Source organism: Acomys minous, assembly GCF_964271855.1.
Source record: "Acomys minous genome assembly, chromosome: 7".
Classification (NCBI taxonomy): Eukaryota; Metazoa; Chordata; class Mammalia; order Rodentia; family Muridae; genus Acomys; species Acomys minous.
The window spans coordinates 35,847,272-35,919,360 of NC_140488.1; the positions used below are offsets into that span (position 1 = coordinate 35,847,272).

General features: G+C 38.2%; 1 protein-coding gene across 1 annotated transcript in view; it reads right to left on the reverse strand.

The window, feature by feature from the left end:
- Positions 1-386, reverse strand: part of LOC311602567 (uncharacterized protein) — a 2,812-nt gene extending 2,426 nt beyond the window's left edge. The window contains exon 1 of the mRNA XM_084790823.1: positions 1-386. This exon is cut by the window's left edge and continues 2,426 nt beyond it. Within this exon, the coding sequence (XP_084646949.1) occupies positions 1-246 (246 nt within the window). The 5' untranslated portion in view covers positions 247-386.
- Positions 387-72,089: the final 71,703 nt, after the last annotated feature.

Consider the following 72,089-nt stretch of genomic DNA (forward strand, 5'->3'; position numbering starts at 1 on the left):
CCCTTGTCCTTTCTGGCTGCATGCTTGAAGGCAAAGCTTCTTGGGTGGGCTGCCGCTGGAGCTGACCTGCTCTTGAACAACCTTTGCAGCCTCTATGCTGGTTCTTTGGCCACCTGCCTCTCCTCCTGGAGACAAGTGCCCTCCCTTGGCCAGATCATACAGTACCACCTTGAGGACTCTCCTGTATCCCTTGGTCTGCCCTGGCAAGCCACTGCCCTGTGACTCCTTTTCTGCCAAGGATGCCATGGTTAAGATTTCAGACTTGCTTAGGGTCTTCGCCTCAGTGCTCCTCACTCTTTTCTTCTCACCCACCGGCAGGATTTGCACCTCCAAGAAGGGTACCCCTCTCCTCTTACTATGGGCTGAGGTCCTGGTTCTCAACAAGACCCTTGCAGGACACAGCTGACCCTGCTCAGAGCACATACTCTGCAGAGTCCATGGTGACTGGACTCTGGGGCTGTGCTGATCTGTGGTTGCTGCTGGTTCCTTGACTGCCTGCGGGTCTTCTGGCCTAGCTGCCCTGCCTGAGGTGCTGGCCTCCCTGCAGAGTCTTGTGGAAAAGCTTGAACTGACTTCTTCGCTCAGGGTGATGTGGCGGGCATGGGCATATCCTGGAGGGTGGGAGAGAGAAACAGAGCTGCATGAGGAAGGAAATAGCCTTTAGTGGACACGGGGGCATCAGCTCAGTGAGGTGAGGCAAGGGAAATCGAGGGAGCTCACAGAAGTCTGTTCTCCTGGAGCAGGAGAAGATAGGGAAGGCTCCCTAGCCTATTCACCAAGCACTCATGACCATTTTATTCCCCACCCTGAGGCTGGGGTGGTGCACTTCTTCCCAGAGAGCTGGGTGTCTTTACAAGGCTTGTGTATTTTCTTGCCCACCCATTCAGTACCTTGGGGCTCCCTGGGATGCCCTTGAGAGGGGTGGGGGTCGGAAAGGGGGAAGCCTCATTGGATTCCTTCCTAGAAAGATAGTCCTGCTCTGCCACTGACCCCCCCCACCCCATACTGGGAAACCTGTGGACACCTAGTGCACATGCCTTCCATACTTGTGGGATTCCTGGTTGAGCAGCAAGGAGGAGGAGAAAACTTCGTGGTAATTTGCATAACATGGCAAGTAAGGATGGCTGCTAACATAGCTCCTGGCCCCATCCCCTCTACCCCCTCCAATCTTTTGGTTCAGATCTGTGATTTCCAACACCATCCTGGACCAAGTGTCCACGGGGCACACATGGAGAGAGCTCCCAAGAGAAAGTACTCCATTGTGGAGAAATGGGCAGACTAGGCAGTGTCAGATGGAGTGAGTGTCTCTGTGGGAGCTGTGCACCCTCCTGCTGCAAATGTCTAGTCTGCAATAGACCCTGCACACCATATCTGCCTGTGATGGGCGGCACTGTTCCTCCAACTGATCCCAGACCAGAGAACTCTCTTGCCCACAACCTCTGTGCCCTAATTTTAACCCATATCATCTTAGACAGGTAGGAGATCAAAGCAGCTACTTGAGGACCTGAATGGTCACTTGCCCATCCATCCCTAGGTCCAGTAGTAGTCAATGCCATCTGTAGCTTAGCAATCCTGTTCATGTTCCTCCGTACTGTGCCTCTCAACATAGTTACTCCTCCTTGGGCTTTTCGGTGGAATATCATACCTTTCTTTGGCAACCCCTTCTGCCTCTGTGTGTGTGTGTGTGTGTGTGTGTGTGTGTGTGTGTGTGTGTGTGTGTGCACATTTCTGTTCACTTGTGCAAGTGCGTATGAGCTCAAGAGTAATTTTGCATTTATGTGTGCACGCGTGCCCTCCTGCATGTCAAGTTTATGGGGTGGTGGCTACTCTGTTCCTGACTGGGTCTGCCTTGAGCCTGCTGGGTTCCTATCAGCTCTGTGTATGTCATGCGTGCTTATGTGAAACTAATCCCAAATCTGTCTCATCCTCAGAAGAGGCCCTCTGTGCTCGCCTTGAAGGACTACAACAGAGTGGAAGAACTAGGGAAGGGCTCACATGGCACCTCTGCTCACTGTTCATTCAAGGATGCAAGTGATTTCCTGTCACTCCCTGGGCACCACAAGGCACAGTTGGGCAGAGCACTGTGGACTCAGGGGTCACGACATAGCGTCCAGAGGTCACTGTTCTTGGGAATTCCTGTTACCCTTCGTCCCTTCTGAGTGTGTGTGAGCACACCAAGCATGGGGACCGCAGTCCTTATCCTGGGACTTCCCAACATTACAGAAACATGAGAGGCAAATGATGTTCTCCTCAGTCCCTCCCTCAGTCCTTCCCTTCCCACCCTCTGTATCCATAAGCACCCGGTGGTACACTCTAGCTCCTTATTCATTATGGCAATGTGCAGGGTCCCTCCTGTTTTATTCCCACCCAAGGCTAAGTGACTTCAAACCCCATTTCACAATGCCTAAAGTGGATATCTGCATAAAGGGGTCTAGGTGTGTCTCAGGCCACATCTGTTGGATGATGCAATATTCAATGTGTATGGCGGCAGTATGGGGCTCAACGTAGAGATCAGCCAGCATTAACCTTTCTTCTGATGAGGCTGTGTGATCCTTACAGGGCTGGCTTGCTCTAATTTGGCCCCCTTGGAGTCCTGGGCCTTGTCACGCAGGCGTCTCCTGAGGACAGAGAGGAAAACACAAGCCCCTCAATTACTGTAGGCTGCCTTCGGCTGGACCTTCATAGCACAGATTGTTCTCCACCAAGGCCGATTGAGCACCATCCAGTCCATCCATGCCCGCCCTACGCCCACCCGGGCACCATGCATCGGGTATGTGAGAGCTCAGCCCTCACAGGGTACCCATAGAAACCAAGGATGCCTGAGTTACACTTATAGAATGCACCCTTCCTACCCCTCCCAGGCCTGAGCTTGCTTCTGCTTCCCTCAAGCAGGGCGTTCTGGGCCCCACATACTTCAGTCAGAAAGCGTACCCAGGAGTAACAACTGTGTGTTCAAGACCACAAACCAGGGCATCCGTGCAACATTTGTAAACCAGTTGTAAACAGTCATAACCAGACAGAACCAGTCATATCAGGCCACGCTCTCCCCAGAGTGCATGCCCTCCCTGAGTGCCTATTGCTCCAGGGCGTCTGAAACCTCCTTAAGTTTCCTAGAGGCCACTTGAATCACACAAATATTGCCACCTGCCTCTACCTCCTAAGCCATCGCCCATGGTGCACTACTTTCAAAGGTTTGCTGAAATTTCCGTGATAGTCACCTTCCCCGCGAAAGCAGCACTATCTTCTACAGAGGCACACGGAGAAGTGTGGGAGATGGAACCCTGAAATCTCTGTCTCCACGACTGCTTTACCCCCAATTCTAAAGGCCCTCTATCAAGAACTTGCACACAATTGCTGCCTGTGAAGGCTATTCGCGTTTTCTCCAGATGGGAACAGCGGCTTCCCTCCCTGTTGTAAGACAGACACGGGAGGGACAGTCTGATGAGAGGGAACAAGAAGGGTACCGTGTACATTGCTCACACACAGAGGCAGAGATACACGGAGAGATCCCGATGAGCTGGAAGGTCACAGAGAAACCCCGGCTGCACACCCTGTAATGCCCAGCTGGTGCTTAACCCAACGCTGAGCAGGGTGAAGGCTCAGTCAGAGACACAAAGTAATGCCTGTTGTGGGGACTCAGTCTGGCCCTTCCTCAGGAGTCCATACCACACTGTTTTTTGTTTTGATCTCAGTCTGCCTAACTGTGATTAGTGGCCAATTTACAGGCAGCTGTCTTTTGGGGGCACTTCTTACTTCCTGTGTCAGGTATCCAATGCAAGAGAGTAACACCACTTGGCATCCACAGTCCTCCAAGGGAAATTCGGGTCAGCACCTGCCTCCCACTCCTACCCTCCTCACCCTCTGTCCCAAGCCTACCCAAGCCCACCACCCCCGTTCACCTCCTCCTTAAATGCCCTCCAGCTTCTCTCTCAGACCACACAAGCCACAGCTATGTAGGGGAAGGTGCTGTCAAGAGCACATGCGACAATCATCGCCAAACAGAGACAAGGCATCCATTTACATGTGTTGGGGAATTATGCTTTCAGGGCCTGAAATGATGAAGCTGACACCAAAGAGATGTCACCTGAGGACAAAGAGGCAGGGCTGGGTGAGCAGCTAGTCCTTGGGGCTTCGCTTCAGACAGTAGTAGTGAGAACCTTTCCTGTCCCTTGGAAGAGCACACATGCTCCCAGGTCACACTCACAGGCTCAGCTCACACAGGCACTCAGGTTGGCTGCAGGCACCGAACTATGTGCTTTGTGTGTCTGCCTAGTGATTCCACCTCTCCAGTCTGTGAGTATCCTTTGCAAATGTATCTGTAGCCAGGAAAGAATGGCTTGTCCTCCATTTTCCTTGCAACCACTGTGTCATGGTTGTTGGGGGGTGGAGAAGAGATTTCTCTCCTAGTAGCCAGTTCTCTGTGGAAATCAGGAATTACAAATCCACCCACAGGGCTAACTGTTCACTTACATCTCTGTCACCTAGTTCCCCCACCGCCCCAAGCAGACACAGGCAGGAAAGGAAGTCAGCGTGCATGTGCCCAGACTACAGAAGGTGATGCTGCCATTCCAGGGTGCAGGGCCTTTGACCACAGAGGGTCTGGGACAAGGCAAGACAAGGCATGATGGGTTCCCCTCTGCCTCCTATAAGGTCAGGGGCCATCTCTGAGAAGAACACCTTTTCACCTTCCAGAATTCAGAAGGCATGCATGCTGTTTCTCCAGATGCTTGGCAGAAAATGTGGAGGAGCATGAACCTGCACAGGATAGAAAGCAGCTCAGGGATTCAGGTGGCGGCAGCATCAAAAGATGCATCATGAATCTCAAATAGGAACGAGGCAGATCAAACTGCAAATGGCAGGACCCTCAGCAAGCAGTAGGAAAATGTCCTACTACCCCTCTCAAGGGGGCAGCCAGTGTGCTTGATAGTGGTGACTCGCAGCGATCAGTAGGGAAATGGGCTTCTACCTCTAGCTGGGGCAGCCCATGCATTTATCAATGGTGACTCACGACAAGCAGTAAGGAAATGGGTTATTACTCCTTACAAGGTACAGCAAATGTCCTTCCCAGTGGTGACTCCCTGTGGCAAGCAGTAAGGAAACGGTCTACTACCTCTTGCCAGGAGCAGCCAATATACTTGCCAATGGTGATTTGTGTCAAACAATAGGGGAATCAGTTACTACTCCTTGAAAGAGACATCAGGTATCCTTCCCAAGGGCACTCGCGACAAGCTGTAGGGAAATGTGCTACTACCACTCACCAAGTGTCTTGAGGCAAGTACTTGGGAAATGGGCTTCTACTCCTGTCAAGGGGCAGCCAATGGACCTGTCAATGGTGACTCACAACACACAGTAGGGATATGGGTTACTACCCCTTGCAAGGTACAGCAGCGTCCTTCCCAGTGTTCATTCGCGACAAGCAGTAGGGAAATGGGCTACTACCCCTGGCAAGGGGCAGCCAATCAATGGGCTTAGCTAGGGGAACTGGTGTCAAGCAGTAGGGAAACGGGCTACCACCCCTGGCAAGGGGCAGTGAATGTGCTTGTCAAGCGGGACTTGTGGCAAGCAGTAGGGAAACGGGTTGTTAGCCCTTGCAAGGTACAGCAAACATCCTTCCCAAGGGCGACTCAAGCCAAGCAGTATGGAAATTGGCTACTGCCCCTCTCCAGGGGCAGCCTGCTTGGGAATGGTGACTGGCACAAGCAGTAGGGAAATGTGCTACGACCCCTTACAAGGTACAGCAATGTCTTTCCCAGTGGTAACTCAGGGCAAGCAGTAGGGAAACAGGCTACTACCCCTCATAAGGGGCTGCAAATGTGCTTACCAATGGTGACTCAGGGTAAGCCGTAGGGAAATGAGCTACTCCCCACCGTCGCAAGGGGCCCCCAATGTACTTGCCGATGGTGCCTCACAGCAAGCAGTAGAGTAAAGGGCTATGACCCATCTCAAGGACCCCCCCCCCCATGTACTTGCCAATGGTGGCTGACAGCAAGCAGTAGGGAAAAGGGCAACTACCCCTCCCTAGGGGGCCCCCAATGTACTTGCCAATGGGGACTTCCGGAAAGCAGGAGGGAAACGGGAGGGGGAGCCAATGTGCTTACCAATGGTGACTTCGGGGAAGCAGCAGTAAAGCTGTAGTCGCTGAGAAGGGTTCTCCTTTCTGAGATTTGCGGACGCGTCCGGAGGGCGAATCGCACAGAATCGGAGTGATGGTTGGCCTCCGAACCAAGCAAAGCTCGAGCATGGAAGTTGGAATGGTTGTCCTCACACCTGCACGGGCCACTCCTGAGCTTCCTCGCCTGGCGGTTCTCTATGCAGTAGCCTGGGGCACCAGAGCTTTCTGAGTGGGGAGGGATCCTGAGCACCGGCTTCCTTAGGGTCAAGAGTGGGAGGTAGTCTGGTGCCCATGCTCAGAGGTAGTGACAAGGGATTGTTGAAGGAACAACATGACCGGAAACGGCAGGGGCGCGCGCTTAGGAGACTGTGCTCTCAGGTCCTTCTTGCCCCAGGTCAGGACCCGCTGTCTGGAGGCCAGCATCTGTGTTGCAGTGATGGCTGTTGGAGCCTCTTAAGGGAACCAATGAGGCTGACTCAGCTCTATGCTTCTCCGAGACTGGTGGTCAGACAATCCTTGCTTATTGTGCTAGGGAGAGAATAAGTGATAGTGTTTGAAGAGAGCATAGAATGCATGACATTGATATTACATGGATTATTCTGTCTTTTACAGATGACCTAGAATTTGCTTTGTAAATTTGTGACAACTTCTCTGAATGGCTTTCATCTTCCCGTATGCTGAAGGGCATCTCTAGATTATTTAATAGTACTTACTGCAAAGCTATCATTGTGTAAATACTTATCAGAGAATAAGAACAAAACAATTATCTGTTTACAGTACAGATTCAAGTCGTTTTTCAAATACTTTTTTCTGAGTTTGGTTAACTCCTCAGTTTAGCACACAGACATGGATTCCTGAATGTAGCCCCCGTGGCCTTGAACAATGGCTTTGTCTGTCATTATAACATTTACATATTTGGATGCTTTTGGACGGTCATGCAATTCTCCTGAAACCACAATATGCCTAATGGCTCCTACTAGTGGCTCTGCATGGGCCAGTTACTTTCATTCCAATGACCCAGATGTAGCATAGTCACACAGAATGAATTTTGAAACCCTTAGTCAAGTTGATTCTTTGAACGAGCATGTTTATATAGCAGTAGATACACCAAGAAAGTGTAAAAGTGAGGATGTGGATGAAGATGTTATTTTACTGACAGAAAAAAACGGTTTGTTTCTTGCACACTTTGCCAGTTTTCTTTTAGCTGTTTTTGTTCTTACTGGATTAACGCTGTTTGTTTGTTTGTTTTGGTGCTATATTTGGTTTCTGTTGAGGATTTCTGTTTGCTTTGGCTACATAGGCAACACAATAAACCTTGCATCACTCAGAAGCATAGGGGCACTATGTTTTCATTTAATTATTTTCCTGTGCCTTAGTGCTTTGCCACATGCTCTTTGTCTTTGGAGTTTCTGAATTCTTCATCACCCCTTCTCTTAGTTTAACCCCAACTTATTCCAGTAATTTACATTTTAAAGGTATCTATCTCCAGGAAACCAATTCCTTCCCTACAATCTGGGATACATGATCTTCTTGGCTAATGGTATAGCTCACTATATTCATCCTCATGCTAACACACGTCATAATTTCCATACACCATTTGGCTCAGTAATCTGAATTTTCTACCCGCCTGTAAGATCCTTGAAGAACATTGGATTTACATACCAGAATAATTCTGCTAGGTGTGAGGAACTTACTTCAGGGCAAAATGGACAGGGAATCATGAATATAAATTCAGATAATATACACCTTTTGAGAGTTAGCTTGGCAATTCTAATGTCATCACAAAATAGCTTTCTCAATTGCAGTTACAGCGAATATGTTTACTTCAGACAATCTTTCATAGGCAAGTTGAGTAGTAGTTTATACATACAAAATTACTGCTTTAAACATGATAACATTTAAAAGAAATTTCAAATTCTCACTTTAACATTAAATGTCTGAAGATATTTATTTGATTTGTGATTGGCTAAGGTATCTGTGAATTATTCTACATACTTGGGGATTCTTCCTAAATAATGTCTACATTATAAAGTTGTTCAAATATAATAACTTTATTGCATAGTGAATTTAATAATGAAAACAAATGAATAGTGTATTTTAGGTCCTTGTATTTTTGAAATCATAACTGTGATATGCTATGAAAATGTTCTTCTCTGGCCATATATATTTGGAATTATAAATGTCTCTTGCATTTGGATATTAATTTCTTTCTCTAAACATCAAGGCATTTGTTTTAATTTCATTGAATGCATTCTTAGTGTCTTTAGTTTTTAACCTCAGCTTCTTCTTTAAACTCATGGATATGTTAGGGTTTGTTTATTTTAATTTTTATTATACTGTATTCCAGAGCTCCTGGACATTACTTTCATGCTTGTTTTTGTTTTGTTGTTTTGTTTTATTAAACCTTTAATTCATCCTGAGAGTCTATCTTCTGCTTGGTTGAGTCAATTTGTGATCTTCAACATTTTTGTTTTGTTGCATTTTATTGTTCAAAGTCTCAGTTGACATTGATATTGTTGATTTTCTTATACATTTTTGCTTATTTTTTAATTCATTATGACTGAGTTTCCTTAAGAGGACATGGTTCTTTCTGGTCTTTGTTTCATGCTTATCAGATAACTTTGGAAAAGGTTATCTGGAATTTGACCCACTTCAGTATGTTTGGGTTCAGTAATTGAGGAGTTATTGTTTGTGAGAGTCATGTTAGTTTATATTTTCATGTTTCTTGTGTTTCTGTGTTGTGGTTTATTCATCTGTTGACTTGCATGCCTCTTATTATTTTGTGTGTATTTAGAGGGAAATATTTTTCTAGCACAGCCCATTCTTGAATGGTACTATTTCAGTACCACCCAGTGAGGAGAAAACAAACTTCTATAACAAGATATTAAACCACGTACAATATGGATATACATTTAAAATAGATTGAAACTTTGTTCTACTTCATAGACTCTAAAATAAGCTGGGAGACGGGCCTCTGGGTAGGCATATGTGAGAGCTGACTGGAAGTGGAGCAAAGATACAAGTTATCAAAACAATGCACAATCCCCAGTGATGTATTTCTTCCTTCAAGGCTGTATGTTCTAAAAGTTCCATAATGTGTCCAAAGAGCACCACCAACTGTTGAAATACCACAGTCTGTGGGGGGCATTTCTCATTAAAAGGCACACTGTACAACTGGAAGTTTAGGTCTTCATGCAGATCAGATTCTATTCTCCTTATCAGAAGGGTCCTTTACTGCCCCCACTGAATATGTAACCCAAACATCATTTAGGAACCAGATCAGTGATTCCCCAAACACTTCTTTCAACTCTCAGTTCCAAAAAGGAGATGGATACCAAAAAGACCAAGAAAATCTGTAGCCTTTATCCAAGAAAGAAATTGCTGTTGGTTTCCCTGTCCACTGTGTACATTCCTTGTGCCTCTGTCAGTTTTGTCTATAAAGCTAAAGTAAAGGAGGACTCCTGTGAAGAGGAGAAGTAATGGTGGAAGGGAAATAGAGGGTGAATATGATCACAGTTGGTTATGCAATTGAATGATAATATCAACAATAGATCGATGAATATGAATATTGTAATGGAAATTCATTTTTGTACAAGAGAAAGTTGTGAAAATATTTAAAGCAAATATAATATTTTTAAAGTTATTTTGAATATCCAATGGGATCTAGATGATTTCTAACACATAAAGGACATGTGATGAAGGCCTTCTGTCTGTAGATGAATGGAAACAATTCAGACTTCAAAGAGAAAAGAATCAGTTTTGGCTCACCATATACACTAATTAATATTATTTGGTGAGTTAATTCACTAATTAAAAATAATAAACAAGTATTCACTAAATAATAGAACATAAATATTAACATGCATCTTCTGTCTTAGAGAGTTTCACTTAGAGTGAAGTTAAAGCATCTTCTTGCCACAACTGTGTAAGAGTTGAGGGGTCTGTGTGCATCTAGCCTGCACCTGACAAAGGCACTCTTGTAGTCACTGTACATTCCAATCAATACACTCGATGGCTGATACATGCTAACTCACAAGCTGTTTTAGATTTTAAAAACTCTACATTTTTGGCAATATTGTTATTTTTAAATGTCAAGAATTAGATGTCTGCTGTTGAGAACTATTGTACCGCTGCCAGTGACTGCCTATATCAGGGTTTAAAGCAGGAGCATGGATTTGAAGGCATCAAAACTGTTTAATTCTCAAAAATGCATAGTTTTTTTTTCTGGAGTCTCTATACACTAAACTTCTAGGCAATTTTTACCTCTTAGTCACCAACTTCCCCTTTGAAGAAGTATCGATAGCTGTAGTAATGACTAACTGGCCTTCTTAAGATGAATGGGACAATCAGATATGGAGTTGTGGTAGCCTTCCAGTGGGCCTATTTTAAGAATCACTAGAGTGCATGGGTAGACTAATTTGTGTATTAGCCAGCAGGAGGGAGAAAAGTAAGCCCGTGATGAGTGTCTGTAAATAAATGTGAAGGAGAAGTCAAAGCAAGAGTTATTAATATTTCAAGCTCCTACTAAGAATCAGGAGAAGCCATAGCAAAAGACGTTTTCTTCTTACATATTCGAATAAAAGTGTTGTAGAGCCTCTTGATAGTCTCAGAAAAGCATCCTTCACTTGGATACTGTTTTTTTTGTGTGTGTGTGCTTTGGGTTTTTGGCCTCTAAGAGTGGATTTGAATGTTATGAGCCCAGGACCTGCTCTTAGGAAATTAGCTGCTGGTGTAGTTAGAATCACAATGTGAGGTTCATTCCAGATAGTCTTTAGAGTGGAGGAGAGAGAAGAAATTCAATCGTCATTGAGTTTTCAGGTTAAAGCAACAATGGGCCCATGTCTTTCAGCTCCAGTAGGCACTGTGGTATTGAATTGAGCCATTGTCATAAGTCGTATATTGTAGCAGCATTTTCCTTATCAAGAAAAAAATCATTAGTGAGAAATACTTGTCTCTGTGATTTCTCGTATAGATCTAAGTCTAAAGTCTAGGGGATGGATTGGTAAACAAACATACCAATCATTTTAATCTTTGGTTATACACTCCTGGGAAGTGCTTATGAACAAGCACATTATAAAAATAATCCCTTTTAATTTCCTTCAAAGGCTAGTTGAGGATCTTATCTTTAGGGTCACTTGGTCTTAGAAGAAACCTCTGGGTCCTCTACACACCCTTTTACCAATTGTTCCATCTTTCAAAAATAAGTAAATGGAGTTGCTTGACTGTGGCTCTGCTTGGAAGCATTGAAGAATTTTTTTCCCCCTCTGCGTTAACCCTCTTCTTTGTATACTTGATACTAGTAAAAATTTACCAGTTAGAATTTTGACTCTTCATGGTCATCTCGAATAAGAGAACAGGGGACTTGCCAAAGCTGAAGGACATTTTGAGTGATGTCCCACAGTTCCCTGGAACCTATTTGGCTTTGGAGGATGGGGAACAAAATATTGTCTCTCTATTTCTCTTTGACTTACATTAGTATAGGCCTTCCAATACAGTTGATGGACACACATTGCTTAATATTTGGATAACACTTTGGCAAAAACTAAAAACTTTTAAATAAACCTTGATTATACATAATTTTATTGTCAGCCAGTTCTAGTGTTACAAAGGGCAGATCAGTAACTCCACTGATAGAATTAGAGGTTTGATAGGAATATATTGACCTTTGACCTTAAAATTTTTAACACATACATATGTCTAAGTTTCATAGCTTATATATGTTACATAGAATCCTCAGAACTTTGTGACTTGCTTAGTTCTTCCTACTTTTTTCACCAATTTGGAAAACCATCTATCTTAATCTTCATTCACAGATCCCTTTTTTGCTAAAAAACATTTTTTATTTTTATATTTTTCTAAAATTTCCTTTTTCTACTACCTGGTTACCTTTAACTTTATTTTTCATATCATGAGACACAGAAACAAAAAAGTGCTATCTGTTGTGAGAATTTTCTCGCTGAGGAGACTAAACAATGGGAAGCCTCTTTTTTAAAAAATTAATTTATTTATTATGCATACAGTACTCTGCCTGCATGTACACCTACAGGCCAGAAGAGGGCACCAGATCTCATTATAGATGGTTGTGAGCCACCATATGGTTGCTGGTAATTGAACTCAGGGCTGGAGAGATGTCTCAGAGGTTAAGAGCACTGTCAGCTCTTCCAGAGGGAAGCCTCTTCTTAACTGGCGGAATGTGCTACTTCTTGGGGAGAGTGTCTCAGAATACATAAGGTGGAGAAAATGAGCTCAGTGCTAACTTCTATTCTCTTATTTTGTTCCTGACTGTGAATGCAGTTTGACAAGATGCTTCAAACTCCAGATTCCTCTATTTCCCCTACCTGGTGGACTGCATCCATGAAATTTGAGCTAGAATAAGCTATTTCTCTTTTAAACTGCTTTTATCCATGTAGTCTGTCACAGTAAAAGAAATCAAGATAGAACTTAGTAAGACATCACCACTGTGTGTAAGACAAAAAATATCGAAATTAGTGGCAAATGTGTTATGAAGTTAAATATTATTTAAGTAGAGAAATAGCACATGAATGACATAAATGAAGGTGAAAGAGTAAGTGAAAGAAAGAAACAGAAGTCTCCTTGACCAACAACTCATAAAATCATCTCACACTGGGAACTGGGAATTTTGTTTCCTTTTTCCCTAATTTTTTATTATATTTCATTTTTATATATACATTTTTATTATTACACATAAAATAAACTACATACAGTGGGAAGAGCCACAAAACAATCAGGAATTATATAAGTGTTACATTCATAGTGTTTTGGCTATTTGCATTTGACAGCTTTAAAGAAAATATCTTTCCTATCTCGGTGAGTCTGAAATTCTGAATGTAAATCATTATCTATCACTTCTCATCTCTACTAATTTAAAACATATATCTGGACCTAAAAATATTTCAACCCCCAAACAAGTAAGCATAATTGCAAGACTGAAATATGTGGTCTTCAACCCTATCAGAGACTTGAGAAGGAATAAAATGAGTTACATGAGTACAGAGGGGGTGCAGGTTAGTAGCTTCCCAAAGGAGAAAATGACAGAGATGGTTTGCTCTATAATGTTGGAGCATCATCTTCAGCCTTCTGGCCCAATATATCTCACAGACATATTTGTGAGGCAGGAACTATTGAGGGCTTGCTTATCCTGTCTTGTCAGATTTTTTTTCTTTTTGAGAAACAAAGATTATCTGTCCATACATGATGATATTCTCTCTCTCTCTCTCTCTCTCTCTCTCTCTCTCTCTCTCTCTCTCTCTCTCTCCCTCTCTCTCACACACACACACACACATTGTTTTTATTTTATTCTTTAATTATGCATATGAGTTTATATCTCCTTTGGCACTTCTGTCCCTCAATGTCTATCCTACTTGAACCTTTCTACTCCCATGTTCCTCATCTCTCATCTCTGCATTCATATAATCTATAGTCTAATAGTCCCCCAAACTTAAGACATCTTGACAATGATCTATTTCTAGTTTCCTGTTGTACAATAAACTCATAAAACTAAGATTTGAAACTAGGAGCAACATATGAGAGAGCACATGTAACATTTGCCTCTGGACAATGAGTTAATTTACCCAGTATAATTTTTCTAGTTTCAACAATTTCACGTGCATCGTTTATACTTACAGTTTTATTTACAGCTGAATTGAATCTTCTTGTGTACACCCACCACATTCTCATTGTGCATTTATCTGTTGGTAGACTTCTCTGCTTATTCCAGTTTCTAGCTATTGTGACTAAAGCATTAATGAGCATAGATTAAGTATCTCTAGAGTCTCTAGAGTAGGATACCTTTTTCTTTAATTATAAACCCGAGATAGTATATCAGGGTCATATGATACTTATACTTCAAGCTTTCAAATATATATGGGTGTTTTGCCTGATTATATATGTGTGCCTGGTGCCAACAGAGGCCAGAAGAGGGCATCAGGTCCCCTGAAACTGGAGTTACCAATGATTGTGAACCACCATGTTGGTTCTGGGAATCAAATCTGTATTCTCTTAGTCACCGAACCATCTCTCCAGCACCCCCCACCCCCCAAATTGACTTTTTTGAACAACCTCCACATTGAGTCCCATAATAACTGCATAAGTCTATATTCCTACTAACAGTGAATAATGGCTTCACTATTGATGCTTTTTCTAAATTGGCATGGCAACAAATTGAAGTATAAATATTTTTTGATACCCAAAAATAAATGCTAGTCTTATAATAGAAGAAACTTCTCTTTGTTGTTAACAGTAATGAATGTCCATGGTTCCACAAAATGCTTAGAATAAGTGACAATTATGTTCTTAGTCCTAAATAGGACATTTATCCCACCCCTCAAAGGCTTTAGGAACACTGGGCAAGAGGAAACAGAAAGGTTGTTTGAGCTGAAAGACAGGAAGAATGAGAGTTAGATGCTACCTTCAGGGTAGGACATAGCCACTGCAAACATGATTTAGAAGTAAGGTAACTGGACCTGCACAAAACTGGACCAATTATTAGTTGGACAGGGCTTTATGTAGCCCTTCCTGCTGAACTTTTGGCAATTTCTGGATTCTGGGGGAAGGACAATCATTGCCTTCAGTTCTGTGCCCAACAATGAGCCCACAAGGTTCCAATGAATAGTTCTAACCTGTGGCCGCACAGATGGTCCTGGTTAAAATCAATGGGTCATGAAACAAATAAAAAGACAAATCTTAAAGGGATCTGTAGCGAAGGACGAGAAGATGATGAGATGAAAAGGATATAAGAGATGGTGAAGGGTGAAAGTAAACACTGTGTTCATAGATGAAGTTAACAGAGAACAATTTTAATCAACATATTATCTAATGGCAAACATACCCCATTGACTGCCTGTCTCAGTGTCCTCTTAAACTAGAGAATAATTAATAAGCAAGAACTGAACACAAATAACCTTTAATATCTTCTGTATCAGAATTAAAAAAAAAACCAAAATACTTTAAATTTTCTTACTGTGAGTTTAAGCTAGAAGGGGAGAAATAGAATTGAATTTACCTTCCAGTATTCCAATAATAAATATTGAAGTTGTTGTATTATAATCATGTGAATATATATATATATATATATATATATATATATATCTCAATTAAACATATGTAAATGTTAGTAAGAAGAATGAGGACTACTAGGCTTTTATGAAAACCAATATTTCTGTTACTCAAAACATAGTTGTGTTACATGCGGTTTCCCTGTAAGTGAAAGATAAGTTGGTTCTTTGTGTAGCAGCAGTAGAGTATGAGGTAGAGCTAATACAGGTGGAATGTCACAGTATAAATCCTGGGATACGGTTCAAGCATGGTAGTTTAAGACAGCATAAAGAATGTTCTGCCTAAATGTCCTTGTTTCTGCCACAGACAGAATTCTGCCTAAAAATGGGTAAGCTTAGATGCAGGCGGAGTTGATGGTCGAACTCTGGCAAGACAGGGTAAGCAAGTCCTCACTAGTTTCTGGCTCACAAATATGTATGTCAGATATACTGGGCCAGCAGGCCGAAGATGAGGCTGCAACCTTATAGAGAGTGTTGGGTGACTATTCAGGCAGTAAACTGCCTCAGTCATTTTTTTTTCATTTTGGAAGCTGCCAACCTGCACTATCGGTTCACTCAGGCAATGTAGTTTTATTCCTTCTCAAGTCTCTGAGGGAGGGTTGAAGACCAGATAGTTTAGTTTTACAGTCAAGTTTAGTTGGTTAGGGGATAAGATCTTTTTTTTTAGGCAAGGTTTCTCTGTGTAGCCTTGGCTGTCTTGGACTCACTTTGTAGACCAGGCTGGCCTCGAACTCACAGCGATCTGCCTGCCTCTGCCTCCCGAGTGCTGGGATTAAAGGCATGTGCCACCACCGCCCTGCTAGGGGATAAGATCCTTTTAGATCAAGATAAAAGATTTAAGTTAATAGAAATGAAATATGATAGATGTTGAATTTTATTCAGAAATTTAGACCCCAAAAGATAGGAAATAGGTTTATTTCAAGTTTGACAAATACAAATATCCAAATCACCATGTATGTACCATTTATATCACTCATGATTGTCTCATGGTTCTCCCTGCTGTATGTAGTTTGTTTTATTCATGTGGAATAAAATGAATATATATGCTAAAAAGGAGAAGTAGAAGTTAAATAAACTCTAAATACATGCAAAAAATAAAGTTGAAGGTGGTAGCAAAAGAAAAAAAAAAAGAAGAGGAATGTCCTGCCCAAGAAATGACTCCCTGGGTTGTAATGAGAAAGAATAATACAGAAGGAGGTGGAAGAGTGGCAATGACAGACAGTCCTGCTTATTTAGTGCTGATAACTTCTCTTACTTTATGCACTATAGGTCTTATGACCTGAAATCAAATCATTATCGTTTCTATGGTAGCTCAAATATATCAAAGATTAAAGAGGTCATAGTTGTTGCCCCACCCAGCACCATCTCCATGTCAGAGTGAAAGACCTCATGTCCACAGATACTGGCAGTTAACTAACTAGCTCACAGCTTCCAGCTTCCACTTGAGCTCTATTTTGAGAGCTGGCCTTGAACAAATGACTGATAAGTATGAACACATTAATGGTCTGACTCTTTGTCACATTTTGTAATAACTTGGAAGAGCATTCAAGCTCTACAACTCCGCATCAGATGAATGTGGCGCTTTTGTGAACGCGCCACAGTTCAACTTCTTCAGTGTCCAATCGTTTCTACCTGACTCTACCCTCTCATATGTTCATCCTCTTCCTAATTAGATTTCCCAAAATTATACTGCTATCTTAAAATTCATTTCCCAACCTGTACAACTTAGAACTTTTTTTTTTACTGTTTCTTTTTTTTTTCTGGAAATGAATTTCAGGTGTTAAATATCTTCCTCTGGGTGATTATATTTTGACATGAAATCCATTGGCTTCTCTCTTGGGAACACCCACTGTAGAACCTAAAATATCTTATCACGATGTGGAATAATTTTATATGAACACATGTGATGACCTTAGCAAAATTGCTGTAAATGGAAATCTCTGAAAAAGCTGCCCTTATTAGTTCCCAGGCATAAGTAGTTCCTCCTTTCTATAGCAATAGATATGACTTCTTTTGTTATTCTCATGTCCTTTGAGTCTTTCCTTTTACTTTTTCAAATGCATGCCATGATAATGACCATAACTGCATGCAAAGAACAGTATTAAACTGATGCAAAATGTGAAGGTGAATAAGTAGTTGTCAGCACTTGAATCTTCTTTGATCACCTGTCTCAATTATTTCTCAACCATCCCTCCCATTTCCCACCTGTTTTTTCTTTACAAGCATTTACTTGACTAGCATCTTTTAAAGCTTGCACTACCATAGTAGCTCTAAGAATGGCAGCATTAGGAGAAGTATGAGGAAATGAAGAAATGAAGAGAAAATGAAATAAGCTTTCAAGCAATTGCAATCTAGAAGCTACACACCAATTTAATAAAGCATGAAGCTATAGAGCCAAAATCTGTGTATGTAATTCCTTCACCATGTTGGTGTACAGTGGGGATTCTGACATTGTAAGAAAGAATCAATGTTAATTAGAGAACCTGTGTAATTATTCTGTGTGTGGTAATAAAAGATAACTAAAAGATACTCCAGAATTTCTCCTATAGGGATCTGTGGTAACATAGTTATTTCTAATTTTTATTTTTAAAAGGCATGAAGATCAATTTTGTCAAGCACGTTAAATGAGAAATTTAATTTAAATTCACATTATGTTTTACATGATTATACACTATGTCATCATTGTGTATCTACTTGTTTTAGCATGAATTCTATCACTGAGAAATTCAGCATGTCTTGGGTTAAGCTAATTTCCTTTTGAACACCAGCTTGTTTGGAGTTTAATTGCTGCTTGTTAGCCTGAAATGGCTACATGGAACAAGATCATAATTTACTGTAATATGACATGATCCAGGACACAGCTAACTCATCGGGTTTATATGTGAGCTTGGATCTATAGAAATCAATTGCCAGGACAGATTGCTTAGTTGTTTTTGTTTGTGTAATAAAAAGGAGATACCAAGGTAATGGCAAGTAAGATTATCTGAGCTAGGTTCCCCCCCCCCACACCCTAGATGTAATTATGCATGTGAGTGCTTTATTTCATGTTCTTCAGATTGACACTGGGAAAAAATTCTTGTTTACATATTTTATCTATAATACAGCATTGAGGAACACTTTCAGTCTAAACTCTCAATGCAGTATGGAGGACAGAAATTCTGTGGCATTAATTCAAAGGAATGGTAGCTTAAGTAGAGCAGAGCAACATAAAGGGTAGACTATATGCATATTTGAATTCCCCATCTGCACTACCTACTTACACTGAGGCTTTTCTGCATGCTTATTACCCAGGAACATTTTAATGAGGTGCTCACTTGCAGTACCTGAGCTAAATTGCTTCTCCCAAAAGAGTGTTTGTGATGTGATTCTAAAAGAACAAAATAAGAAATGGCTGAATATTTTTCATAAGTATGTTTCATATGAATGGCACTCTATGTACATCTCTATGAGTGTAACTCTATTTGAGGTTAACATGTAAGATTAATCATGCCTCAATATACTTTAAATAGAATTGAGTAATATAAATAAGGTAAGAAAATACATGTTTTAAATGTGAGTTTTGTTATGTTGACATAAAAGTTATGAAATGATAAATAATAAGATATAATAGTATAAATAAAAACAAATATGTAAGTCATGAAAATTTCCCAATTACTTTCTGTAAGAAATGCAGCAATAAATTTCTCAGGGCAGCAAGAACTTTAATTAAACCATTTTGTATGTATCAGATTAAAATTTTAAAATAAGGAATAAAGAATATTAAAATCGAGCCTCCAAAACAACCGTACTCATCATGCCACAAGAAGAAAAATAATGAGCAAAATGTGAACCTAAATTTTAATAATGATTATCAATAAATATATGATGAAATAAATCAGTATAAGAAATATATCGAGGCATCAAAAATGAAAGATTTGTAAACATTTGTGTGATTTATGCTGTTGTACATTAAATCACAATGCGCAGACCTCTAAGACTGTTTATGAACACAGGAGATAATTTATGACATTTCTTGGACGATAGCTGTACTCATTGTATACACATGTTTTTCCCTCCTCATTTTCATAGAAGAAATAGTTTCTGAATTGATTTCAGTTTTCTTTGTTTGTTTCTTTGTTTCTTTCTTTTTTCTTCACTTTACATCCTGATCTTATGCCCATCCCTCCTCACCTCCCAGTCCCTCTATGGTATATCTTAAAAATCTTCAAGTATAATCCATATATTCATTTAACATGTATTTTACAGTGTTTTGTTTATTTTACCTTACAGACTAGTTTCAAATTACACCTCTGCTGTCACAAGTGATAGGACTTCACTCTTCTTAAGGCTGATTAGTATGCCATTTAAATATATGTATATACATATATTTAAAGCCCTTCATTGAATGTCTGATACAAGTTTTGATGGGATTTCTTTGCTATTATAGATGTTCCAGAAAAAACAGAAGCAATATTTTGCTTAAACATACTTATCTCATTTCACTTAAGTATATAACAAATATTGAAAGTTTTGGATCATGTAGAACTTCTCTATATTTTGATTTTTTTGAAAACTCTTCTGTTTTTTATGACATTATAGCTGTAATTATCTGAACGTTCATTAAAAAAATGTTCAGTGGTTGCCCTTTCTCCACATTCTTGCCAGCACCTGTTATCTTTTAACTCTTTAAAGTAGGCATACACACTAAGGTGAAGTGATACCTTCCTGTAGCTTTTGCTTTGTTTCCTCGATGATTGGTAATGTCTCACAGTTTTTATACTTCTTGTATTTATCTATATGGCAGTTTTTTTAAGATTGGATTTCTTGTCGTTCCAGCTGGCTGCAACCCCCATAAAAAGGTGAGGATTTTTTTTTATCCTCTTCTTTTCACCTTCTCCATGCTTGGGTAACAAGCATGGGTCACCAGGCCTACATCTCTTTTTCCTTGTCTTTTCTCTACCTTTCAAACTTAGGGCTTTGGGAGTGTTAAGCAGGTGCTCTACCAACTAAGCTACATCCTCAGCATTGTGTGTTGTCTTTTGAAGAACTCTATTTAGATTCTGCTTCCTGCTTCTTTTTTGTGTGTATTTAACTGTGCGTGTACACATGTACATGGGGGTGAATGTGTATCTATATGTGAGTGTACAAACACTTGTGTGTATGTGCATATGTAAAACAAAGTTTGCCATTGGGTAACTTCCTTAATTGTTCTTGAGATTTTATATTTGTGAAACAGGGTCTCTTACTGAGCGTAGAACTCACCAATTCAGTTACAGTGGCTGGACAGCAAGCTCCAAGTATCCTCTTGTCTCCATCTACCTAGAGTTGGGCTTGCAGATTTCAAGGTCCACACTGGCTTTTCACCAAAGTGTTGAGTATCTGAACTTGGGACCTCATGCTTGCAAGACTGTGTTTGATAGCTTAAGGGAAGTAAAAAGGCCCACCTTAAATGTGACCAGCAAACCTCAGTGTCCCAGATACAGGGAAATCCAAAGAAAAAGGCTTTGCATTTTTTTTTGTTTGCTGTTGCCTGCTGGCGAGCTCTTATCTATGCTGCTGCTACTGCTCCTACAGATTCACTTACCACCCTTTGCTGACACCAGAACTCAGCTTCTTAGGTCTGCTAATGTGGACTGAAGAGTAAATGTTCCTGGGCCTTCAGTGCCAATGTTGGGACCGCTGAGTCATCAAACTTCATGATAGAGAAGCTTCCTCATCCTTTCCAAGTGCAAATAGCCATTCCTTTAAAAGTTAATTACTTAAGGTAGATAAAAATCTTCTCATGAAAGCACTACTTTAGTACAATCAAGCGGAATTTAACTCAAATAAATGGATGGTTCACCATACATTATCAACACTTTGTCACATAAACCTATTTTTTTAATGTTTTATTTATTCTTCTCTCATATATTACATACCAACTGCAGTTTCCTCTCCCACCTCTCCTCCCAATTCCTTCCCCACACCTCCTCTCTAAAATTCTGCCTTCATTTCTTTTAATAAAAAACAGGTTTCCCATGGATCTCAAACAAACACGGCATATTGAGTTGCAGGAAGACTAGGGATTTCCACTCTTATTGAGGCTTTACAAGAAAGGGTGCAAAAAGCAGGCAAATAAGTCAAAGACATCCTCTGGTTACTCTATTAGGAGTCCCACAAGAAGACCAAGCTATACAACCATAACATATATACAGAGGGCCTAGGTCAGACCCATGCAGGCTCTCGGTCAATCCTCTTTTAATAGATATTCATTGTAATGAATCCTGACTAATGCAAGTATTTTGTAGTTTTACTGTTGACATCTGTCACCTTTAAGTTAGATTTATTCCTAAGTATTTTATTTGTGTAGCTATTGCAAACGGGCTTGTTTTCTTGATTTTTATTCAAGGTAAATAATTCAGCATTAATGCATATACATGCTAGACATTTGTATGCTAATTTTCTCCTGCAATTTGACAAATTATTTTATTAGGTTTAACAAAGTTGTTGTGAAGTATTTTGAGTTTTATCAGTTTAAGATCATGTTACCTGCAAACAGTGGCAATGTGGGCTTCCTTCTATTTTACGTCACATTTACTTCTTTTTCTGGATTGGTTACTCTAGCTAAGGCTTGTAGTGCTATATGATCCATTAACAATTTAATCTTCATTACTCATTATTGGTCAGGTCAGGTTTATATTTGTTATTTTCTTTAGATAAGTTGTATATATCTAGAAATTTGTGTATTTCTTCTAGGTTATCAAATTTCCTGCTGTGTATCTGCTTATAGTAATATCTAAATTTTATTGGTATATCTGTGGTGCCAATGGTAATGATTTCTATCTGGCTTATCATTGTAACCCTTATTTATCTTTTTCTTAGGGTAGTGAAATATTCATTAATTTTGCTTATCTTTTCAAAGACCCAGGACCTTATTTCACTGGGTATTTAATATCTTCTCCCATTACTAAATATTTTATATGTATTGATAGATTTTACCATAATATTTATATTTATACATAAAATGTGCATTGACTGAGCAAATATTTCAGCATTTTTTCCAATGTCAACTCACGAAGCTCACTTTCCAGTTTCTAATGATCACTATTCTGACTGAAGCTTGACCTTCAGTTGCTGTTGTTCTCACATATAAAAGAGAAGATACAATACTTATCATACTGGGTCTGGCTTTTTTCTTTAATATAATGTCCTCCAGCCCCCTCCTTTTTGCCATGAATGCCAGGATTTCATTACTTTTGTGGATGAATAATACATATTTGTGTATAGATGCTGTATATTCTTTATCAATTTATATTTTGATGGGCATCTGGACTGATTCCATGCCACCTGTTATGAATAGCTTCACAGAAAACATGAATAAAAGGGTATTTCTTTGTTTTTCTGTCCAGGAGTGAGATAGCTGGATCATATGGTATTTATACTTTTAATCATTTGAGGAACTTTTGTACTCTTTGCCACAGTGGCTTACTTAGTTTAAAGTCCCACAGATGTTGTATGAGTTGATTTTTCTTCCTATATGTACTGGTACTTGTTATTTTTTATATTTGTTATTCTACATGAGGAAATATGCAATACAGCCTTGATTAACATTTCCCTGTTGGATAATGAATGGTATTCAGAGCGATTCAAATTTGAACTACTTTTTTATGTTTTCATTTTTAAAACTATCATTTACTTTGATTCCAATGCTTTTGGAGTGTTGCCTAGAAAATCATCACCTTTACCAATAGTTTGGAATGTTTCTCCCACATTTAAAGCCATCTCCATAAGGAGGTTCTTTGATGCTCATCATCTTCTTTGTTGTAGGCTGGGTGTTGTCATGAGTTAACCTGTCTTGTCAAAGAGAGTCACAGTCATTCTGATACTTAGACCACACAAAGAATCAACAAAGAAAGAGAATTTCAGACAAATCTCACGCATGAACATTCATTTGCAATACTCAATAAGATACTCAGAAACTGAATCCAAAACACATTAAATACATCACCCACCACGATCAAGGAGGCTTCATCCTAGGAATGCAAGGGTGCTTCAACATATGAAAACCCATCAATGTAATCTACCATATAAACAAACTGGAAGAAAAAAATTACACGATAATCTTATTAGATGCAGAAAAAATCCTTTGACAAAATCGAACACACCTTCATGATGAAAGGCTTGGAGAGATCAGGGCTACATGGAGAGATCAGGGCTACATGGCATGTACCTAAGCATAACAAAGACAATACAAAGCAAGCCCATAGCCAAATTCAAATTAAATGGAGAGAAACTCAAAATAATTCCACTATAATCCGGGACAAGACAAAGTTTCCCACTCTCTCCATACCTCTTCAATATAATATTTGAAGTTGTAGCTCAAGCAATAAGACAACTAAAGATCAATGGGATACAAATTGGAAAGAACAAAGTCAAAGTATCACTATTCGTAGATGATATGATAGTATACATATGTGACCCCCAAATTTCAACCAGAGACCTCCTACAGTTGACAAATACCTTCAAATGGTTGGATACAAGATCAAATAAAAAATTCAGAGCCCTCCTATATACAAACAACAAACATGCTGAGAAAGAAATAAGGCAAACTACACCCTTCACAATAACCACAAATAATAAAATGTGTTGGTATAATTTTGAAATGCTTTTTTCAAGACACCTTCTCCTGGAAGGTTAAAATTATTAGCCTAACCTGAAATTTCAAAAGTCTGTTTAACTCAATGCAGAGAAAAGTAATATGGTTATCAAATTTACTTAAAAATTACTATTTATACAGTGTTCTTATTTGGGGATTCCCCCAGTATCAGGAATGGATAAAAAAGTAAATAAACTTAATTTACAAACCAATAGCATAGGAACAATTATCTATTGAAAACACATGATGCACCACGATTTATTCTGAACAGTTTCATGCATTGTCATTTAATCTTCACAACAATACTACCAGATTAGTCCTTCACACTTATTTTACAATTGAGGAGGGGATATTTCAGAAAACAGAGCACTATATTTTAGGCCACAATTATATTGCTTAGACCTGAATGTCATGCAAAGCTCATGTTTATTCTTCAAGAACATATATATATGTACAGATTTGAATTGGAAGGGAGTATTGGAAGAAAGAAATGTCTTCTCATTTAATCAGCATTTCTTTGACTTGTAACCTCTCCATTACTTTTAGTACCTAAACTAGTGATTCCTGCTTCATAAGTCATTGTCTCAGTCTTGGAACCAATTTATCTGCATCTGGAAAATTACACGCTCTTTGAGAAGCCAGTGTTCCCCATCCTCAATTGCTTTGGACTTTAGTTCACCAGTTCATATATTTGTTTGACTCATTGAGTTCTGCTTTCTTTCCAGTAATACCATTTTCCCAAACCCTTATTTCTTCCAGCTTTAATTGGATGACTTTCTATGAACAACATTGCTAATTGACCCCAAGGACACATCAACTATATCCTTTCCTTGAGAATGCTCAAGAGATGACCAGATGATTCCAAAACTTGTAGCACAGATCATTGTACCCTTAATCCCAATGGCACTTTGCAGACCATAGATCTACTTTAAAAATAATTTTAATTTCTGCACAACAAATATTGTTAATAACAGTAATGCCTGTTACAAAACATTATATGTGTTTTTGTTTGAGCTATATATTAGAAGATGAATATCTAAAGTTGATACAAACCAGCAAGTCCTCCCAATCAGTCCACTTCTCCAGAAATATAATCATAAAGCTTGTTTATCACCAGAGAAGATTACATTCCCTGTAGACTATGTTCTAACTAGGTAAGGAGTCTGGATGTTCTAACTCTTCTCCATCTATTGTGTACAGCCCCTTGGAGAATAACTTCTTCCAATACATCACAATCTGGATTTTCTCATTACATAAAAGACTATTCTCTGGAGTGTTATTATATTTGATTTCATCACATATGTCTTCAAAAAATTGGCTTTAGCCAAATGTTTTCCTTGAGAACTTTAATTTTCTTCACAGTATAAATCAATTTGAGAGTAACCATGTGCTTGGATAAAGTAAACAATATAGCAATCCAAATGCAAAATGTGTACTGCAGTAAATGAGCAAGAGAAAAAGTGCCTAGAGAGGAAGCCATGGTATGAGAATTGAAGACCTTGGAGATCATTTCATAATGCAGGAAAGGAAATTAAAGACAAGAAATATGAAGTGACTCATTCAAATTTGTTACTGAGCCACAAGGAGAACACATGTGATGGGAAAGCTGTTTATCTATGCACAGTCCTTGTTTTTTAACACTTATTATACATTTGAATTACTTAGAGAGTGCGGACAAACAAGTATCTGGGTCTCATCTCTAAAGATTTTAATTTAAAAATATATGGTGGTGAGATAAGTATTTATATTATTTTAATTGTGTGTGTGTGCACACGTGTGCACATGTGAGTGTGTGCATGCATGCGTGTGTGCTCATTGAGGTCATTGAGGTCAAAGGAGGCATCAAATCCCTTGAAGCTTGAGCTTTGACATGGGTGCTGAGAACCAAACTCTGTTCTTTAGGAGAACAATTAGGGCTCTTGATCACTGAGTCATCACTTCAGCCTCCAACATTTGCATTTTAAAGCCATTTTTCCTCTTTTCACTTCAGCTATTTTCCCAAGAATAATAACTGTCAAATCCTATAATGAAGACCTGTAACATTTTTAGACTTAAATCACTGTTTGAAACTGCAGTGAATATGCTCACTCCACAGAATAAGTCCAGTAAGACCTTTCCTTGGTGGATTGTGTTGGAAGAGATGCTGGATGTGCTTATGAGAGAGATTTGATATGCTGTCCAATAAACAGCCTTATGATTAAGGGTAAAGGACTTCAGGTTTTCTGAAACTGCATATATAAGCGAATTACTATTTGTTCTTTGAGAAATGTGCTTCAAAAAGTTGTTACAGAATCTTTTTTTCTCTCTAGCAAAGCTTCGATGACTGTGTAATGTTCATATGTAGATGTGTCAATGCTGTCACCAGGCTTCATAGACAATTTCTGACTGTTGTTCTCCTACACAATGAGAAAGAGGAGAGGAAATTTTTCATGTTGTGAAAATTTAACATCTTATCTAGCACAAAATGGGAGCCAAAAATAGCTGTAGAAATGGATTAAATTTGGGTCTAGAAGTTCAATTGTGATTAGTTTAGTAAAATACAAGAAAAAATGGAAAGAGTAGACCAGAAAGATGGAGTACTATAATTTCATAAGAAGAAATAATATTGTATCACATTATTTTACTTCTAACTTTACATATGTAGTCTCATGTCATGCCTAGTGTTCCCATTTTAGGTTAAATATATATGTATATATGTGATTGATATATTTGATGAACATACATGTTTTTGATGAGTATATATAATGATGAGCAGAGAAACTGATTAATCTGTCCATAGTCACAGAGGCAGTAAGTGGTACAGAAAGAATTCCAACTCTATTTTTATAGCTGTTCGACACTCCTTTTCTGATTAATTTTTTTCTTTTCCTTTTTTTGTTGTAAATTTTGAATTATAATTTATTCACATTACATTCCAATTGTAATCCCCTTGCTCTTAGCTTCCTGTTCCCTCCCTTTCCCACTCTATTCCCCACCTCAGATCTCTGACAGGTGGGGTCCTCCTCCCCTACCATCTGACCACAGCTATCAAATTCTGAATATTCTTTATCCTTCACTTGTTATAAAATGCATTTATAATTTCCATTCCCCAGAGCAAAGTAAATAAGGGAGGGAAGAAGGAGGAGGGATGATAAAGGATAGAGAGGAGAAAACAAGACAGAACATCCGAGACAACTTTGACCCCATAGGGAGTGCCATGCCTTTCCCTGGGTGATAGGGTTTGTACATTTCTGTCCACTCCCAATCTGTATGCTGAAAGCCTTGCTCTCAATGTTATTTTATTGGAAGGCATGGCCTTGTGGACATGATAGAGTATGGGGTTCTCACAAATGAACTACTGTCCTCAGAATATGTCCAGAGAGCAGTTTTGTTCCTTCCACCATGTGACTATGCAGCAGGAAGGCACCATCAGTGAACCAGAAAATGATCCTCACAAGACAATGACTCCTCCTTTGTCTAGATGTTAGGCTTTTTAACCTCCAGGACAGGAGAGAATGGACTTCAAGGTTTGCGAGGGTCAAAGGGCACAATGGGTCATGGTCTCCCTGGCCAGAAGGGAGAAGCATGGAGAACAGGGTGATGTGAGAAGAAAAGGTGAAAAGGCAGAAATTGGAGGGGGATCTCCATGAAATCAGAGGATCTCCAGGAAAACAGATTGTGGGCCCAAATGCAAAGAGACTCTACTGGAATTGTTCTTTGTGATTGACAGTTGAGAAAGCATGGGGCCAGAGAACTTCCAGATCATATAAAATTTTGTGGAGCCTCTGGATGTCTGGGTAGCCCCTGTTCTTGCTACAAGCTGCATAGATATAATCAAATACAGCCACAAGGTGGATAAGGTAGTTAGCCTGAAGCAAAACTGTCACAAAAACATAAATAATGATGAAAACATAATTTGTATCTAGTGCATATTTTTCCATTTTTATTTAGCTTTATAATCAATCCATGTTTTACCATATATAAATACATTGCCAAATAATTTATTACTTAGAGGTCAGATTCTTAGAAGACTTTAGCTAAAATATGTACTTCTCTGTGATTTGGTAGATAGCATTGTTATTCATATTCATGCATTCATATGTATGTCATAATTGTGTAATATTGGTGAGAATATATAACAATATATTTTATCATTGTCCTGGCTATGAAAAAAAAGACAGATCCAGTAATTTCACTACTGGGTGTTTATTAAAAGGAAATTAAATCACTATGTCAAAGAGACATCTGCATTCTCATGTTTATTGCCTCATTATCCATAACAGTTAATATGTGGAACCAACCTAAGTGCTCAGGAACACATGAATGTATAAAGGAAAGATAAAATATATGCACAAAAGAGTATTACTCAACCATAAAAGGTATGAAACTCTGTCATTTTCAGCAAGTTATATTAATACAAATAAGGCAGAGACATAAATATAAGGGCTGATGATTTTTCTCATATGTAGATAGCTACAGAACCTTTTCATCTATGAGAGATTGATAATAGGTAATTGGCTTGGACTTGATCACTGCACACTTTACATACATATGGAAATATTACATAGCACACCACAATACTCACAATTAATTTGTCTTAATGAAAATTATGAGCTCCAAAATACAAATTAGTGTTTTAATCCTCAACATAAATAAAAATGTTCATGTGTAGTGGATATAAGCATGGTTTTGTTTTCACCCAAGTGTGGGATATGTAATAGATGTAAACATGTTTTTGTTTTGATCCTAAGTGTGGGATAAGGAACAGACTTGTGAGAGAGCAATTGATGTTTACCCACTTGGAGGTCAAGCCACCTCGTGTAGGGTCTTGGTTTTTGCCAGCTGAAAAACATCCTAGTACAGACCCTGAGAGGAGATATATATATGCCCAAAACAGGAGGCGGGGCCTTTTGTGTCTTGATATTGTTTGGCTGTTCATTACTCCACTTTGAGACACTCCAGGAGAGAACTGCTCCAGTGAAGGCTTCGAGGCTCCAGGATCTGGCTGCTGTTCCATGTTCTAGCAGCAACATTGGTGGAATTGCTGGTCTGCTGAAATCCTGCTGACTACGTCAGGGGAATCACTCCCTGGGACCAAATTCATAAAGGTCTACTTCCCCTGTTCCCATAAATCTCCTTTCTCTCCTATCTGGGTAGGTAGGTTGGAAGGGAAGTATAAGCATATAAAGAACCCCAAATAACGTAGGTTTTGAAAAGTTGGAGTCTACCAACATGAAAACCCAAATGAGTGTATACTGAAGGCTCAAGAATTAATAGTCATTTAGATGGGGGATGGATAATTGGTACTGAAAGACAGCTGAACCGTCAAGTTCTAGTGCACCATAGTATAATGTAGTGGCTACAATTCACACTAACTTACTATGTATTTTATGAATAACTTCAAGTTTAAAAGATAAAAAAGACAAGCCGTGGAATGTATAATTTCTGACTAGGTAAATGTGCACTGAGTGTGGATATATAAGTATTACATTGTACTTAACACACATGTGAAAATATTATGTGTTAATTAAAAAGAAAATGTCAACTGGATTAAAACACAAGGGAAAGACTTTAGTAGACCTTTCCCTAGTACTGATATAAAATGAACAATAAATACATGAGAGACATTTAATGTTGTTAATGGTTATAAAATACAAGTGAAAGCAACCAGGAAATAACACTTCACATGTACTAGGATAGTTAGGATCTAAATGCTGGCAATAGACATCTGCTGGAATGTGGAGAAACTTGAGCTCTTGTGTACTGATGGCAATAATGTGAAATATGCAATCACTTTAGAAAGGAATTTGGAGGTTGGAGAGGAGGCTCAGTGATTAAGAGCATTTGCTGCTCTTGCAAATGACCTGCGCTTAAATCTCAGGGCCAAAATGGTGGCTAACACCCAACCATAACTAGTTCCAGCAGATAAGAAGCCCTCTTCTGACTCCCTTAGGTACCGCACACACACAGTACATGTTCATAGATGCAGGATAAACATTCATACACCTAAAATAAAATAAATAAATCTTAAAAAGTAGAGAGAAGTTCAAGAATCCATGAAAAGTCCAGTATAGAGTTGTCAGGTAACAACAATTTCTTTTCCTGGGAGTGGAAACATCTCTATACAAAGATTTCTACACAAACTTTTATAGAGTTTTATTTTGTAAGAAGAAAAATCAGAAAGAATTCAAATGGTGAACAAGACAGCGAAATGTGTATATTTACAGAATGGTTTATTATTTAGTGCTAGCCATTAGAGAATTAAAAGTTTTACTTAGCAATTAAAAGAAATGAAATATTGATACATATTGAATATAAAATGAAATAGTTATGTTTCCCAAGAGGGGTCAGGCCAGGTGTGGTGGTGCACGCTTTTAATCCCAGCACTTGTGAGGCACAGCCAGGTGGATCTTTGTGAGTTTGAGGCCAGCCTGGGCTACAAGACGAGTCCAGGACAGCCATGGCAACAGAAAGAAACCCTATCTTGAAAAACCAAAAAACCAAAAAACTGAAACAAAAATCAACACGGGTCAGTAAAAAAAGTATGTTAAGTGAAATAAAACAACCATAAAAATCATATATGTGTACAAATTATGTATATAATTACATTTATAAAATATACAGATAGTTAAGTTCATACATGCAGGAAGTAGATTGACATTTGATAAGGGCTATGGGAAGAGGCAGAATGAAAATTTACAGGTCAGAGAAACTTATCTTTGCAGTGGACAGCAGTAAATAGAGAGGAAACATTTTAAAATGTTTTATCTGTGTAGAAATAAGGAATTTTCATTATCCTGGGAAGATATGGAAAAACCAAACGTGATATTAACTTATCATGTTCCAAGCTTTCACTCATGCTACAATGGGAGAGCCTGAAAAAAAAACATAATATCACTGAATAGCTCAGTATCCACTTACGGGAAACATTTTCAGTCTCTTGGTTCAAATTAGACTTCTGTAATAACCACAATCACCTGGTTTGATGATGTTTCATGAATGAAAGCCAAACACAAATAAGAGCAGGAAAAAGATCTGCAACAGGCAAGTATTCCGCAGCATTCAGAAGACTACATATAATTGTTTTTATGTGCGTGTTTCCATGCGTGTGGGAGTGTGTGTTGTGTGGGTATGTAAGTGTGTGTTGGGAGTGTGTATGTGTTGGATGTGCATCTTGTCTGTCTGTTGGGTGTGTGGATGTGTATGTTGAGTGTGTATGAATATGTATTAAAGTGTTCATACACATAAGCAGAACAGTTCATTTTGAAGACAACATTTATGCAAGGGGAAAAGGGCAAAAAAAGAAAGATATCAAAGAATTTTAAATAGGTGTAATTCCCCTTATCAGTGTAGATGGGGCAAACTCACAGGGACCTACCCCTAGAAGATGAGCTTCAGACAAATAACAATTGCTGAGAGAAGTGGGGAGGGATGAATTAGTTTTCCCCACGGATGATCCCCCAGCAAGTAATCCAATATCTAATGGTCAGCTCTAGAAACACACGCATGCAGATAACATTGAGCAGACTCAGCAGGCCATATTTTATACCTATTTGTTTATACGCATATAAATGAATGCAGTAGTAAAATGAATATGTGAATTTAGGAGAGAGGTATAAGATAGACGTGGGAAGGGTAGGAATCAGGAGAGAGGGAAGAAATGATGTACTTACATTTTGGTCTTTTAAAAAGGACATCTTGCTAAATCTCAGAACTCTGAAGACAAAGGAAGGAGGATCTCAGTAACTTTGAGGACAGCCTGGTCTATGTAAAAATTCCCAGGCCAGCCAGTACTACATAGGGAGACCCTACCTTAAAGAATGTTAAGTAAGAAGTAAAGTGGTAGGGGGTATGGAAAGACTTAAAATGGAATAAATTGAGGGGAGGATTTGACCTAAATGTATATACAAGTATGAAAATATATACTGAATATATAGTCACCTGCAATATATGAATATATATTCATCATATATATTCATATACGTAACATTATCAAACAATAAAAAAGCAAAACTAACTAAATATAAATAAAAACTCTAATTTTAGGCAAGGAAAAGCTAAATATTTACTCTTTTGGGGGAACAAATAATGCTCTCAAAATAACCTACTGTATAGCATTATAAGACAGATGAGCAAAGTTTCCAAAGTCTCACAAATATCAACAATGCACCACTGAATTTATTTTCTTTTTCATTCTTAGTTTTTTCCGATGTAGGTAACTTTTCTTTTTTTTTTTTATAATTTAAAAATGTTTCAACTGAGCATAGTCATCATACATTGTAGAGTGTTACATAAGGTCATTTTCTACCAAGTAAACACTGTATGTTGAGCATATTTCCACTTCATACTTTCCATTTTAAAAAATAATAAAGATGAACACTTTTTGTATTTAAAACGTGTATGTGACAAACGTTCCTATCTGTAAAGAGTATCATAATTAAGACAAAACAAATTTAAAAAATAAAGAAGTTTCTGTTTTGCGATCCTTCCCTCCCATTCCTCCCTAACCCCTACCACAATGATCTATAACTGCAGCCATAATACTGCCCTGGCATCCCTTCAGAAACTGTTGATTTTCTTCCTGTGTCAATAAGTTACTTGCAGTTTGGGCATTAATGTAGTTTTTTCTGAATTTACTCCTAATTTTCCTTTTCCCATACTTATAAAATGCATATATATTGCTTTGTATACCAATAATTCTTTTCATTGTTCATACTACAATTTGTTTAACATTTACTATTTGTGACTTTTGAGGGGGTTTTAGTCATGGTTAATCACCAAGCTGTTATACAAATCATTGTGTGGTTGTATTTTCCCTTTTGTTGACTAATATTCGGAACCATTAACACACATTATTATAATGCCAGGAGTCGGAGTTTATATTTTTTCCTCAATAATAAATTCTTTCCTGAGGAGTCATATAAATGTCATGCAATAAGATGGCATAACTAGTGCTTGATTGTGTTACTCCTGTGTAAGACCTTTCAAATCACATCACCAGTTCACAGAATTTGATGCTTGTTTTGTCAAAAAACGAAATCAATATTTTTTTCTTTTATTTAAACCCCTTGTTATATTAATCGTAGGTACCTCTAAGTTGTAGGAAAATTTTTCTCTTCATGTTCTCCATTTTCAATGTTTTGCATTCCATTATGTACATAATTTGGAAAGAATGATATGTCTCAATATGTCCTCTAAATAGTAATTTTAAATGTATATTATCATATAATGTGATTATTTGTAATCTATTTTGTTTATGTTATATCTGAGCATCATATTAAATTTCTGTGACATTCAGATTCTTAAAGTCTCTTCAAATAATTAATTTCTTTGTAATCAAATAAGGTGGGCCACAGTTTTCCCAGCAAGTCCTTCAAAGTCTCAGATAGCTGTATATTTTAAGGTGTTTAAACATATGGATTTGAGTGCATTGCCTTCTGTGAGAAACACTTTATTATGCAACATGTATGGGCCTCATAAATCCTAAATTTATTACATTATAATGGATCAAAGTTGAAATTAGTTGACTTTTGAAGCCATTGGAAAGAGTTTTTGGGAAAACACTGCTTTTATGCCATAATTTATTGAAGTTCTTTTCCAAGTCTTTTCTTCCTTTGGCTATGAAAATGTCTTACAAAATATTGTTCCAATGCAGGACAAGTAAACGTAGAAATAATGTAGAAATTCTCTGTGAGTTTTGTATTTTTTCATGATCTTTAAACATACATTTATTTATTCATTTATCCTCCCTCCTTGCTTTTTCTCTCTGTCTCTGTCTTCTGTCTCTCTGGACATGTATGTGTTTCACAACATATGTGTGGAGGTCAGAGGACAACTTGCAGCAGTCAGTTCTCTTTTTCCATGTGGCTACAGGTGTCAGACACAGGTTGTCAAGCTTGGCAACAATTGTTTTTAGCTTGAGTCATCTTGCTGGTTTCTTGTTTCTATCCAATTCTCTTTGTCACACCTGGTGATATGTTAGCATGGCTGTCTTGAGGAGACCTAGCAAGAAGTCTCCTCGCCAATGTGTTCTGGGAATGAGCAAGACCTTGGTTTAAAGTTTTCAGCCAGTGAAAGAGAGGATTTAAGAATTTGAGAAACATTTGAAAATGAGTACAACAGGTTAAGTTTGTGATGATGCCCTCTAAGTTTCTTTTTTATTAGACTCAAGTCAAACCTTTCTCACATTTCTGACTAAAATGCATAGCTTTACCACCAAGTCATCTTAGACAGTAAAATGCCAAATGCATAACTTTGGGTCCATGATCTCAATAAATTCATGTGTGGTAGAATAAAAGATCACAGATTTTAACCAAAGCTTTGTTTTTAGTGTTTTTTTCTTGTTTACGTAATTTTTTAATTTATGTGTAATAACATAAATGTATATGGTAAAAAATAAAATAAAATCTTTAGAAGTGAAAAAAGGCTAGTAATAAATCAATACAATTTTGCACATAATGATGCCAGTTACTCCGGAAATGGAGATAAATATGACATTGAAAGATATAATATGAAAAATTGATGCATATGCACAGAACAGTAATATTGTAATAACTGATACATTTAAATATATAATAATAATTACTACCAGCAGAATTTTTGTTTAAAGGAGTATTAAAATTTGTAGCCATACTAACCTACTTAATATTCAATACTGCTTCAGAATTCTTATGAATTCAACATTTTAATCATCTTTCAAAAAATAAATTTGACATCAGATACTAAACCACCATTTTTTTAAAAAAGTGAGATATGAAGTAAAAAATTTGAAAGAATTGTTTAATTTACTCACACTAAGGCTATTACTAGATGCCAATTAGTAACCTTTTAACCATAAGAAATAGATATAAAGTACAAGTCAGTGATTTAGGATTAAACCAAAAACCTTATCATTTCTTTGAATTATCACCTCTAGCATTTTTAGCAGTAAAATAAAAGTGAACTAGCATATTTAGTATCACTGTTATAATCATATTTAAATACATCAATACTATCAAAACATAATATAATTATTTTAATTATACAATGAATGAGTCTTGCATATAAATGATTTATTGTACTTTTAGAATTTTGAATGAGAAGGTACAATAAGTATTGTAGTGAATTAGAAAATAATTTGAAAATCTGCTTGGCTTTCTAAATGTAAGAAAATTTCTAAGACTTTTAACTGTAAGAAAAATGTATCTTGATTTTAAAATTCATTGGTATCTTAAAACAGGGGAAATAAGTAAGATAGACAAATATAATTCATTGATAATTTGCTCAGTATCTGTCGATTTAGGGGGATATCTTCCTGTTATCTTACTGTTTACTCTGTGGCTTCGATGCTACTATGTTTAGACTTGAGTTTTGTTGGGACATGTGCTGTTACTACCCCCATGTGGCCTCTAAATAATGTGCAGTTGTGACTACCTTCAAATAGAGATTTTATATTTGGACAGCTTTAACCTAAAGGAAGGTTAAGTTATAGTTTTCCACTTTATCTGACTTATCAAGAAAATCTTAGCATTGGTTGTTTGACAAGAAACTCCATTCTGCCTGAAACCCATTATAGTGAGGCCTATACTGGAAATTAATTTTCTTGTCTTTTCCCTTTTGAGCCCATGATAATTCATTTGTTTTCTGAACTCTTAAATATCTTTGTGACCCATATTCTGTGCTGAATTTGACATCCGTTCTATACCTACTCATTTATACAATTTTCATATCTACTCTTTGTGACTAATAAGAGTCCAATTATAGAATTATGTGCTTAGAGAATAAAAACAATGGCTCCATCTGTATTTTTCCAAACAATGACATAATGTGTCCTGCTCCTTGTAATATTTTTATGTATTTTATGTAATATGGCATTTTATTATTAAAAATTAATTGATTGTATAGATCTTTTTAGGAACCACTGTGCTCAATACTAATCTAAGGTGAAAATTTAAAAATATATCAAATAAAGTAATTTGTTGCACCCATAATGTTTGGTCACTGTAGTACCAGCATGTCTTAGAGACAATTCTCTGTAGTGGATGGGAGGGTTTGTAGTTGTATGATATTCATGATGGCCTTTTTCCTTCAGTAGCATGCAAAGTATCTTCCATCACCATGAACACTAATCCGTAGGGCTGAATCTTCTCATCCAACAGCAGTTTGATTTCTCCATGTGTGACACCATAAGTAGTGTCTTCAACAAGAGAGATTTATTGTCAGGTTTGTGGCAGGGGGTAACTAAAGGCATTGGCAATATGCCTGTGATGTTTGGGATTCCCTTGGCTTGTGGCTCCAGAAGATGTAGCTCATTTCTGGCAGTGGAGGTTTTACTTGATGCATATGATATCTGGTCTGGGCGTTGTCTTCCTCACTATTGTATTTAAGGGCTCCTCCGTGACCTGGAACCCACTCCTGACAAAGCAGCCAAGAACTGGACTTTAGAAAGATTATGGGCCTAGGAAAAGGCCTACTACTATTAATCTGATTTTAAAAACACATAAAAATAGAGAAGCTTCTTTTTGTAATATGTGATCATCACAGAGACTCACAACTGGACAATGTATAAATAGTGAAATACACTGAAACAGACGTCCCTGAATAGAATGTCTTTATTCAACCCTTTCTCTAGAGGCTCAGGGAATCTATGCAGAAGAGGAAGCAAGAAGAGTGTGAGAGCCAAAGGTGATGGATGACTCCAAGGAGACAATGTTTTCTCCACCTAACAGCATTGATACAGTTATGAATCCACAGAGACTGTGACAGCACTTACAAGACCTGCTCAGGTTCAAACCAGACAAAATCCAAGCACAGAGAAGAGAAAACAGACATAAAGTCTGACTCAATATCCAAGATGCTATTTGTAATTGATATTTGTTTGTAAAGAGAAAATGAGTCTTCTGCAATGGAGTGTCACCGGTTATATCAATCAATATACTTCAAAGCAAACTCTATGCCCAAGAGTAAGCACTTGGACAACATAAAATGCACTCCTTGGGTTTTCAAAGCTTTTTTTGTTTTACTAGTTTTGTTTGTTTGCTTGCTTGCTTTGATTTTCATTTTGGAATTTTTTTCAAGAGGGAGAAAGAACATGAATTGGGTGAGTAGGAAGGTGGAAATGAGCTGGAAGGAGATAAGGAGGGAAAAGGACCTTATAAAATGTATTGTATGGGGGTCTGGAGAGATGGCTCAGAGATCCTGAGTTCAATTCCCAGCAACCACATGGTGGCTCACAACCATCTACAATGTGATCTGATGCCCTCTTCTGGAGTGCAGGTGTACATGGGGGCAGAACATTCTATACATACAATATAAATAAATAACTGTTTTAAATGTATGAAAAATTTTAATAAAAAATAAAATAGGGGCCTGCTCCAAGAAACTGAAGTGTAGGTAATGGTTCTAAGATATCCTCTCTAATCTTGGTATCCAGGAGATGGCTGAACGGACACCTAGATCATGGAGGGCATCACTTTGGTGGTGGAGAAGCTCTTACAGTAGATGAAAGACAAGTTTTGGGTCATGCCAGACCAGATCCTTGGAAGGATAAATGACTTGAGCAGTCACATTGACTATCTGGAGAAATATATCGCTGACCTCATGACCCAGGCTGGAGTGGAAGACATGAAAAATGAAAACAAGGTAGCTGCTGTGCAGAAGAATTTAGATTGAGGGGGAGAACCAACTGCTGATAACTGACACTGAGTCCAGAATGTCATTTTCCCAAGCTAAGAGAAAATCAAGTTGCTTTCTGTAACTACCATGTGTCAACAAGTTTATAAAAGTGCCCTCTTACCACAGGCTGCATAGTCTTTAGAGTTTCCCTGCTCCCCTAGTTTCTCAACCTTGCTATCATCACACCTTGGTCAGTTCTCTTTTAATTACTAAAATTTTTGAGGTTTCTGCATGAACTTGGAAAACACTTTAATAATTTTTCTGAAGTCCTTTCTCCATTGTTCTTTCATGGTGGTTGCTGTTAGAAAAAGTGTGAGCAATACATTTCCAAGTGGCTGAGAGCGTTGAATAATTCTTTCTGCCAAAGTGTCTATCAGAATTTGCATGAGACTCTAGTAGCTCTGGTAGGGCCTGCAGTGCTCTGATGGGATGTCAGAAGCCAGTGACTCTGTCCTCTCTTGGAGCTACTGACTGAAAGGGAAGAGACCAAGAGATCCAAGTGAGTCCACTGCTAGTCACATGGCTGAGCAGTGCCCATTGACTGATGGGAAGCTCTGGGTTTTAAGAAATACTTGTTTTACTTGAACTGTTTCTTGTCTAAATTCTTGCATCGTGAGTTCTATTATTGATTAATGAGGATAGATAATAAACTTTACATTTGGAATTCTGGTGTCTGGAGGCTTAGCGTCAAGGCCACTTTTGAAAACCTGGAAGGCAATCTATTCTCAATGTCCCCACCAAGTGACTTCATACAATAAAAAGATTAAATATTAAAATAGGAATGTTTTGTGTAGGCACATGTGCATATTTATGTTGATGCATGTGTGTATGCATGCATGGGGAAGCTAGAAGACAGGTGTGGTCTATCTTGTTTTGTGAAACAGTCTTTCTGGCCTGAAACATTCTAAAGCAGGCAAGGCTGAGTAATTAGTGAGGTCCAAGGATCTTTCTGTCCTTCTTTTACCAGCTCTAGGATTCCAGATGTATGCATCCACACTCAGCATTTCTATGTGGATGCTGGGAATCAGACTTATGTCCCAGTGATTGCACTACAAGCACTTTAGTGACTGGCCTGTCTCTCCAGCCCTCAAATAGGACTCTCTACAATGTGGATGTCAACAGATGCATCTGAAGTTGCCTCCTGCATTCTCCTCTTAGTATACTGTTAGCAAACAGAGATTAGGAAATTCAGTGAATTGTTATGCCATCTTATGTGAGTGTGGCTATAACTATTCACATTTTCAGTTTGCGTTAAGTGTACAGCTTGGGTGTAAAATACTCATTAACTGGATGATAAATCCTTTCTAAATAGTAAAAAGCTATAACCCACAGCCTGTAGAAGGAGGAATCCATGGTCATGACTAGGTTGTTTAAAACATAATCATAATACACATTAAGTTCACTGCAGATACAACTTTCCTCTAACGTGTTATTATATAAAGCTTTCCTGTCTGTTCCCCACATTACCTGAAGGTGGCATCCTTTCCATAAACTGATTTTTCAGGTCTTGAAAGAAAGGCATTTCCACCTTACATGCATACATAACGATACAAATATCAAACAACTAGAGCTGAATACAGCATCTATTGGAGTCCATTAAGCTAGAAAATTTAGATACTTTATGTTCATCTCAAAGAAAACAATGAAAATGAAAATATGAGTAAATTTCTTCATATAGCTGAATATACATTAATGAGAACCAGACCAGGTAAATACAGATTGTGTCTTTAAAATAATTTTTATGCTTTATCAGAGAATAAACTAAAATGCTTCCAAAGTTTTGTGTGAGGACAGTAATTACAAATGAGAAGGACCTGCCACAGTATAATAAACATAGCTTCAAAAGTAGAGACATGGCACCCTGCTTTGTGTATATGCCTTATGACCTGGGTTTGCTCTCCAGAGCCCACGTAAGGGTAGAATGAAAGAAAAAACTTCCGAAAAATGAAGAGGGGATCCAAGATGGCGGCGGGCAGTGTGGACCGTGTTTGGAGGTTCCAGTGAACAATTCAGGGAATTGCATGGATTTCCGAGCCAGGAACACCGGGGTCCCCACACCATGGCAGCAGGAGTGTTCCGCAGTTCGGAGGGACCAGGGTGCAGAGAACCTGCATGCCCCTGCACACGGGAGGAGCACGAATATTCTTGGATCGGAGCGGTGGCGGCAGAGGCAGCGGCAGCGGCAGCGGCAGCAGCAGCGGCACCAGAGGCACCAGAGGCAGCAGCGTTGACATCAGCTGAGGTTTGCATCTCGGGGACATCCAGTGGAGGCGACTGGAGTGGTGGCCGGTGGGAGTTGCTGTGGGAGAAGGGACTCTGGACAGGATTTGGGTTGCGTGGTGCCTTGTGACCTAAACTGGACTCAGCAGACAGTTCAGACCCAGAGTCTCCAATTCGCTCAGTGCGCTGTGCGCTGTGCCGTGGAGATGCTAGCTCAGCTCAGCAAGCAATTCTGCCTGAGGCACTACCTCAGTGCAGCCACAGCTCCCCTGCTGTGACGCAGGCTGGGCGAAGCGCTCAGATCCACCCTAGGCACTAGCTCAGCTCAGTGGCAGTTCTCTTGCTGTGACGCAGGCTGGGCAGAGCACTCAGTGCCACCATAGGAGCTAACTCAGCACAGCCGCAGTTCTCCTGCTCTAACGCAGGCTGGGCAGAGTGCTCAGTTCCACCGGAGTCGTGAGCTCAGTGCAGCCTCAGTTCTCCTGCTGTTACTCAGGCTGGGTGGAGCACTCAGTTCCACTGGAGGCGCGAGCTCAGCACAGCCGCAGTTCTCCTGCTGTGACACAGGCTGTGCGGAGCACTCAGTTTCACTGGTGGCTCGAGCTCAGTGCAGCCGCAGTTCTCCTGCTGTGATGCAGGTTGGGCGGAGTGCCCAGTTCCACCCTAGGTGCTAACTCAGAACAGCCGCAGTTCTCCTGCTGTGATGCAGGCTGGGCAGAGCACTCAGTTCCACCGGAGGCATGAGATCAGCGCAGCCACAGTTCTCCTGCTGTGACACAGGCTGGGGCAAGCGCGCAGTTCCACCCTAAGTGCTTACTCAGTGCAGCCACAGTTCTCCTGCTGTGACGCAGGCTGGGCAGAGCACTCAGTTCCACCGGAGGCACAAGCTCAGCGCAGCCGCAGTTCTCATGCTGTGGCAGACGGTTCAGGCCTTAAGAATCTAGCTGAGCTTTACACGTGGTTCAGGCCCTGTGTCCCTGGCTGGACTTGGCAGGGGACCCGGAAGGCTGTGGATACCTTGGCCTGACCCAACACTCATTCAGAGACCCAGAACGATTACAGGACCCACAGCAAAGGGGAGCTGAGGATCACTGGCTGTGAGAGCCCAAAACAATAGGGCTAACCTCCTGCCATCCACACCAGTGAAGCATCAGAGCTTCCAGCCTACTAAAATCATGAGAAAACAAGTGAATCAAACATCAGACTCCCTCCATACAACTCTGGAAGTTACCCAACAAAAACAGAGATGGCAAGATGTCTAAAGGGCAGCGTAAAAGCATACACAAAAAACCCCAAAACAACATGGCATCTCCAGTTTCCAGCTACCCCAAGAAAACAACCCAGAGAACTCAAATACAATGGAAACACAAGAAAATGACCTCAAATCCTTGGTAATGAGGATGATAATGGAGGAAACAAATAAAATTCATAATCAAATGCAGGAAGACACAGCCAAACAGGTGTGAGACATAAAAGAAGCACATAGAGTGGAACTGGAAAAATTTCAGGAAAATATAAACAACCAGATGAAAGAAATCAAAAAATCTGTTCAAGATCTGAAGATGAAAATGGATTCAATGATAAACATACAGACAGAAGAAAAACGAGAACGTGAGACCTCAGAGAAGAAGGTGAATGACACAGTGCTGAGCTTTTCTAACAGAATCCAAGAGATGGAAGAACGAATCTCAGGTCTAGAAGATACAATCACAGATCTTGAAGCAACCATTAAAGAAAATGCCAAATCTGGAAAACTCCTGACACAAAACATCCAAGAAATTAAGGACACCATGAAAAGAAGAAATCTGAGGATAATAGGCATTGAAGAAAGAGAAGATATCAGACTCCAAGGCCCAGAAACTATTCTCAACAAAATCATAGAAGAGAATTTCCCCAATCTAAAGAAAGAGATGCCTATAAATATACAAGAGGCATACAGAACACCAAATAGAATTGACCAGAAAAGAAAAACTGCCCGTCACATAATAATCAAAACACAAAACATACAGAACAAGGAAAAAATATTAAAAGCTGCAAGGGAAAAGGGCCAAATAACATTTAATGGCAAACCTATCAGAATTACACCCGACTTCTCAGTAGAGACCATCAAAGCCAGAAGGGCCTGGACAGAGATCCTGCAAACCCTAAGAGACCACAGATGCCAGGCCAGACTACTTTACCCAGCAAAACTATCAATAACCATTGATGGAGAAAACAAAATATTCCATGACAAAACCAAATTCAAACAGTACCTATCCAAAGATCCAGCTTTACAGAAGGTACTAGAAGGAAAATTCCATTCCAAAAGGTCAAGCTACAACCAAAACTACTCAGGAAATAGATAACTATACCATGGCAAAAACACAACTACACAAACGCTCGACTGGAACCAACATCAAATTTAAGACTCTTAACAGTCATTGGCCATTAATATCTTTCAACATCAATGGCCTCAATTCTCCAATAAAAAGACACAGACTAAGTGAATGGGTGCATAAACAAGATCCAACATTCTTCTGCATTCAAGAAACACATCTCACCCATAACGATAGGCCTAACCTCAGAATAAAAGTTTGGAAAAAAATATTCCAAGCAAATGGTCACAAGAAGCAAGCAGTCATAGCCATTTTAATATCGAAGAAAATAGACTTTCAACCAAAATTAGTCAAAAGGGATGAGGACAGACACTTCATACTAATCAAAGGTAAAATCAACCAAGATGACATCACAATTCTGAACATCTATGCTCTCAATACAAGGGCATTCACATTTGTAAAAGATCTGTTAAAAATGCTTAAACCACACATCGATCCCCATACAATAATAGTGGGAGACTTCAACACCCCACTCTCACTGAAGGATAAGTCATTGAAACAGAAACTAAGCAGAGAAATAACATCATTAACCAATGCCATGGGTCAAATGGATCTAACAGATATCTATAGAACCTTTCACCCAAACAAGAAAGAATATACCTTCTTCTCTGCACCCCATGGAACCGTCTCCAAAATTGATCACATCGTAGGTCACAAAGCAAGCCTCAACAGATACAAGAGGATTGAAATAATATCTTGTATCCTATCAAATCACCATGGGCTTAGGATGCAATTCAGCAACAACAGAAAAAAGCCTACACGCATGTGGAAACTAAACAACTCTCTGCTAAATGACACCTGGGTCAGGGAGGAAATAAAGAAAGAAATCAAGGAGTTTCTGAAATTCAATGAAAATGAAGGAACAATATACCCAAATTTGTGGGATTCATTGAAAGCAGTGCTAAGAGGAAAATTCATAACACTAAGTACCTTTAAAAAGAAATTGGAAACATCGCACATAAGCATCTTAACGACACAACTGAAAGCCCTAGAAAAAAAAGAAGCAGAAACACCCAAAAGGAGTAGACGTCTGGAAATAATCAAACTCGGAGGTGAAATTAACAAAATAGAAACTAAGAAAACAGTCCAAAGCATCAACAAAACCAAGAGCTGGTTCTTTGAGAAAATCAACAAGATAGACAGACCGTTAGCAAAACTAACTAAAAGGTAGAGAGACAGTATTAAAATCAACAAAATCAGAAATGAAAAGGGAGACATAACAACAGACACAGAAGAAATACAAAAAATCATAAGGTCCTACTTTGAAGGCATATATGCCACAAAATTTGAAAATCTAAGGGAAATGGATGATTTTCTTGATCAATTTCACTTGCCAAAGTTGAGTGAAGAACAGATAAACAAGCTAAATAGTCCCATTTCCTCTACAGAAATTGAAGCAATCATTGATAGTCTCCCAACCAAAAAAAGTACAGTGCCAGATGGTTTCAGTGCAGAATTCTACCAGACCTTCAAGGGTGAGCTAATACCGATACTCTTTTAGCTACTCCAAAAGATAGAAAGGGATGGAACATTACCAAATTCATTCTATGAGGCCAGAGTCTCATTGGTACATAAACCTCACAAAGGTTCAACAAAGAAAGAGAATTTCAGACCAATTTCTCTGATGAACATCGATGCAAAAATACTAAATAAAATACTTGCAAAATGAATACAAGAACACATCAAAGATATCATTCATCATGACCAAGCAGGCTTCATTCCAGGCATGCAGGTTTAACATACGGAAATCCATCAATGTAATCCACCATATAAAGAAACTGAAAATAAAAAACCACATGATTATCTCTTTAGATGCAGAGAAAGCATTTGATAAAATCCAGCACCCATTCATGTTTAAAGTTTTAGAGATCGGGAATACAAGGCACTTTCCTCAACATAATAAAGGCTATATATAGGAAGCCAATAGCCAAAATCAAAGTAAATGGTGAGATACTCAAGGAAATTCCTCTAAAATCAGGAACAAGGCAAGGCTGCCCACTCTCTCCATATCTCTTGAATGTAGTACTTGAAGTTCTAGCCAGAGCAATAAGAGAACAAAAGGAGATGAAGGGTATTCAAATGGGAAAGGAGGAAGTCAAATTATCCCTATTTGCAGATGATATGATAGTCTACATAAGTGACCCTCAAAATTCCACCAGAGAACTCCTACAGCTGATAAACACCTTCAGCAAATTGGCTGGATACAAAATTAACTCAAAAAAGTCTGTAGCCTTCCTATACACAAATGACAAGCTTGCAGAGGAAGAAATTAGGAAAACCACACCGTTCACATTAGCCACAATCAATATAAAAATTTTTAGGAGTTAATCTAAAGAAGCAAGTGAAGGACTTGTTTGAAAAAATTTCAAAACTCTGAAGAAAGAGATGGAAGACGACATGAGAAGATGGAATGATCTCCGTGCTCATTGATCGGGAGAATTAACATAGTAAAAATGGCCATCCTACCAAAAGCAATCTACAGATTCAATGCAATCCTTATCAAAATACCTACACAATTTTTTAAAGACATTGAAATTTCAGTTTTGAACTTCATATGGAAAAACAAAAAAACCCAGAATAGCGAAAACAATCTTGTACAATAAAAGGTGCTCCAGAGGAATCTCCATATCTGATCTCAAACTGTACTATAAAGCAATAGTAATTAAAACAGCATGGTACTAGCACAGCAACAGGCTGGTTGATCAGTGGAATTGAATCGAAGACCCAGATATGAATCCACACACATATGGTCACTTGATTTTCGACAAAGAAACCAAATCCATTCAATGGAAAAAGGATAGCATCTTCAACAAATGGTGCTGGTCTAACTGGATGTCTATGTGTAAGAAAATGCAACTGGACCCATATTTGTCACCTTTCACAAAACTCAAATCCAAGTGGATAAAGACCTCAACATAAAACCAGAGACACTAAGCCAGTTAGAAGAAAAATTGGGGAAGACCTTGGAACATATTGGCACAGGAGACAACTTCCTGAACAGAACACCAACGGCCCAGGCATTAATGTCAACAATTAATAAGTGGGACCTCATGAGGCTGAGAAGCTTCTGTAAGGCAAGAGACACTGTCAAAAGAACAAAGAGACAGCCTACAGACTGGGAAAAGATCTTCACCAACCCTACATCTGACAAAGGTCTAATATCCAAAATATATAAAGAACTCAGGAAATTAAACACCACCAAACCAAATAACCCAATTAAGAAATGGGGCTCAGAACTAAACAGAATTCTCAAGAGAGGAATATTGACTGGCTGAGAAACACTTAAAGAAATGCTCAACCTCCTTTGTCATCAGTGAAATGCAAATCAAAACCACTCTGAGATCCCATTTTACACCCATGAGAATGGCTAAGATCAAAAATTCAAGCGACACCTCATGCTGATGAGGATGTGGGGAGAGAGGAACACTCCTTCATTGCTGGTGGGAATGCCAACTAGTACAGCCACTTTGGAAATCTATCTGGTGCTATCTCAGAAAATTGGGAATAGGGCTTCCTCAAGACCCAGCTATTCCACTCCTTGGAATATACCCAGAAGATGCTCCAGCACACAACAAGAAAATTTGCTCAACCATGTTAATAGCAGCCTTATTCATAATAGCCAGAACATGGAAACAACCTAAGTGTCCCTCAATAGAAGAATGGATAAAGAAACTGTGGTACATATACACTATGGAATACTATTCAGCTATTAAAAACAAGGAATTCCCGAAATTTGTGGATAAATGGTTTGAGCTAGAAATGATCATAATGAGTGAGTTAACCCAGAAGCAGAAAGACTCAAATGGTATATACTCACTTATATCTGCATATTAGCCCAAAGGGCATGTTTCACGAAAGCCTTCACTTACCAGGAAACTGGGACTGTGGGGAGGACATTCTATTGGGACTCTAGATGAGACAAGAGTGGGAGAATGGCAAAGTAGAAGGATCCAGAGAGTCCTAGAAACCTACAAGTAGAACATTATGATAGGCAGATTTGGGCCCAGGGTTCCCGCTCAAACTAAGGCACCAGCCACGGACAATGCAGGCTTTAAACTTTAAACCCCTACCCAGATCTAGCCAATGATCAGAACATTCTCCACAGTAGAGTGGAGGAGAGTTGGATATGACTTCCTCACGTACTCTGTTGCCTCATATTTGACCATTTTCCCTGGAGGGGGAGACCTGGTGGCACTCAGAGGAAGTACAGCAGGTTACCAAGAAGAGACTTGATACCCTATGAGCATATACAAGGGGAGGAATTCCCCCTCAGGATCTGTCATAGGGTAAGGGAATAAGGGGAAAATGGGAGGGAGGGAAGAATGGGAGGATACAAGGGATGGGATAACCATTGAGATGTAACAAGAACAAATTAATAAAATAATATATATCTTGGGAAAAAAAAGAAAGAAAAAACTTCACAACATTGTTCTATGTCATTCACACCTGCAGCATGGATGGCGCTTGCACCTGTATGCACACACAATAATATAACTGAAACAGAAAGAGAGAGTGAGTGAGAGAGAGAGAGAGAGAGAGAGAGAGAGAGAGAGAGAGAGAGAGAGAGAAGAAGCAAGAAAATAAGAGAAGAGTAGAGGAAAAATGAGGGTCAGAGAGATGGTTCATGATGTTGAATAACTTGGTGTCCAGTATGATGATCATTAAACTTTGCAACCTCTCTGTGGCATTGGTGCTCACATGCACACCTCCTACACACCTAAACACACAATAATAAGAAAAGCTGATTTTTAACATATTACATAAAAATGTCTTTAAAGAGAAAAAATTCTAACATTATTGTTGCATACCCTGTTTAAAGGGATCTTTTACAAATGTTCCATATCTTCCACAATAGTTATGGGCAAAGAGGAACTTCTAATGTTTAGTGATTGTTTTAGAATGTCAGCAACATATTTGTTGCTATATCTTCTCAAATTATGAATTTTAAATCAGTGAAAAATAATACTAAACTCTAATTTTCTCTTTCTTTGGATAGTACATGCCCACACAGGAACAAAATAGCAGAGGTAACATTTTAGGATGGGATTAAACCTTATAACATTGTGTGACACAGAGATACCATTAAAAAGCTACCAAAGCTGACATTATAGAATAGCAAAGTAGATGGAGCCAGAGGGTCCTAGAAACCTACAAGTAGAACATTATGATAGGCAGATTAGGGCCCAGGGGTCCCACTCAAACTAAGGCACCAGCCAAGGACAATACAGGCTGTAAACTTTAAACCCCTACCCAGACCTAGCCAATGGACAGAACATTATCCACAGTAGAGTGGAGAGTGGGGTATGACTTTCTCACATACTCTGGTGCCTCACTTTGACCATGTCCCCTGGATGGGGAGACCTGGCGGCACTCAGAGGAAGGACAACAGGTTACCAAGAAGAGACCTGATGCCCTATGAGCATATACAGGGGGAGGTAATCCCCCTCAGGAACAGTCATAGGGGAGGGGAATAAGGGGAAAATGGGAGGGAGGGAAGAATGGGAAGAAACAAGGGATGGGATAACCATTGAGATGTAACAAGAATAAATTAATAAAAAATTTTTAAAAAGAATGTAAAATATTTTTTTAATAATAAAAAGACAAGATTGGATGAGAATTTTCTGTGCTGAGCCTTATGTACATTAATCATAAATAATGCTCTAGTGCTTCAAAGGATTTTTATATACACTACCAGTATACAGCACTCAGAGCCCTGAAAACTGGATTTCCGAAGCCCTTTCTTGTTTTGAGTGGCCAGGAAGACTTAAGGTAAATGAAGATCCAGCTCTATAATTTCAGGCTAAAAGCTCTCCTTTAGTTCCATTCCATTCCTTTTATTTGTATGCATCCAAAGCACAGATGGCAAACTGTAGCCTTAGCAAAATCTGACCTAGCACATGTTCATGTAAATAAAATTCTCTTGGGGTCACAGCCATTCAGTTAAGTAGTCTCTGATTGGTGTTATATGACTTATACCCCATGGCTTATATGTTGTGGTAGAGATAATCTCTCTACAAATTGAGAAATGTTTGCCTTTGCAGGAAAAGCCTGCTAACTCTACTGTAGTCCCTTTATTGCATGAACATAAATGACTGGTGGGAATGGGATTCTCTTTCTCACGCAAAATGTCTGGTACGTAATCTGCTGAGAAGCTTGTTAAAGAATGCCATGCTGAGCACATTCCAATGTACCATCTTTCCATGCACAAGTGAGTAAAATGTTTATATACTCCCCTGGCCTTATAGTTAGGGGTACTTAGATTATGAAACTTGACCAATACAATTGGTAGAGTCAATGCCAAAGAATCCACTGAAGTCATAGCAGAGGGATGCTCTTTAAAGGTTTACCCTGAGTAGTGCAGTCAAAAAGACAGAAGTCAATGCATATTAAGCAATCAACACAGGCACATAACAATAATCCAAGGCTGCTCTGGTTGTCATGAGAATCAGGGCTATTGCTCTGGCTCACTAATTTGTTCACTGTCATGCAAAAAATAATTGAGACTGTTTTTGAGGTTGTCTGTAACTCACTATGTAGTTCATATTGGCCTCAAACTTTGGACAATTTTGTTTCACACTCTGGCATGCTCGAATTACAGGCATGTACCATCATGTCCTACTGTGGAAAACCATGGATCATAAACACCAGTGATACCATCTTCTGTCCTCATGAAAAAACAAACAAATGATTAGGGGTATCTCATAAGTAAGTTTTCCAGTGGATAAATCCTGTTGAAATGACAATCTGTCAGGAATTTACTTAAATGAGTATGAAAAACAACTTTAGCCAAGGTGACTAAATCCATGTTCACAATCTCCTCTTGCTGAACAATACAGAGAGTGAACTTTTGTACCTAACTGAAGAATTTTAGTGACAAGATACATTAAAAAATAAAAGATGTTGAAAAGATAAACATATTGATCAAAGCCCTTATGTATATGAAAAAAACCTAAGCAACCGCTGAAAACCGCAAAAGGAATATATCCTCGAGGACCTGACTTGGATCCTTGGGACCCACACAGAAGAGAACTATAGCCCACATGATATCCATGCATGGGCTGTGGCATACACTCCCACATTTTTGCACTCTTGTGCACACAGAGTTACACATACAATAATTCAATGTAATAATTAAAACATTAAAAATATCAAACTCTCCTAAGCAAGATTATGTAGTACTAGTATACTGATACACAGATACATTAAAGAACTACCACTGAGAATAAAAGTAACATACATTTATGCTCCATTTTTTGCCCATAAGGCTTTCAGGACAATTCAATGAAAAAAACAAAACTGTTATCAACAAATAATGTTAGGAGAACTGGATATCCACATTCAAAATTATGGATTTGCAAAATTACAATATAATATAGTATAAATCAGTTAAGTCAAAGTGAATCAAATATCTACTAAATTAGACCCACTAAACCTCTCAAAAGAATACACACTTCATTCTTCACAACCTTGTATTTTAAAAAAATACTAAATGTATAATAAACAAAGAAAATTGAGCCAATAAATGAGAACTCATCAAAGTTAAACATGATTCTGTTTCAGTGAAGATTATTAAAAATGAAAGGAAACCCATTGAATAAGAGAAAGTATTTTCAAATCAGACAGATAAGAAGAGTCTACTACAAATAAAGCAGCTATGAACATAGTTCAGTAAGAGTCCTTGTTGTATGGTGGTGCATCTTTTGGGTATATTCCCAGGAGTGCTATGCGGAGTCTTGAGGCAGAGGTATTTCTGGTTTTCTGGGAACCCACCAGATTCATTTATAAAGTGGTTGTACAAGTTTGCACTCCCACCCTCAAAAGAGGACTGTTCCCTTTTCTCCACATCCTTGCCAGTATATGCTATTACTTGAATTCTTGATTTTAGCCATTCTGACTGGTGGAAGGTGGAATGTTAGAGTTGTTCTGATTTGCATTTCCTTGATAACTAAGGATGTTGAGCATTTGTTTAAGTGTTTCTCAGCTGTTCAATACTCCTCTGTTGAGAATTCTGTTTAGTTCTGTACCCCATTTTTATTTTATTTTATTTTTTCTTCTTTTTTTTCCTTTATTAATTTATTCTTGTTACATCTCAATGGTTATCCCATCCCTTGTATCCTCCCATTCTTCCCTCCCTCCTCTTTTTCCCTTATTCCCCTCCCCTATGACTGTTCCTGAGGGGGATTACCTCCCCCCGTATATGCTCATAGGGTATCAAGTCTCTTCTTGGTAACCTGCTGTCCTTCCTCTGAGTGCCACCAGGTCTCCCCCTCCAGGGGACATGGTCAAAGGTGAGGCACCAGAGTATGTGAGAAAGTAATATCCCACTCTCCACTCTACTGTGGAGAGTGTTCTGTCCATTGGCTAGATCTGGGTAGGGGTTTAAGGTTTACCGCCTATATTGTCCTTGGCTGGTGCCTTAGTTTGAGTGGGACCCCTGGGCCCAAATCTGCCTATCATAATGTTCTACTTGTACCCCATTTTTAAATCGGATTATTTGGTTTGGTTGTGTTTAATTTCTTGAGCTCTTCATATATTTCGGATATTAGCCCTCTTTCAGGTGTAAGGAGCCTGCCATAGAGGTCCTCCGAAAGACTCTTCCCAACAACAGATCAAAGCAGATTCTGAGACTCACAGCCAAACTTTGGGCTGGAGTGCAAAGAGTCCTATGGAAGAATTGAGGGATAGATTGACCTGGAGGGGACAGAAGTTCCACTAGGAGACCCATGGAGCCAACAAATCCAGGGGAGGAGGGAATTTGCTGCCTATACTGATGCACCAACCAAACCATGCATGGCGTGGACCTAGACCCCCTGCTCAGATGAAGTTGGTAGGCAGCACAGCCTCCTTGTGCGTCCCATAACATAGGGAGTAGGGTCCCCCTCTGACATGGACTCTGGTGCCCACTTGTTAATCACTTCCCCCTGGCAGGGCAGCCCAGTCCAGATGAGCTTTGATAGGTGGAGGTCAGATTATATGGGAGGAGGTCTCCCCATTTGTGAGGGATAGGAGTGGGGGCAGGGAGATGAAGAAGTGAGGGGGGACTTTGAGGAGACAAGTGAAGGGGTCTACAACCAGGATGAAAATTGAACAAATTATAAATTAATAAATTAATAAGAAAGAAATAGAAAGGCAAAAGAGAAGATTCTATTATCTGCAGCATATAAAGATCAGACACATTACAAATTAAAAGGCAAATGATCCAATTTGAAATAGCTATAGGATTAAATAGACATCTTTTGAATGCAGACATGGATGGTCACCATTCACATGAAAAGATTCTTAATCATAGTGAGGTAAATATAATAGTAACGTATGAGCAATTTTCAGTTTGAAATCAAAACCACAGAGGAATACCTTGTTTTCATTTACTAAGAATGTGTCTTGAAGACAGTAGTGAACATAGGCAAGAATTAGAGGAACCCTTGTATTGGGACAGCAGGTTACCAAGAAGAGACTTGATATCCTATGAGCATATAGAGGGGGAGGTAATCCCCCTCAGGAACAGTCATAGGGGAGGGGAATAAGGGGAAATTGGGAGGGAAGGAAGAATGAGAGGATACAAGGGATGGGATAACCATTGAGATGTAACAAGAATAGATTAATAAAAAAAAGAATTAGAGGAACTAAAATCTCTTTGTTATAAAGGATGCAAAAGTGTGGACATTTTGCAAAAAATGTTTTTCAGTTCTTCAAAATTGTTTTCATTTATGTGTGTATTTTGTGACTTCATGTGTGTGCATGTGTATATGTATGTGCATGTAGAGGCCAGAAGTCAACCTTATATGTTGTCCCTCAGGTGCTAGGCACCAAGTTTTTGGATAGGGGACCCACACATGCCTGGATGTCTGTGGGGTTCTCTTGTGTCTTCTCAGCTCTCAGATCACAGGCACCGGCCACCACAAGTAGCATTTTACATGTTTCTGGGTATCAACTAGGATCCTAATGTTTGCAAGATAAACACTGTATTGATTGATCTATCTTCTTAGGCCCCAGTTTCTTAAAAATTTAATATGAGTTATCATGTGATCTACCAAGTTCTTTCCTAGGAATATACCCAAGAGAATTGAGAATATATGCTCACACACAAACTTGTACATGAATGGTCATGTGTCATTATTCAAAATAAACAAAAGGTGAAAACTACTCTAATTTCTATGCATATCAATGGAAGAATAAATGAAATATGTTTATTCATACAATGGAATATTACTTAGCCATGAGAACAAATAAAGTCTTGATATATTCTATAAGAATAAACATTGAAAACATGTCAAGTGGAAGAGGCCCCCCCCAAAAAAGATGTATTGTATGAAAGCATTACTTAAATATCCAAAACTAATAAAAATGTAGGAACAGAAACTCTTACCATGGCTAAGGAGAAAGAAAGATTAGAGAGTGACGGCTAGTGGATAGGGGCTTCTTTGTGAGGTTATGAACTTCTCTGAGAATAGCTAGTGGTCCTTGCTGTGAATGTACTTAAGAACCATTACATTTTACATGGAAAATGGCACACGTTGTATATTAATTTTTAAAAGAAAAAGCTGTAAATAGATGGAGAATATGCACACAGTGTGCATGTTTGATTATTCTGGGACTTGTTTCAGAGACATAAGGCAAATCCTAGATAGGAGAGATCATGGGCAACTAATTTTTAAAAATCAAAATATGGAATACTCTCCATGTTTGACGGTATAAGAGGAATCAGTGGAGAGATAGCAGCTAAAAAGTTGTATGAAGACAAAGAACATGTAGAATTGGATATCTAACCACAGCAGAGACTGATGGGTGATGTGTATATGCAAAATTTATCTTTTTTATATATCATAAGTAGCCTATGAGCTCAAACACAGAGAAGAATCAAATGAGTCAATTAATCTCTCTCTATGTAATATTTATGATATGTGTGCAAGACTTATGCTCTTTATAGAAAATTCACACAGGTTTAACAGTTGCTACTTTGTAATAGATAAAAAATCAATTGCATCCAACCAAGTGAATATGAGGAAAATAGATGAAACCAAGTTTATTAATCTTCCAGTTTGAAAGAGAAAGAAAGGCCCTTGTAAATATTGTATGTTGATGCTTTATGATAAAGATAACATACTGTTGTATTTTTAGAATCTTTTTTTCACTCCACTTGCTGTAATGTAAATTATTTATAGTCTGCTTGCATTATAGTTTTTTTATTATCCTAGAAATGTGGCATTTTATTTATTTGTTTTAAAGCTGCACTGGGGTGAGATGAGACACTCTATAATAGAAAACTGAGACCAACGCTGCAAACAGGCAGACTAGAAGGGCACAGGGGTGTAGTTAGAATGATGCATTCTGACTTTCCCATACAATTTCATTTTTTTCTACATTAGCGATTTGACATGGATCAGCACAAAGATACGTTTGTGTTGCATGAATTCTGTGACTGTAACAAGGGCAGTGCATTGTGGATTGTTCAAAAGATTCAATAAATGATAAACAAACAAAAAATGTTCATGGCATGCTGAATTTTTAACTGAGTAGCTCCCCTTCATTCTCTTTTAAGGCTTTAGAAAAATACAGAGATATATGAAAATAAGCTGTCTTATCCTGGATTAATGTCTGCTACTATAAATAAGCATTAAGGACAGTAAGGGGCTGAACTAATATCAATTGTTGTGTGTATAGAATTGTTTTTCCTTTACCATATTAATATAGTCTATTAAAAAATCTCTGTGACAAAGAGGGAAAGCTAGAGGGGAAAGGAGGCAGAGAGAGAGAGAGAGAGAGAGAGAGAGAGAGGGAGACTTGGAGCCATAAAATTTAAAACCTCAAGGAGCTGTGAAAAAAATGTAAAAGAATTGGTTTTTTTCTGATTAATTAGGTGGCTGAAGAAGATTTCTCTAGATAACACTGCACCATTTAGTACCATTTTCACTGATTAAAGTGATTTGAAATGGAGGCTCATTTCCAGAAATTTCAAGATTAAAAAATTAAAAGTATCTGTATGTCACTGTTGTCCTGTCTCCTTAAATTTAGTCTTTTACAATTGTATTCCTAAACAATATGCCTGATTCAGTGGTACCTCACCTATTCATATTTGTCCTTTATAATTGTGGGATATGGCTTTAAACTACTTTCATTTGTTCTTTAATGGCTTTAAACATGTATATAATTTATTTTAATCATATTCTCCCTCATTATTTTCTTTATTATTCACTTCAGAACTTTTCCTAACACACCCTCCTCTATTTTCATGTCGTATTTTTGTGACCCCCTGAATTCAGTTAGGAATGCTTACATTAGCATACTTATGGGATATTTACCAGAACATGAACAATTTATTGGTGACTACACTGCAGGGAAAAAATTGCCTCTTCCTGTGTAGTCAGTTAACTGCTAGTAGAACCTTGGGTAGGGGAAGGGCCTCATGAGCCCCTCCCCCATTGACAGTAGAATGCTGACAGGTCCCCGTCTTCCACAGGTGCTGTGCAAGCAGTCACAGCTACTGTGAGTTAATTGGAACAGTGGCAACATCAGGCTCAGAAAAAGAGTGTTACACAGCACTCCTCCCCATCCTCCAACTTTTATATCTTTTTTTGTCACTGAATATTGAAAGGGATATTGTATAGATTCCATTTAGGGCTGAGTAGTCAACAATATTTGTGGAATTTGTCTAAGGCCTTGACTGCAGCTAGGAACTGGAGGCCAATTGGTCTACTGTCTCTAAAATACTTTAATATGTTTTATTTACATAATAATTTACTTTCTCTGCTTATATTATCCCCTCATTTATATCTGTGCATGTATATATGTTCCTGTCTATGCATCTATGCCCACATCTACTTATAATGCATATTATAGGTATGAAGGTTAGTCTAAATTTTTGTTCATTATGTGTATGAACATGGGTAGTAGGAACAATACTGGATAAATCTTCTGCATTTAATCATCTGCATGTGTTAGAATTTCTCTAAATATTTATCTCTCTATATTCTACACGTAATTTTGGCAGGACCTTCTTTTAGTTGGCTATTAAGTATGCTCATATTCCGTGAATATATATTGGTATGCTATTTTTAAAGGCATCATTTTCTGTTTTTTAAAAAATATTATATTGCTACAATAGTTCAAAATAATAGTATGTATATGTGCACACACATATATATCATATGTCAGTTATTAAGTTCAATAAAATGAAAGCCTATGTGATGCCAACTTAAGAAATGGAATATGCAGGGGCTCCAAGATGGCATCGACTGGTATGCACCATATATGATCGACTCCACGGAGACCAGAGACTTGAATGGAGCTAAAAACTGCTGGATCTTGAGAACTGAAGGTGAGTTGGGTCCCAAACTCCGCAGACCACCGGTGGGCCTGGCCCTGGGACAAGCAACAGCCTGGACGTCCTGAACCCAATTCCCAGATGCTCCAATGAAACCCACATGCGGGCTTCAGCCTGCCTATAAAGCATAAACTCGCTGTATGGGGAGGTGGTACTCCGGAGCCCCTGGCCTGAGGAGTCTCAGCAAATAGGGTAAAACTGTCCTTGGATCCCTCCACCCACCCCAAGCCAAACTACGGAGGTCCCCCAGGCCAAATGGAAACACAGGCGGTGGGGCCCACCAAAACCAGCTAGAGGAGAGTAGGTGTGCAGCTAGCGGGGCCATCCTGGGCCCAATCTAGAGCCGGTCGCACTGGGCTGAGCCTGCACACGGGCAGTTAGAAACAAGCTTGGTTTGCTCCCACAGGCTCAGCAGGATCTCCCACATTATCAGGAGAGGTTGGCCATCACGGCAGTGTCTAATGGCTGACCTAAAGGCGACTGCAGTTCCGAGGATCTGTGAGTAGTCCCGGCTACAGGGTTGCAGAAAGTGCAGGCACCTTGGAGTCTGCCAGTGGTCTGAAAATGTCCTGTCTCTGGGCCGCTGTTACTGACTCTGCACTCTCTAACAGACAGAACTTAACTGGATCAGCTCCCACAGACACAGCAGGATCTCCCATGTTCTCAGGAGAGACTGGTCGCTTCTGCAGTGTTAAGAGGCAGAGCTAAAAGACAGCTACAACCCAGAAGATTGGATCTAACTGCGGTCTTGGCTACAAAGCAACAGGAAGGACAGGCAGCTGGGACCAACCTACCCAACCAGAGCGCTTGTGTGCTGACCTTGTTCTAGGTCCCAAAATAGCTGATCTGAATCACAGCAGTAAGGTGAAAGGACCTAGACAGAAACCTACTACTGCTGACTCCGTCTGGAGCCTAAGGTGTAGAGAAAAATCTAGAGGAGTGGAAACCAGATCACCTTCCGGTTCCAGGGAAATACTCCTTAATCCCCAGAGGAAAGGGCGCCTGACTTATAATCATTCATCAACTATCCACTCTCAACCAGTGAAGGTCACCAGAAGCTACCTCCCAACATCAGAGACACCAAAATGACAAGAGGACAGTGAAAGAATGCTAACAAAAACCAAAACAATTTGGCATCTCCAGATGCCAGCAATCCCAATGGAAGCAACCCGGAGAACCCAAAAACAATCAAAATACAAGAAAATGACCTCAAGTCCTTAGTAAGGAAGATGATAATGGAAGAAACAAATAAGATCTGTAAACAATTGCAGGAGGATGCAAACAAGAGGGTTGAAGATATAAAAGAGTCATATAAAGAGGCACTGGAAGAATTTCAGGAAAATAGAAACAACTAGATGAACGAAATCATTAAAACAGTTCAAGATCTGAAGATAAAAATGGAAGCTATGATAAAGGAACACACAGAAGAAAAACGTGATCGAGATACCTCAGAGAAGAAAGCAAGCATCTCAGAGGTGACCTTATCTAACAGAATCCAAGAAATGGAGGAAGGAATATCGGGACTTGAAGATACAATCATAGAACTCGGAACACCCATCAAAGAAAATGCTAAATCTAAAGAGTTCCTGACCCAGAACATGCAAGAAATCAAGGACACGATGAAAAAACGAAACTTGAGAATAATAGGTATTGAGAAAAGAGAGGACACCCGACCCCACAGCCAAGAAAATGTCTTTAACAGAATCATGGAAGAAAATTTCCCCAGTTTGAAGAAGGAGATGCATATGAGCATACAAGGGGCCTACAGAACACCAAATAGAATAGACCAGAAAAGAAAATCTTCCCACCACATAATAATAAAAATACAAAATATATAGAACAATGAAAAAAATCTTTAAAGTAGCAACAGAAAAAGGCCAAGTAACATATGATGGCAAACCTATCAGAATTACTCCCAACTTCTTAGCAGAAACCATGAAAGCCAGAAGGGCCTGGATAGAGGTCTTGCAAACCCTAAGAGAACACAGATGCCAGGCAAGATTACTATATCCGGCGAAACTATCAATAACCATTGACGGAGAAAACAAGATATTCCATGACAAAAAAATTCAAACAGTACCTATCCACAAATTTGGCTTTACAGAAGTTACTAGAAGGAAAACGCCACACCAAAGGATCAAATTACAAGCAAAACTACATAGGAAATAGATAACTACACCATCGCAAAATCACAACCTCATAAACTCTGGACTGTAACAAACAGCAACAATGAAGGAACTTAGCAGTCACTGGTCATTAATATCTCTCAAAATCAATGGTGTCAATTATCCAATAATAAGACACAGACTAACTGAGTGGATGTACAAACATGACCCAACATTATTCTGCATTCAAGAAACACATCTCAACTGCAAGGACAGACATTACCTAAGAATAAAAGGTTGGGGAAAAATATTACAAACAAATGGTAACAAGAATCAAGCTGGAATAGCCATTCTAATATGTAATAAAATAGACTTTTGACCAAAATTAATCAAAAGAGGTGAGGAAGGACACTTCATACTCATCAAAGGTAAAATCAACCAAGAAGACATCACAATTTTGAACATCTATGCTCATGATACAAGGGCACCCACATTTGTAAAGGAACTATTAACAAAGCTTAAACCACACATCGATCCCCATACAATAATAATGGGAGACGTCAACACCTTACATTCACTGAAGGATAGGTCTTTGAATCAGAAATAAAGCCGGGAAATAACTTCATTAACCAACGTCATGAATCAAATGGATCTAACAGATATCTACAGAACTTTACATCCAAACACAAAGGATTATACCTTATTCTCAGCACCCCATGGAACGTTCTCTAAAATTGATCACATAGTAAGTAACGAAGCAAGCCTCAACAGATACAAGAAGATTGAAATAATATCTTGTATCCTATCAGATCACCGTGGTCTAAGGCTGGACTTCAACAACAACAGAAGTAACAAAAAAGCCTACACAACATGGAAACTAAACAACTTTCTACTTAATGACAACTGGGTCAGGGAAGAAATAAAGGAAGAAATAAAGGAATTCCTGAAATTTAATGAAAATGAAGGAAGAATATACCCAAATTTGTGGGACCCAATGAAGGCAGTGCTAAGAAAAAATTCATAACACTAAGTGCCTTTAAAAAGAAAATGGAAACATCCCACATAAACAACTTAACAACACATGTGGAATCCCTAGAAAAAAAAGAAGCAGAAACACCCAAGAGGAGTAGATATCTGGAAATAAACTCAGGGCTGAAATGAATAAACTAGAAACAAAGAGAACAATTCAAAGAATCAACAAAAGAAGGAGCTGGTGCTTTGAGAAAATTAACAAGATAGACAAACCCTTAGCCAAACTAACTAAAAGACAGAGAAACACTATCCAAATCAACAAAATCAGAAACGAAAAGGGAAACATAACAACAGATACTGAAGAAATACAAAGAATCATAAGAACCTACTTTAAAGGCATTTATGCCACAACATTTGAAAATCCAAGGTAAATGGATAATTTTCTCGAGTGACTCCATTTGCCAAAATTGAATGAAGATCAAATTAAATAGCCCTATTTCACCTATAGAAATAGAAGCAAACATTGATAGTTTCCAAACCAAAAAATGCCCAGGGCCAGATGGCTTCAGCGCAGAATTCTACCAGACCTTCAAATTGGAGCTAATACCAATACTCTCAAGCTACTCCAAAAGATCGAAATGGATGGAACATTACCAAATTCTTTCTATGAGGCCATAATCACGTTGATACCTAAACCCCACTAAGACTCAACGAAAAAAGAGAATTTCAGACCAATTTCTCTTATGAATACGGATGCAAAAATACTCAATAAAATACTCGTAAAATGAATACAAGAATATATCAAAGAAATCAATCACCATGACCAGGTAGGCATCATTCCAGGGATGCAGGGATGGTTTAACATACAGAAATCCATCAATGTAATTCACCATATAAACCAACTGAAAGAGAAAAACCACATGATCATCTCCTTAGATGCAGAGAAAGCATTTGACAAAATCCAACACCCATTCATGTTTAAAGTTCTGGAGAGACCGGAAATACAAGGCACATACCTCAACATAATAAAGGCTATATACAGCAAGCCAATAGCCAACATCAATTAAATGGAGAGATAGTCAAGGAAATCCCTCTAAAATTGGGGACCAGACAAGGCTGCCCACTTTCTCCGTATCTCTTCAATATAGTACTAGAAGTTCTATCCAGAGTATTAAGACATCAAAAGGAGATCAAGGGGATCCAAATGGAAAAGGAAGAAGTCAAATTATCCCTACTTGCAGATGTTATGATAGTGTATATAAGTGACCCCCAAATTTCCTCCAGAGAACTTCTACAGCTAATGAACACCTTCAGCCAAATGACTGGATACAAAACTAACTCAAAAAAGTCAGTTAGCTTTCCTATATACGAATGATAAACATGCAAAGGAGGAAATTAGGAAAACTACATGCTTCAAAATAGCCAGAAGTATTATAAAATATCTAGGAGTAACTCTAACCAAGCAAGTGAAGGACTTATTTGAAAAAAACTTTAAATATCTGAAGAAAGAGTTTGAAGATGACATCAGAAGATGGTGGGATCTACCTAGTTCGTGGATTGGGAGAATTAACATAGTAAACATGGCTATCTTACCAAAAGCAATTTACAGATTCAATGCAATCCCTATCAAAATACCTACAAAATATTTTGAAGACATTGAAAGATCAATTCTCAACTTCATATGGAGAAACAAAAAGCCCAGAATAGCAAAAAACAATCCCATACAATAAGAGATCCTCCGGAGGAATCTCCATACCCGATCTCAAGCTGTACTACAGAGCAACAGTAATTCAAACAGCATGATACTGGCACAACAATAGGCTGGTGGATCAATGGAATCAAATTGAAGACCCAGAGATGAAACCAGACACATATGGTCACTTGATTTTTGACAAAGAAGCTAAAGCCGTTCAATGGAAAAACAATAGCATGTTCAACAAATGGTGCTGGTCTAACTGGATGTCTACATGTAGAAAAATGCAACGAGACCCCTATTTGTCACCATGTACAAAACTCAAATCCAAGAAGATTAAAGACCTCAACATAATACCAGGTACATTAAATCGGTTAGAGGAAAAAGTGGGGAAGAGTCTGGAGGACATTGGCACAGGAGACAACTTCTTGAACAGAACACCAACAGCCCTTCAGGTCAACAATTAATAAATGGAACTCATGAGGCTGAGAAGCTTCTGTAAGGCAGGAGACACTGAAGAGAACAAAGCAACAGCCTACAGACTGGGAAATGATCTTCACCAACCCTACATTTGACAAAGGTCTAATATTCAAAATATATAAAGAACTCAAGAAATTAAACACCACCAAACCAGACAACCCAATTGAGAAATGGGGCTCAGAACTAAACAGAGAATTCTCAACAGAGGAATAGCTAATGTCTGAGAAACACATAAAGATATGCTCTGCCTCATTAGTCATCAGAGAAATGCAAATCAAAACGACACTGAGATCCCATCTTATACCCATCAGAATAGCTAAGATCAAAAATTCAAGTGACACCACATGCTAGCTAGGATGTGGAGAGAGAAGAACACTCCTTCATTGCTGGTGGGAATGCAAACTAGTACAGCCACTTTGGAAACCTATCTGGCCCTTTCTCAGAAAACTGGGAATAGGGCTTCCTCAAGACCCAGCTACTCCACTCTTTGGAATATACCCAGAAAATGCTCTACCACACAACAGGGACATATGCTCAACCATGTTCATAGCAGCCTTAGTCATAACAGCCAGAACATGGAAGCAGCCTAAGTGTCCCTCAGCAGAAGAATGGACAAAGAAACTGTGGTATATTTACACTGTGGAATACTACTCAGCTATTAAAAACAAGGAATTCCCAAAATTTGTGGACAAATGGATTGAACTAGAAATTATCATGAGTGAGTTCACCCAGAAGCAGAAAGAGTCAAATGGTATATACTCACTTATATTTGCACACTAGCCCAAGGGGCATGTCCCATGAAGTCTTCACTTACCAGGAAAGTGGGTCAGAGGAGAGGACATCCTATGGCACTGTAGGTGAGAGAACCATGGGAGAATGGGGAAATAAAAGGATCCAGAGTTTTCTAGAAACATACAAGAAGAAAATTATGATGGGCAGATCTGGGCCCAGGGGTCCTGCTCAAACCATAGCACCAGCCAAGGATAATATGGGCAGTAAACTTAGAACCCCCACCCAGATCTAGCTGATGGACAGGACATTCTCCACCACTGAGTGGAGAGTGGGGTCTGACTTTCATGAGAACTCTGGTGCCCCTTTTTGACCATGTCCCCTTGATGGGGAGGTCTAGTGGCACTCAGAGGAAGGATAGCAGGCTACCAAGAAGAGACTTGATACCCTATGAGCATATACAGGGGGAGGAGGTCCCCCTTAGTCACAGACATAGGGGAGGGGAGTAGGGGGAATGTGGGAGGGAGGGAGAAATTGGAGGATCCAAGGGATGGGCTAACAATTGAAATGTATTATGAATAAATTAATAAAATATTAAAACAACAAAAAAGAAATGAAATATGCACCTACCTATTTACAACTATTTCTTTATCTTCACTCCTTATTTCTTCCATAATAGATAACCATCATACTGAATTTGTATTTAATATTTGATTCTTATTTATCTTCTTAAATATTTATGGTACAGTTAAGCATTGTAAACAGTACTATACCGCTAATTGCTTTTTTCATTAAACATCACATTTCTAAAATCCATCTACGCTTTGGGGACAGTACTTCTTAATAATTTTCCTCCTACATAATATTCAATTGTGACAATGCAACAATTTATTTGTCCACTTTTTAAATCAGTAGGTATACAGGTTAATCTAAATTTTTGGTCACTACTTGTATGACCATGTGTAGTGAGAACATTACTGGGTAAGTCTTCTGGGTTTAAATACGTGCATGTGCTATAGTTCCTCTAAAGTATATGTGTGAAAGTGAATACTTGATTTTTAAAATATGTATGTCCTAGGTGGTATTGTTTGTGTGACACAGTCAACAATCACCCAACAATAAAAATATCTCAATTAAGTATTTACCTTTATCAAGTGAATCTGTGAACATGTCTGTGAAGAGTTGTCTATATCGTTTTAGTTGAGGTAGGAGGGCTTCACCAACTGTGAGCAGTACCTTTCTTAGGCCTGTGTTTCTGGGTTGTTAAAAAGCATGAGCCAAAGAGCAAGGCAAATCATGGGCAGAAAGCATCATTCATCTTTGTTTCCTGCTTCGAGGCTTCATCTTTAAGTTCCTGTCTGACTTCCATCAAAATGAACCACGGCTTACTCAAGCTTAAGAAGTGGCGGGAGCCTGGAAGTTACTAATAGACTATGGATACCTTGTTTCTGAGGCCTCAGAAGGAAGCAAAGACTTTAGTAGAGCTATTTCTATGTTCTGAGAGGCCAAAGATGCATTTCAAAGAGAAAGCCAAACTTGTCCACATGTAAGAGTAAACCACATAGTGATGTTTTTGAAAGCAACAGAGATGAAAGGTTGAGGCAGGGGTGTCATGAAGAGTTGCTGCAGTCAGTATTTGAGCCAGTTTAATCCTATAAGAGAAGGTAAGTGTGCCAGGGATGACAGATCTGGCGAGATAACACTACTGAATCGCTTTAGAGCCCAGAAAATTGTGAGTCCCAGTGTTATGCCTTGACTTTGAATTTGCAATACTAGACTTTGTTTTTCCTAGAGTGGTTGTTCCTATACGCTAATTCTTCTCTTTTCTAACAAGATGTTCAAGTATCTAACTTATTATGATCTTAGGGAGACCTAGAGCTAAGAGATCTTGGATTTTTCTAAATTCTCCAAGGTTTAGAGATGGTGAGCACTTTAAAGTTGCATTTTACTTTATAATATGATTTTTACATGTGATTCTGGGAACAAGAAAGGAACAAACAGTTAAGGCTTAGATTGATTTGTCTTTGTGACGTTATCAAGGTTTGTGTCCTAGGTAGCACTAACTGTCTAAATCATAATCCAGAGTCACCTAAAAAAGGAGTCTCCATTGAGTAAGCTACTTTATCAGGTTGGTCTGTGGGTATGTCTGTGAGGGATTGTTTTGGTTATTTTAATTGATGTAGCAGGGCCCAGTTCCCTGTGGGCAGTGCAGTTTCAGGGCAGGGGATTCAGGGCTCCATAAGTGAGCCTGAGAATGAGCAAGAGAGTGGGATAACAACAATAATTGTTAATGATTGCTGCCTTGAAGTTCTGGCTCTGACTTTTCTCGATGATGGACTATGATGAGGAAGTGTAAGGCAAACAAACCCTTTTCTTCCCCAAAGTTATCCCCAGTAACTAATTTTATAAAAGCAAACCAGGACAATGTGTATGCTAAACTTTAAAAGATATTGCACATTGTTTAAAATTCCATCTATACTTTTTATACGCTCTTTGAGTTTTGTCTATAAACTGGGCTAAATTGGTATCTTGTGGTGCTCCTAAGTATTTTATAGTTACAAATGAGGTGGAACAAATCTTCATACATTAGTGTCTCATGATCCAGAAAGGTACATTCTAGTATCTTTTCTCCATTCTTTGATATGTTATCTATTTTTTTTTATTTTCTAACATATGTTAAGAGTGATAACTATGCTTCACTCACCTGTGTTATAGACATTTTATGTCTCTTTTCATTATTATGATGTCATTTGGTACAAATAATTAATTATAATCTAATGAGATATACCAAAGTTTTTACCTCTAATATAATTAAATGTACCTGTACTTTCTGTTTGATTGAAAATAGATTATCATACAATATATCCTGATTAGATTCTCCCCTCCCTCTAGTCCTTCAAGTTCCTCCCCACCTCATCTCCTATCCAGATCCACTCCTTTTTAGTCTCTCATTACAGAAAAACAGGCTTCTAAGAGATAACAACTAAACATGACCAAATAAAACATAATAATATGAAGCAACACTACCATACCTAAGTTGGACATGGCAACCCACAGGAATAAAGGAGTCCCCAAACAGGCATAAGGGTCAGAGGCCCACTCATTCCCACAGTCAGGAGTCCCATGCAAACACTAAGATAATAGCTGTGATATATACAAATAAGACCTGAGTTAGCCCAATGTAGGTGCTGTGCTTGCTGCTTCAGTCTCTGTGAGCTCATATGCACCTTGCTTAGTTGATTCAGATGGCCTTGTTCTCCTGGTATCCTCTACTCACAGCTGGCTATACACTGCCTTCTATTCTGTGGGATTCCTTGAGTTCTGATTGAAGGGATTTGATGGAGACCTCCAAATTAGTCTCTCAGCATATGTCTAGCTATGAGTATCTGCATCTGTTTCTATCTACTACAAGAGGAAGCCTCTCTCATGAAGACTGGATAAGGCACTGATTTATGAGTAGAGAAGAAGATCATTAGGAGTCATTTTAGTGTTTTTACCCTAGGTCCCTGGGCTATCTAGTCTCTGGCTCTTCGTTAGCCAAGCAGTGTCCAGTATCCATTCCTTCTCATGAAGTGGGCCTTAAAAAAGGAAGAAAACCAAATGGAAAAAGCTGAGAGCATTCCTTAAACGTATACTGGTAGTTGTATTTGAGAAATGACTGGCACGAGGTCACAGAAATAGTTTTGAAAAGACTCACACAATGATTCACTTATAGATTGACCTTGTGAAATTTTGAGAGTTTTCTTATTGTAGAACTAATGCTGTGTGCAAACTTCAAGAGATTAACTTTTAGTGCATAGTATTTTATAATACATTGTTAGAAATAGACAGCCACCTATGGCTTAAAAATATATTTTCTTAATTTGAAGTAACATTCTATTAAATGAATTACCCTCCTATGGTTGGATGATAGCCAAGATGAACATTCAACTATTTAAAAAGTCATTCCTTTTTTACAGGCTCTTCTAGTGTTATAGGGATGATCTGGATACATTTTAAGTGATATAAAATCTCACTAGGGCTGAGGAGATTTCAAATTGGAATAGTTGTAGTCAACGGCTGACCACAAACATCAGTTAAAGATTTGTTTCATTAACTTTAAGTGTAAAAAACAAAATTAAATATCATAACCTATAAAGTACACATATTGTAGAGTGCCTATTAATAGCCCTGAATGTATTATATATAATTATTACATATTATGTATTATACAATATAGCATATTATAATTAATGATACACAAAGTGTAGAATATTTGAAATAAAATAAAATATAATATTTAACATAAAATATATTGTGTTTATAGTTATTATAGTTATTACATAATAATATATTTAATAGTTATATTGTATATGTTATATATAATTTGAGGGCTTTTTTCAGTCTAGATCAAATACTGTGTGTGAAAATCAAAAGTTTAATTTTTTGTACAAAGGATATTATAACACATTATTAGAAATATGTTGTATATAACTACATGTAACTATACAAAAATATATAACTATGCTATATATTATACAATTTACATATTTTACATGTATAATATATTAGTTTAAATGTTATGAATGTATAATATTTATAATACATTATAATAAGATGTATTTTTAAAATTATATTACTTTTAATATATAAATATTTTATACATAATAATCATCATACTTATATACTCTTATATCAAAAATATATAATATATTTATTGATAAAGTAATAATACATTCTGTATGACATGTAGAATGTTTATTATATATTATATGTAACCATATATTATTTTGTATTAAAATTTAATGTGTTACAATTATATTAAATATTACAAATATATTATATATAAATTATATTACATAAAATATATTTTACATATACATAATGATATATAGCATAAAATTATACATTTTATGTAATTTTATGTGTGTAGCCTGACATACATATTATATATATATAAATGCATATATCTATATTGTAAGCATAGTATACATATTATACAAATTAAAAAATATATGTGTAAAATATATAACATATTTATAATATATGGTATTTACCATATTATTATACATAAAAAGTTACAATATATTATATTTGGTATATACAAGATATTATACATATTTATACATACTTTCATTTATAGAATATAAATTATATAAATTATTACACATTATAAATTATCTAATACTTAATATATATTTATGTGTACATTTACACACTATGTTATATATAACATATTATATAATTATTAAAAATTATATATATTCTTGCAGATATATTAAATAGTGCATGGTATATATAAATAATATATATAATAAACATTGTCATAATTATATATTTTTATTATGATAATTAAATTATAATTACTATAATTAAATTTTATTCACTATAATTAAAATTTCATGTAATATATTAATATTAGTTAAATATTAATTGTAATATTATAGTATAGTTTAGTACAGAATAGTACATTAAAATTGATAGTTTTTAATAATATATATTATATAGTAAATATTAGTATATTATTGTATAGTACAGTAAAATATACTTATTATAAAATACTTGATTTTATGCAATAATTATGTATAATATATTAAGAGCTATCATTGGACACCCTAAATTATATGTACTTTATAAATTGTGATTTTAGCATTTGTTTTTGATACATATATAATGTTTGTATATTTTTATATTTTAAATAATTATATATTATATACTGTTATTATATAATGCTATATTATAATACATAGTATAATAAATAGTAATATATATTATATAAAAGAAAATATAATTATGTGCTAATCATTTATATCATGTATTCAATATAATTTTATATGTGATATATAATTATGTATTTTTTATTAATGATAAAACAACAATTGTTTTCCTAATAGAATTCAGTTCCCTATAATTCTTCTAAGTTTAAGAAATCTTTAAGTTAATTTATTCATATTACATCTCAATGGTTAACCCCTCCCTTGTATCCTCCCATTCCCCCCTCCCTCCCATTTTCCCCTTACTCCCCTCCCCTATGAATGTTCCTGAGGGGGATTACCTCCCCCTGTATATGCTCATAGGGTATCAAGTCTCTTCTTGGTAGCCTGTCATCCTTTCTCTGAGTGCCACCAGGTCTCCCCATCCAGGGGACGTGGTCAAATATGAGGCACCAGAGTACATGAGAAAGTCATACCCAACTCTCCACTCAACTGTGGAGAATGTCCTGTCCATTGGCTAGATCTGGGTAGGGGTTTGAAGTTTATGGCCTGTATTGTCCTTGGTTGGTGCCATAGTTAAAAAAAAACGAATGAAATCTTTTGTAAAATGGAATTATTAAGTCCTATCTACTAGACAAGATTTTCAGAAAGATGGCTCAGCGGTTATAAACATAGCTTGTTCTAGCAGAGAACCAGAGAGCCTGAGTTCAATTCCCAGTGTCCACATGGCCCTTCAAAAGTATCTGTAAACATAGTTTCAATGGATGCAATCTCTCAGAAATCCAGGTAAAATACCAATGTACAGAAAAGAACCAAAAAGCAACAAACAACAACAACAGCAAAAAGATTTTCAACTTTAATGAACTTCAATTTTATTTCTTGCCTACAAACTTTTTTTTTTTTAAACTGGTCCAACTTCTTTTATTATTCATGTCCCCTTTGTTTTCTTTTAATTTTTTAATTAATTTTTTCATATTACCTCTCGATTGTTAGTCCTTCCCCTGTTTCCTCCCATTCTTCCCTCCCTCGCACTTCCCCCCTTCTCCCCTCCCCTATGTCTGTGATTGAGGGAGACCTCTTCCCCTTATATATGCTCTTAGAATATCGAGTCTCTTCTTGGTAACTTGCTATCCTTCCTCTGAGTGCTGCCAGGCCTCCACATCCAGGGGGCGTGGTCAGAAAAGGGGCACCAGAGTTCGTGTGAGAGTCAGATCTCACTCTCCACTCAACGGTGGAGAATATCCTGTTCATCGCCTAGGTCTGGGTAGGGGTTCGAAGTTTACTGCCTATATCTCCTTGCCTGGTGAATAAGTTTGAGGAGGACCCCAGGACCCAGATCTACCTGTCATAAAGTTCTTCTTGTAGGTTTCCAGGACCCTGTGGGTCCTACTATTTCCCCATTCTTCCATGCTATTCTCGCCTAAAGTCTCAATAGGATGCCCTCTACTCTGACCCACTATCTTGGTAAGTAAAGTTTTTCATGGGACGTAACCCTTGGACTAGTGTTCTGATATAAGTGAGTATACACCGTTTGTCTCTTTTTGCTTCTGAGTGAACTCACTCATTATGATAATGTCTAGATCAATCCATTTGCCCACAAATTTCAAGAATTCCTTGTTTTTAATAGCTGAGTAGTATTCCATAGTGTAAATGTACCACAGTTTCTTAGTCCATTCGTCTACTGAGGGACACTTAGGCTGTTTCCATGTTCTGGCTATTATGTATAAAGCTTTTAACTGCAATTTTAATGCCCAAGTTATGAAACCACTGAAGATGACCAGGAATCAGCAGATGGAAATCCCACAGGGGCACATTTATTAGTAAAGCTCAGAGCCTGGACCATCAGCCCCATTGTGATGCTGGAAGATGGAGGGCCTTAGTGCTAGGGGAATAGGGATTTTAAAGGAAAAAAACTGTAGGCAAGGGTGGAGTTAAGCCATGCCTAAGCCTTGGGTTACATGATAGGTCAGAGGGATACAGAAATGTTGTCCTTTAAGCTGATTGGCTGGGGGACGCGGAGATGGAAGCAGAGAAAGACCAAAGGGGGAAATTTTTCATTTGTTTTGGTCACTGTCACTTTTAGCTCTTGATTTGTTGGCTGTGGGTCAAGCTCCCAGTAATGGTTACTAGCTCTGTGTTTGAATCTCATGAGGAACCCAGGTTACAGGGGTTGGGGCTAGAGGTTGGGGCTGAAGGTGAGGGCTTGGGGGTGGGTGGCTGGGTGACAATGCTCAGGCTTCAACACAAAATGCCACTGATTTTGTGCCCACAATTCCTCCTTCTGACAGGTTCATTGAAGACCCAATCATGGGTCTTCCTGAAACATAGTTTTCTCAGTTGGCTGGTTTTAGAGCCAGGTACTAAGTCTGTGTGATTACTAAATAGAACTAAGAGTTTATTTATCATTTTTTGTAGCCATAGTCATTTTTTTGTTTGTCTCTCATGCCAGACAGTTGTTATTTTTTTGTTTTTTATGTTCTGTTTTATTTTATTCTCTTTATATACATATATATTATTAATTTATTTATATTACATCTCAACTGTTATTCCACCCCTTGTATCCTCCCATTCCTCCCTCTCTCCTGCTTTCCTGATTCAGCCTGTCAGCCTGTAAACTAGGAAAACAAGTGGAGTCATTTTTGTAACTTTTTTCTGCTGACATTAGAGGTGCTGTTATCATTATCCAGGCCTCGAAAGGCTAAAATGTTACTCAAAGGCTAATAGTGCACTCATCAAAATCAACTGTTTAGCTGATCCAGTTGAAGAGACAGGGAGTAGTCATATCTGTGGGACTGGTTTACATCAGCTTCCAGCAGCTCTGGATGGAGTCTGGTAGCCAGGTGAAAATCTGCTGAGAGAGATACAAACTATGGACAGAAGTTAAAATTCTGTCAACAAGACAGCTGAAGTTGGCTTATCTTTTCTAAGCCCATTAAAAGCAAGAAAATATTGATATACAGATTAGACAGGCTTATTTTTTATTAGCAGTAGATTTACCTGTCCCCTCCCTGTCAAGCTACCATTAGCTTAGCCATCAATGTAATCAGAGAGCTGAGAAGGAAACATTGTAACCTAGATGAATTTATGTATCAATTAAAATGACAGAGATGACTACTTAAGTCTTGGATGAGACTGACCTCACCTTGTATTCAGCAACATGAGACAATGACTCTCTGGGTGTCCAGTTTGTCCACAGTTAGGCTGATCCATAGCAGCTGTTGGGAACAGTCACGTTCCATGGCCAGAAACCACAATCCAGGGTTGGGTCTAAGTCTTCTGAGACCGTGGAGACTACCTTTAAGATCTGGGAATCTCTGTCTTTATAATAAATTTGTACATGTTATAGGTCATATTCAGCAGATTTTGACAAGCTTGAGGGTCAGGATATCTGAGCTGAGTCCTTTTATAGATGACCATAAACTGCATCAGTTGTAGGTAAACCTTTAAATATATCTTTGAGCTAATATTAAAGCATAGCTTTTAATCATAGATACAGCCCATTGATGGACTGGCAATCATATCGATTTTGTTATAGTGTATCATTGAGACTGGACAGCAAAAGCTAGCTTAAAGAACAGAAGTTGTCCTTGGTGTTAAGATGGCAGTGGGAGAGGCTCTGGTCCTATTTCTTAGTCACAGAGTCAATATAGTAGCCAGCCACATACTCCTAGGGGCCCTAGAAGACAATTAAAAACAGGTCCATATTTAGAAAATAAGGCCAAAAATATTTTCTCTTTTTCTTTTTTTGGCCAAGCATAATTTAAAGGCAGTGATTTTTAGCTTTTTTGGGAATAAAGGTAGATCATAATAACCACAAAGTGAGGAAACAAACTCAAATTTCAATAGTGTAAACAATTGAATATTTTTTTATAACTTTAGAATATTTTTATCAAATAAAGTATTTGTTGAACTAGGATTGAATCACAAAACATCTGTGTTACAAACAAATAGGTATTTATATAACTTAAACAAAAGTTTGACCTTAAATTTTAAATATTGCATTCAATTAGGAAATTATAAAGTTTTAGATAAGTGTTTTCAGGTGTATGTTGGACATGCATTTTTATATTCTATTAAAGAAACATTGGCTTAATTCTTTTTTTTTTTTTTTTTACTGTTTATTTATTTTTTTTAATACATTTTTATTAATTTATACATATTACATCTCAGTTGTTAGCCCATCCCATTTATCCTCCCATCCCTCCCTTCCTCCCACTTCCCCCCCCTACTCCCCTCCCCTATGTCTGTGTCTGAGGGGGATCTCCTCCCCCTGAATATGCTCATACGGTATCAAGTCTCTCCTTGGTGACCTATTATCTTTCCTCTGAGTGCCACCAGGCATCTCCATCCAAGGGACATGATCAAATATGGGGCACCAGAGTTTGTGTGAGAGTTAGATCTTCTTCTCCACTCAACAGTGGAGAATGTCCATTGTGGCTTAATTCTTATCTTCTATAAGCTTAGTGTAAATACAGATAAGAGTTACATAGAAATCTTAATTTAAAGGTAACTTTGTATACCTGCTGCTTCATATTACTAGTTGTTTAGAATAGCTTTAGCTTTAAATTATAAGTTTAAGGTAATATTTCATTATAGATATTAAAGATTTTTAAACCGTCTTTAATAGCCTGTAATTTATAACCAGGTTGTACAGAACATAATATGTATGTATATTTAAATAAAACAAGTTGAATCTACTATATTGTGGCCACATATATTACTATATTTAAGACAGACAGACCAAAACCTTTTTTGGCTGTAATTTTAAGGGAAAAGTGCCTTGTCTCCTGCTGAACCCAATGGACAGAGGCAGGAGCTTGTGCTTTCCAGCTGTGTTCCCGATCAGGTGACCTATGTACCGTGCTTGAGGGGCCAGGCTTGCAACCAGACTGCAAACCGGATAAAGCTTTATACCAAGACTGAACAGCAGCCACCCAGAAGACCCTGCAGGTCCCGTGTTATCCTGGAGCTCATTTAGCACAAGTGGTAGGACATTTTAAAGGACAAGTTGGGAGTAGGCGAAACTTTTTTTTTTTTTGCCCTTTCTAAATGCTGTTGCTCACTCAAGC